The 72,089-nt window shown below is 44.1% G+C and overlaps 1 protein-coding gene across 2 annotated transcripts; it reads right to left on the reverse strand.

The window, feature by feature from the left end:
• Positions 1-16,433: 16,433 nt before the first annotated feature.
• Positions 16,434-44,330, reverse strand: katnal1 (katanin p60 subunit A-like 1). 2 transcript variants are annotated; one of them, XM_070892312.1, is made up of 11 exons: positions 44,206-44,330; positions 30,919-31,094; positions 27,769-27,932; positions 25,028-25,193; positions 23,560-23,687; positions 23,369-23,474; positions 22,033-22,191; positions 20,455-20,581; positions 19,459-19,593; positions 19,042-19,168; positions 16,434-18,574 (listed from the first exon to the last, which is right to left on the reverse strand). In XM_070892312.1, the coding sequence occupies exons 2-11, from the start codon at positions 31,078-31,080 to the stop codon at positions 18,376-18,378; spliced, it is 1,473 nt and encodes a 490-aa protein (XP_070748413.1). In that variant the 5' UTR covers positions 31,081-31,094; positions 44,206-44,330; the 3' UTR covers positions 16,434-18,375. The 2 variants fall into 2 exon arrangements, with proteins under 2 accessions (XP_070748413.1, XP_070748414.1); XM_070892313.1 differs by lacking the exon at positions 44,206-44,330 and adding an exon at positions 43,245-43,296.
• Positions 44,331-72,089: the final 27,759 nt, after the last annotated feature.

Raw genomic sequence — 72,089 nt, forward strand, 5'->3', positions numbered from 1 at the left:
CTGCGCCATGGATCTTGATGTCTGGGGGGCAGTGCTATGCGCCGAGGACAGGCTGGTGGAGGACCTTTGTCTTACTGATGTTTAGCGTAAGGTCCATGCTTTCGTACGCCTCGGTAAATACGTCGACTATGTCCTGGAGTTCAGCCTCTGTGTGTGCACAGACGCAGGCGTCGTCCACGTACTGTAGCTCGATGACAGAGATTGGGGTGGTCTTGGACCTAGCGAAGGTTGAACAGCTTCCCACTGGTTCCATAGTTTAGTTCCACGCCAGCGGGGAGCTTGTCAACTGTGAGGTGGAGCATGGCAGCAAGGAAGATTGAGAAGAGGGTTGGGGCGATGATGCAGCCCTGCTTAACCCCAGTCCAGACGTGGATTGGGCCTGTGATGGATCGCGGCCTCGTTGGGAGCAGGCGGAGGATGGTGATGTACTTTTGGGGGCATCTGAAATGGAGGAGGACGCTTGCGGTTGACAGTGTCAAAGGCCTTTGTAAGGTCGAAGAAGGCTATGTATAAGGGCTGGCACTGTTCCCTGCATTTTCCCTGCAGCTGTCGCGCTGCAAAAATTATATCCGTTTTGCTCTGGAGGGGACGAAATCCGCACTGCAACTCCGGGAGGAGCTCCTCGGCCAACGGGGAGAAGACAGTTGAAAGGAACTCTAGTGGCGACTTTCCCAGTGGCTGATAGCAGGGAGATTCCTCTGCAGTTGCCGCAGTCAGACTTGTCCCCTTTTTTAAAGATGGTCACGATCACTGCATCTCTAAGATCTCCCACCATGCTCTCCTCCCTCCAGATGAAAGAGAGAGGTCATGTATTCACGCCAGCAGTGCCTCTCTGCCATACTTTAGTGCCTCAGCGATGATTCCATCCGCTCTGGTAGCCTTGTTGTTTTTTAGCTGTCTTATGGCTTTTTCTACCTCGTGCAGTGTTGGGGTTTCACTGAGGTGGTGGCGCGTAGCATGCTGCAGAATGGAGTTGAGAACACTCAAGTCAAAGGCAGTGTCTCGGTTGAGGAGAACTTCGAAGTGCTCCTTCCAGCGGATCCTGACTGCCTCGGTGTCCTTGATGAGTGTTTCCCCGTTCGTGGCCAGCAGTGGGATGGGGCCTTGGGTGTTTGGACCATAGGTGGTGTAGTGTCTGTAGGCACCTTTAGTAATAACTCCACGAGGTAGGGTATGGTGCTTTAACTGTGCAAACCTGCAGTCCTTTATTAGCAGCTCCTGAGTGGTGACAACAAGCTGTGTGTTCCTTTTTATACTGGGTTACCTGCCGTGTGCAGGCAACCCCTGGGTCTCCAGCAACAGCACCCTCTAGTGTACCGGTAAGGTGTGTATAGTACAAGGGTACATTCAATGTTGCATGACAGTGTTACAGACATCACACAGTAAACAGGCATGCATACACAACAATACTCCCCCCTGAGCATTTTTCATATCCAAGTTGTCATGACCAGGGGAGGTGATCAGTGGTGAGCTATGGGAGGTTGTGGTGAGGGTTGTGTGGGTGCCAGGTGTGACCTCTGTGCTTGAGGCTGGCCTCGTACGTTTCCCCTCCCTCACACACAGACCATGTGGGTGTTACTGTTGTGAGATCCCTCGGGGAGGTAGCCACGGCAGCAGTGGGTGGTGTGTATACACTGTGATGTGGGTAGTTGTGGGGTGGTGGGCAGGGCCACAAGACTGAGTGGGCTCCTTGTCCACCAATGGGGATGAGGGTCAGGTCATCCCAGGGTTTGCCAGGGAAGCTGGAGGGTATTGGCCTCATGCTCCTGGTGTTGGCCGTGTTGGCCACGGGCTGTAGGGCTGGTCTGGTGCCGGTTGCCATTGGTGGTGGCTGGGCTGCCCATTGACCACTGTCCCTGTAGTGGGTCTGCTCCCACTGCCTGTGTGTGTGTGTCCTGCAAGGGGCATCACATTCGTTTCAAAGGTCCAGGCTGCATGGTCAGGTAGCCTGCTGGACCTGGGGATCTCCAACAGGGGGATTCCATTGGTATCAGCATGGTCCCTGTAGGACTCAATGTCCTTTGGCAGTGTCCTACCGGTATACATGACACCTTGGCTCTGATCACACATAGTCGAGCCTGCGTTATACATTCTAGCACTTGCATCACTTTTGGGTGTCCTGGTTTCAACAGACATGGTTACATTAGGCATTTCACAATCTCTATCATTATTGTTAAGCATAATAAACTTGTTCTTAACCTTACTGACACCTGCATTCATCTCATTAGTCACATTAGTTAAACCAGCATCACAATCCATGGATACATTGCATACATTTTCATACTTGCACCCTTTAATCGCATCTTTAGCTTTAAAGTCCATGTACTCAAATAGTTGGAACTTCCCCTTTAAATTTTTTTGGTTACCGGTCTCCTTTAAGGGAGCTTTCAAATCCGATTGGCTGCTCGATGTCACATGATGCTCCTCCATGTTGACTCGTGGCATGGAAGAGGCCATTTTGAATGCAGGTCTGCTGCTTGGTGTGCTGCAGCCATTTTGTGGTGCTCTTTTCTTCCACGTTCTTGTGGTGCTGCAGCCATGTTGTGGTCTTGTTGCAGGCAGGCTGTGGTGCTCTTTTCTTCCACATGCTTGTGGTGCTGCAGTCATTCTGTGGTCTTGCTGCAGGCAGGCTGTGGTGCTCTTTTCTTCCACAGCACCACTGATGTGGACCCGGTTCATCCAATTCCTGCCCAGCAGCGTGGGACCGTCGCCCGCTACAATCCACAGGGGGAGTTTGTTCAACACGCCGCCCTGGGAGACCTGGACATCTACACTGCCAACGATTTGGATTTTACCTTTGGTATAGGTGAGCAGCTTTGCTCCAAATTTTTTCAAAGGTCTTTTGGCTCATCACAGACTGGCTCGCCCCTGTGTCGATCTCCATGGAGACTAGGACCGCATCAATGTCCACTTCCATCATCCACGGAGAACTTCCGGTGGAGCAGGTAAAGATTCCATACTCCCCTTCCAGGGTTAGAGCAGCTTCATCTTCATCTGTGTCGGAGCCCCGGTGATTAGCCAACTCATCAGAGACACAGAGAGTACAGCCTTTTCTGCACATTCTCTGAAGGTGCCCTTTTTTGTTGTAGCCTTTGCATGCATAGTCTTTGTAGCAGCACAGGTGGGCCCTGTGGTTTCCTCCACAGCGCCAGCACGGGGCCATCCGGTTTGCCCCATGTGGCGGACTCAGGGTTGCGGGACTCTGGGCAGCATTTCTGTCTTTAGAAGTGTCCATGCGATGCACTGCACTCGCCGGTTTAGAGTCCTGGGTCAGTATTCACCTGGGATCACTGGTCGGAACCATGTAGGCCTGGCTCACTTGAATTGCTTTCTGCAGGGTGACCGTAATGTCAGCCGAGAGCAATTTGTGCAGGAGGCCTTCGTGGCCGATTGCGATGACAAATATGTCCCTTAGTGCTTCATTAAGGTGGTCGCCAAACTCACACGGTGCAGCTAGTCTTCTTAAGTGTGAAACATACTTGGCAATTTCTTGGCCCTCAGGTCACCGGTAAGTGTAGAACCGGTGCCTGGATGTGAGGATGCTTTCTTTCAGTTTTAGTTGTTCCTGTATGATTGTTACAAGTTGCTCATAGCTCTTGGTAGTTGTCTTCTCCAGGGCTAGTAAGTCCCTGACGAGACCGTAGATGGTGGGCCCACAACTGCTAAGCAGGATGGCCCTGTGTTTGTTCGGTAGTGTGGCCGGTGTGTCCCCGTCCAGGTCGTTGGCTATAAAGAAGTGTTCCAATCTTTCCACAAAGGCATCCCAATCTTCCCCCTCTGTAAATTGCTGAAAGTTGCTGAGGTTGGACATGTTGAGCGTGTAGTTCGTAATCCCGTATTCCCGTCGCCAATTGTAGTGTATGTAGGCACCTTTAGTAATGACTCCACGAGGCAGGGTATGGTGCTTTAACTGTGCAGACCAGCAGTCCTTTAATAGCAGCTCCTGAGTGCTGACAACAAACTGTGTGTTCCTTTTTATACTGGGTTACCTGCCGTGTGCAGGCAACCCCTGAGTCTCCAGCAACAGCACCCTCCAGTGTACCGGTAAGGTGTGTACAGTACATGGGTACATTCAATGTTGCATGACAGTGTTCCAGACATCACACAGTGAACAGGCATGCCTACACAACAGGTGGCCTTGACTGCAATGAAGAATCCTCACACATCATGGATGTCAGCCAGCTGCTGCATCTCCTGTGCTTTCTTCATCCACCACCTGTTCTTTAGGTCCCGGGTTTTTTGTTGGACCTTAGCCTTTAGCCGTTTGTAATACTGCTTTGTTGCTCCAGAGTTGGGTTGTTGTTTAAGGCTCAGAAATGTCCTGCGCTTGCAATCTATTAGCTCTTGAATCTCCTGATCATTCTCATCAAACCAGTCATGGTGTTTCCTGGTTGAGTGACCGAGTATCTCTTTGCAGGCACTGGTTATGGAGGCCTGGAGGGCAGACCAAGCGCTGTGGGCATTCTGCGACTCGGGGTCATTAAGGCACATCAGGTTAGCTGTGAGGCACTGACTGTAAAGGGCTCTCTTAGCTGGGTCCTTAAGTGCCCCGACTTTGACTTTTTTGCGACACTGCTTCTGCTGCTCCCTTCGCTTTGAGGCTATGTTGATGTCGATGATGGATCGGATTAGGTGGTGGTCCATCCAGCAGTCATCAGCTCCTGTCATGGCGTGGGTGATGCGCACATCCTTGCGATCCCTGGCTCGGACAATGACATAGTCAAGCAGGTGCCAGTGTTTGGAGCGAGGGTGTTGCCACGATGCCTTGTATTTGTCCCTGTCGGAACAAGATGTTACTGATTTTGTCAGGAGTAGGGTACCGCTTTAGTTGGTTTTCCCTACCCCCTCTCCGCCAATCACGCCTCTCCAGAGATTAGTGTCCTTGCCGACCCTGGCATTGAAGTCGCCGAGGAGGATCAGTTTTTCGCCCTCGGGGTCGCAGGTCAGGAATTTTTCAAGTTTGGAGTAAAAACCTCTTTGGTCTCATCTGTTGCATTGAGTGATGACTGTGACACACTGGTTCCGGGCTAGTATTGCAATGGCCATCAGGGTAGCACCTCCCTAGGGAGCTCCCCTGTTAAACTTTCCCTCGGGAACTTACCACCTTCAACCTCCCCCCTCCCACTGTCTAAACTTCCCCAAGCCCCAGCCCTAATAGACCCTAATAGGGGGTCTTAAACACTTAAATCCCCACTCTAACCCCAACCCCGCGAATCCCAAAAGTTCAGGCCTCTCTCAGGCCTGCCGTCACACCACACATTGGCGACTCGACGTGCCTTGGACCTCCCTGCTGGACCTTCTGCAGTGACTGGATGACTCGGCGCGATCTGGGCCTCCCGACTGGACCTCCTGCAGCGACCCGATGTGACCTGGGCCTCCAGGCTGGACCTGGCTATTGGGCCTCCACACACACCCCCCTCCACATTTGGACCTCTTCTTCCCCACATGGCCTGGTCTCCTCGCCTCCTCCAGCTCGTGGTGAGTACAATGGCTGTGACCCCCCCTTGCCCTCCCATTCTGAACCCCAGTGGACCACTGGCCGCCCCCCAATGCCTGTCCCCAACCAAGCCTTGGATTACCCACCATCAAAGGCACTACCCAGCGCCGAGCCTGCGTCCAACATCTCACCGTAGGCAACTAGGCCCATACAGAAGTGCCTGGTCTCCAGTCATCTTGGACCCCCTTGCCATTGGACCAAGATCTTGCTCAGCTTAGCCCATGTGGTAGCCAGTGTGCAACAACCACCCCACGTTAAAATAAATCATGCACCGGCATCTTCCACTCCTCTAACATGAAGTTCGGGACCTGGAACGTCAGGACCCTCATGGACAACCCCAACAGCGACACCGTCATAGATGCCCGGGAACTTAGACGCTTTGATATCGACATCACCGCCCTAAGCGAGACCTGGTTGGCAGGGGAAGGCCAGCTCAAGGAACAAGGTGGAGGTTATACTTTCTTCTGGAAAGGGAAACCAGAGGCAGAACGCCGCCTCCACGAAGTCAGCGGTATTTACCCATATCTTGCCCAGCGGATGTCCTGAAAACTCTTGCGCCTGATAAAAAATTATAAAATAAAATATTTTTTAAAATGTTATTGTTAAAAGCCCTCCCCACTACGGTAAGTTTATGTTGAACCATAATTTTAAAAACTTTTTAAAAATCGGAAAAATATATATATTTTATAATACATAAATATCATTAAATTAATAAAAAATATGTGGTGTATTTTTTATATTTTTTACTCGTGTTTTGGGTGTTTAGGAAGGGTTTCTCTTTCATAATAATGGGAACTCCAACTTACGGAGTTCCCATTATTATGAATGAGAACATACTTTACCTGGATTGGCTGCAGCTCCAGCCTTGTGCTCGTTCTGATGTGCACGCGCTGTGATGTGCCTCAGGACTGGGAGCTCGCGTGGGCGTGGCAGGAGCAAGTAGGTGCATCGTTTTTTTTAACTTTTTCCCTCGATCCCCCGCGGGAAGCAGCCAGCAGGGATTTCTGGGCCAATAATGACTTCGATGGTGGCATAAAAAGTCATATTTACAAATTTGCCAATGACACAAAGATAGGCGGCATTGTAGGCAGTGTAGATGGAAGCAAAAAACTTAGAGATATGGATAGCTTAAGTGAATGGGCAAAACTGTGGCAAATGGATTTCAATATAGGCAAATGTGAGGTCATCCACTTTGAACCTAAAAAGGATAGAACAGGGTACTTTCTAAATGGTAAAAAGCTAAAATCAGTGGATGTCCAAAGGGACCTGGGGATTCAAGTACATAGATCATTAAAATGTCATGAACAGGTACAGAAATTAAACAAAAAGGCAAATGGAATGCTAGCCTTTATATCTAGAGGATTAGAATACAAGCGGACAAAAGTAATTCTGCAGTTATACAAAACCCTGGTTAGACCACACCTGGAGTACTGTGAGCAGTTCTGGGCACCACACCTTAGGAAGGTTATATTGGCCTTGGAGGGAGTGCAGCATAGGTTTACCAGAATAATACCCAGAATTCAAGGGTTAAGTTACGAGGAGAGATTACACAAATTAGGGTTGTATTCCCTAGAATTTAGACAGTTAAGGGGTTATTCGATTGAAGTTTACAGAATATTAAGGGGAACAGAAAAGGGTAGATAGAGAGAAACTATTTCCGCTGGTTTGGGATTCTAGAACTAGGGGGCACAATCAAAAAATTAGAGTCAGACCTTTCAGGAGTGAAATTAGGAAACACTTCTACTGGATCTTTCTTCCACAAATGACCACTGATGCTAGATCAATTGTTAATTTTAAATCAGAGATTGATAGCTTTTTGTTAACCAAAGATATCAAGGGATATGGGCCAAAGGCACTGCTCCCCCACTCAAGCCTCCAGTTAAAATAGCAGATCGGGCCCAGTGACATCGTCAGAGCCTGTTCTGCATTTAAGGAGGACTCCACCGGCTTGTGCAGGTGTCTTGACAAAAATTGCAGGCAGTCATATTGGAGCGGTAATTCCCCACTCCATTTTAACCGTCCACCTGCTGAAAATCAGGCGGAGTGAGATACCATTACTGCTATATAAACGATCATACTAACTTCAATTGATGTACAGAATACCAGTACTGCAGGTGATGTCACTTAGATACCATCACTACTGGCAAGAGTTTGGGTTGTTCTGTATTTTGCATATTTACCAAAATTGCTTTTGTACAATGCTGAGATTTTAAAACCAATATACTCCATTCACATGTGCATTTTGGCTACCACTCTGAACTGAAGCTCATAACTTCTATCTCCTTTCTTCTCTCCTGTCTCCTCCCTTTCTTATCACCTAGTCATGTCATCTTTCATATCTCCCCTCGAGTACTTTGCCGCCTCAATCTCCACTGTAACCATCATTTCTCATCTGCCTTCCTTCTACCATCACAGGTTTAATTCCTCCTTAGATAAGCCCGCAGCTACCCTCTGTGCACCTCGCGACATTCTCCAAAGGACCCATTGAGGCACCTTTCACTGCCTACTTACAAGCAGCAACCCCAACTGCCCGATCCTCCACTCTTGCCGACCTGCCCCTTGCCAACCTCCTTTTATGTTACCACAATTTTGAGGGTAGTTAATACTATTTGTGAGCTGTGCACCTCTGATGGTTGAAAGGAAGGACAGACAACCTGGTTTTGTGATTATTGCGCTGAAATGGCCAGTAAGAAATCTATGAATGTGGGCTAGGAACATTCTTCCAATGATTCCACTTAGCCTCACTCTGCAATGTATCACTGTTCATTTCATCTACAGCGCCACTAATGCATCACGTATACCTGATTGTATAAGAAATTTGACACTTGGCATTGAGCATTAGCCAAAAGTTTTGTTACTTTGTAATGCAAAAGTATTTATAATAGTTTTGATATAAGGTCTTATGCTGAAAGAGCCAAGGAAGTATATAAGTGTATGAGCAACGATAATTTATGTGCTCTCCACTGTAGTTCCCTTTATATTATTTATTTTTATTATTTTACCAAATAGCATTTTCTGATGGAAACATGCTCATATTTTACACTCTACCAAGGAAGTTAGGGCTACTCTGATTGTTATTTTCCCTTTTATGGTTACCTTGGGTGTGCTCTCGCCTCTGAATCAGAAGATTATGGGTTCAAACTCCACTCCAAGGTTTGAGCATGTAAACTAGATTGACCCTTCAATGCTTTACTCATTGAGTACTGCATTATCAGTGGTGCCATCTTTCAGATGAGATGTTGAATTAAGGCGTTTGCCTGTTTGGGTGGACAAAAAATATCCCATGGCACTATTTGAAGAGCAGCAGGGAGACCTCATATCCTGAAAAAAGTTCTTCCCTCAACTACCACCAAAAAAGATTAACTTGTCATTTGTCTCATTTCCTGGGACCTTGCTTTCCATAAATCGGCTGCTATATTTGCCTACTTAACAGTGACTATATTTTGAAAACTATTCATTAGATGCGAACCCCTTTGGAATGTCACAAAGATGTGATAAGATGTATAAATGAAAGTTCTATTTTTCTTCTTTCTTACCTGATCCTCACCTAGTGCGGGTGAAATAAATGCCAGCCCGGTTTCTGTACAAGAGAATGGAATGCTGTGTAATTATTAATTTCAATTTTGTGTAAATATTTTGGTATTTTGGCAGCTCCTGATAGCATAATTCAAGGACAAGTATAGTTGCTATGACTGCTCTCTGTTTAAGTGCAGCCTATCCACATGTCATGACTCTGAGTGAAATAGACCATGAGTCATTTAAGGGAGGGGAAAAAAACAAAAGAAAGAAAAGACTTGCATTTAGATAGCACCTTTCACAATCACCAGTCTCAAAGCACTTTACAGCCAATGAAATTCTTTTGGAATATAGTCACTGTTGTAATGCGGGAAACACAGCAGCCAATTTGCGCACAGCAAGCTCCCACAACCAGCAATGTGATAATGACCAGATAATCTGTTTTTGTTATGTTGATTCAGGGATAAATATTGGCCAGGACACCAGGGATAACTCCCCTGCTCTTCTTTGAAATAGTGCCATGAGATCTTTTACGTCCACCCAAGAGAGCAGACGGGGCCTCGGTTTAATGTCTCATCCGAAAGACGCCTCCGACAGTGCAGCACTCACTCAGCACTGCACTGGAGTGTCAACCTAGATTTATGTGCTCAAGTCCCCAGAGTGGGACTTTGACCCACAACCTCTGACTCAGAGGTGAGTATGCTACCCACGGAGCCAGAGCTGACATTAAAAGACAAACATTTCAATATTATAACAAAGGTATTTTTAAAAATTGTAATCTTATCAAGATAAATCACATTTTTTGACATACCTATAGAACTAAAAATATTTTATGCTGCGTCATGATATATCCAAATCATTAATCTAAAGTCATCTGTGACTCACTTGATAGTTCACTGAATTGAGTTAGGTGATTTTAGTTGCCTGTCAAACCAGGTCAAATGAACAAAACTGAAATTTTACAGCTATTTATTACTGATACATAATGAAATTAAAGTTCCTGTATATCAATAAAGATTGATTGAGAACTGCTTCCAGAGAGTCAAGCTAAGCAAGCCACTTGATTGAAAAACTGTATTTAGTCACAGCAAACTTCTCTTTAATATTGTGGTGAGCAATTTAACAATAATTTCAATTCACTCAGCCTAGTCTAAATTTATGCAAAATAAACCTTACATTACAGAAGAGATATATATTGTAAGGTAAAACTGTGCATGTTACCCAGGGCCCAGTCAGAAACACAATTATCCAAATCTACTGAGGTCATGTTTTAAAGGATCAGGTGCCACTATTTTTGTTCCATTTTTCTTCTGTGTTGCCATGGTTTTTTGGAATATTTTTGTCCAATTTAAGGCATAGCTTCATCCTAGCATTTACCTTCATTTCATTAAAAAGGTTCTCATGCAACTGCATGAATTCAATTATCTGCAACACAGTAGACTTATGATGGATAAATTCATCTATGCATCAAAATGGTTGCATAATTCCAGAATCAAGTCTGATTTGATATATACGTCTCGCTCGATATGCAGTTCCATTTACTTCAATGGGATAGAATATAGGGAGGGCCTTATAACAGGCAGACGGTGCAATTTTGCTCATTTTGCGTTGCCGCCCCAGACTAATTTCCACCCCAACATCTACAATCATGGATTTTTCCTTTTTTAAATAAATTCACAATGCTTTTAATAAATCTCAGTCAGCTTCTGATATTCAACATTTTAAAACACACTTTTCAGACCAGAATTCCAGTTTTTTTAGTGATAATTAAGGTCCTAGTTCTACTGCATGAAAAGATTGCACCAGCCCATTTTGAACAGCAGCACCGCAAGAAAGATCAAATTGTGGTTTTATACTGCCCTCTATAGTCACAGTATCAACTTCTCAATCTGTGGTCAGGAACCCGACACAAAATCCTGCAGCAAATATAGGCCCGAATCTCCCTCCTTGCAGGCAATAAAGCCATTTTAGTGGTGACGGTGCACAAATTATGCAGAGCTACTTTTGAATTGTTCGAATACAATTTTCTGCTATTTGGCAAAGTAGTTACTGAAAATTGTAAATTAAGGTTTTAAGGAAATTGATTCACCAAAAACTACATTGTTAACATCTATAATTTACGATCTAGGGATGCTGCCATTATATCTTGCAAAATAGCATTTTACTAAATGAACCAATCAAGATGTACAGACCAGGAGCACCAAATTATTGTGAAAGAACTACAGAGAAGATGAGCTTTGGCCCTTTATAACTGCACTATACACCTCTGTCTATGGATATGCTTTAAATCCACCATATCTCTCTGTCTATGTATATGCTTTAACTCCACCAGACCTGTCTACGGACATGCTTTAACTCCACCATATCTCTCTGTCTGTGGACATGCTTTAACTCCATTTTACCTCTCTGTCTATGGACAAGGTGAAAAACAGTTATCGGATCAAGACCACATTCAACTGCCAGACTTGAGGAAGCACGAGAGAAGAGCCTCACACAGTGGTACCTAGGTACCTACAAAGAAGCATTTGGTCAATCTTATTCCATCCAGTTTAAGATTGAAATTATATTTATAACTAACCACTAGCTAAAATATCAACAATGCAACTGATTTGGCATTTTCATGGTAAATGAAAGAATTCTGAAATATATTCTCCAAAACACACGTGAAAAACCCATAATCTAATGTAATGAAAATGGCATGTGATTTATTTAGTTCTTAAACCAGTAGGAATAATTATATAGAGATGAAATTGCAGAATGTCATCCAGGATACAATGTCAACAGCATGGCTAACAAGAGAAAGACTGAAGGGTTATAACACAGTTAAATAATCCATTAGAGGGTCACTTGCACAAAAGGAAGAGTTACTTGCACATGGAAAATATAAATTAAACAAAGGAGTTATGAATACAAAAATTGTTGAAAATTGCAGCTTAGCTTAGTAGTTCTGCTCTCTAATAACTGCTGTTTTCATCACTGTGCAGTAATCACTGTATTTAACTCACTAAGAAAAATGTTAAAGTACTATAATTACAGCAAAAGTAGGCTAAAACAACATTAACACACACCCAGCCATTGTTCAAGTCCACATCAATGTTACTGGATCCTTGATTTTATTTAAAAATGGAGTATTACAGTATGTTTGCTTTTCCCAGATGTTCATAGCTTGACTTATTTGGTGAACTAAGTGTTTGCAATTTTGCACACAGTTCACAGTCCCAATTTCTTTAAAACAAATGAAATGTCAATCAGGGGCAATACCCAACAGAGGCAAGGCACCAGGAGAGTTTATTAAAAATTGGTGTCAGCTTTCATAAAACCCCTTAGCAACTGGTCAGAGAACAGCATTCTTGGATGGAATAGGTAATTAAATCATGAGGTTTTACAGTAGAGTTGAAATAGGCAAGTTATCCACAACATATATTCTAGTTACAAAAAGTACATTAGTTCTGGATTTCAACTTTTTGTTTTAAATCAATCCACCTGATATATAGAGGTGAAGGATCTTTCCCTAAAAAAAAATGCGATTGATATTTAGAGCACATTTGGAACAACACTAGATAATTGCACACAAGTCTGGAAATATTGGAACACCTGTTTGGATTAACTAATGTTTAATATTGTCCAAAGGAGTGACTCCACGGTGTTTATTTCAGAAATTAGACATATATTTTACTGTGACTAATTCTTGAAATGCAATAGAAAAAATCTATTACTTTTCAGAAAGAATTGCATTTATATAGCACCTTTCACAACCTCAGGACATCCCAAAACACTTCACAGCCAATCAAATATTTTCGAAGTGCAGTCACTGTTGTAACGTAGGAAACTCGGCAACCAATTTGCACACAGCAAGCTCCCATAAACAGCAATGTGATAATGACCAGATAATCTGTTTCAGTGATGTTGAGGGATAAATATTGGCCAGGACACCGGGATAAATCCCCTGCTCTTTTTTGAATTAGTGCCATGGGATCTGTTACATCCACCTGAGAGAGCAAACGGGGCCTCAGTTTAACGGCACCTCCGAAAGTGCAGTACTCCCTCAAGTACTGCACTGGAGCGTCAGCCTAGATTTTTGTACTCAAGTCTCTGGAGTGGGACTTGAACCTACGACCTTTTAACTCTGAGGCAAGAGTGCTACCAACTGAGCCACGGCTGACAGATTTTTAATGTTTTTTTATTTACGTTGGTTGTGTGGGTGGCTGAATGGCTAGTTCAGAAATTACTACTGAAGATGTTCTATGCATTCGGATTGCATTGCGCTGTGTTGCATGTTAACACAGGCATTAGCCCGTTTATTTTAAATAGTGGGAGGACAGATGATTGCTGGCTTTTAAAAGTTTCCCAAAGAATAACTAAAAAAAAATTAAGAAAGGGAAGATAGACTATGAAAGTAAAGTAGCACGAAATATAAAAACAAATAGCAAGTGTTTCTATAGGTATATAAAAAGGAAGAATGGCTAAAGTAAATGTTAGAGGACGAGACCAAGGAATTAGTAATGGGGAACATGGAGATGGCAGAAACTCTGAACAAATATTTTGTATCAGTCTCTACGGTAGAGGACACTAACAATATCCCAACAGTGGATAGTCAAGGGGCTATGGGGGGACGGGGGCAAGGAACTTAACACAATCACGAAGGAGGTGGTACTCAGTAAGATAATGGGACTAAAGGTGGATAAATCCCCTGGACCTGATGGCTTGCATCCTAGGGTCTTAAAAGAATTAGCGGCAGGGATTGTGGATGTATTAGTTGTAATTTACCAAAATTTTCTGGATTCTGGGGAGGTCCCAGCAGATTGGAAAACTGCAAATGTAACGCCTCTATTTAAAAAAGGAGGCAGACAAAAAGCAGGAAACTATAGACCAGTTAGCCTAACATCTGTGGTTGGGAAAGTGTTGGAGTCCATTATTAAAGAAGCAGTAGCAGGACATTTGGAAAAGCAAAATTCAGTCAGGCAGTCAACATGGATTTATGAAGGGAAAGTCATGTTTGACAAATTTGCTGGAATTCTTTGAGGATGTACCGAACAGGGTGGATAAAGGGGAACCAGTGGATGTGGTGTATTTGATCTTCCAGAAAGCATTTGACAAGATGCCGCATAAAAGGTTACTGCACAAAATAAAAGTTCACGGGGTTGGGGGTAATATATTAGCATGGATAAAGGATTGGCTAACTAACAGAAAACAGAGTCGGGATAAATGGTTCATTCTCAGGTTGGCAACTAGTGGGGTGCCGCAGGGAATCAGTGCTGGGACCCCAACTATTTACAATCTATAATAACGACTTGGAAAAAGGGACAGAGTGTAACATAGCCAAGCTTGTTGACGATACAAAGATGGGAGGAAAAGCAATGTGTGAGGACACAAAAAATCTGCGAAAGGACATAGACAGGCTAAGTTGAGTGGACAAAAATTTGGCAGGTGGAGTATAATGTTGGAAAGTGTGAGGTCATGCACTTTGGCAGAAAAAAAACAAAGAGCAAGTTATTATTTAAATGGAGAAAAATTGCAAAGTGCTGCAGTACAGCGTGATCTGGGGGTACTTATGCATGAAACACAAAAGGTTAGTATGCAGGTACAGCAGCAAGTGATCAGGAAGGCCAATGGTATCTTGGCCTTTATTGCAAAGGGGATGGAGTATAAAAGCAGAGAAGTCTTGCTACAGTTATACAGTGTGTTGTTGACCACACCTGGAATAGTGTGTACAGTTTTGGTTTCCATATATACAAAAGGACTTGTATTGGAGGCAGTTCAGGTTGATTCCAGAGATGAGGGAGTTCACTTATGAGGAAAGGTTGAGTCGGTTGGGCCTCTACTCATTAGAGTTTAGAAGAATGAGAGCTGATCTTATCAAAACATATAAAGATAATGAGGGGGCTCAACAAGGTGGATGCAGAGTATATTTCCACTCATAGAGGAAACTAAACCTAGGGGGCATAGTCACAGACTATTTAAAACTGAAATGAGGAGGAATTTTTTCTCTGAGGGTTTCTCTGCCCCAGAGAGCTGAGGAGGCTGGGTTATTGAACATATTTAAAACGGAGATAGACAGATTTTTGAGCGAATAGGGAATAAAGAGTTATGGGGGGGCGGGCAGGGAAGTGGCGCTGAGTCCATGATCAGATTAGCCATGATCGTATTAAATGGCGGAGCAGGCTCGAGGGGTCAAATGGCCTATTCCTGCTCCTATTTCTTATGTTTGTTTGTATCACGCTTATCTCTATAAGAACTACTTAGAGGTAAATCATGTCAGCGGATTAAGTAACAGAATTGGTTAGAATACTGTACTTTCACCTCTAGGATCCCAGACTGATAGGATGGAGGTCTCTCTTCCTAAGCTGTAATGATCTTGCATCAAATAAGCTTGGGCAGTCTCAAGCCAGGTCATTGTAATTGCATCTATATGGCAGAAACTATCCGTGAGGAATTTTGGGGTTGAAGTCCATCTTATGCAGGTACAAAATGGGCTATATAGGCGGCCATCTGTTATGCACTTCAACCAATATTCAGTTTGAGGCGTATAACGGGCGGCCTGTGCGATACAGCCCATTTTGCACTACCACCCAAGGTAAGTTTCTCCCCAGTGACTAGCAGGACTGTTTGCCCAAATGAGACTCAATAATTGGCCGCTAAATTATCCATAGTATCAACCTATTGTTTGATGTACCATTTAAGAGCTCACAATGGTATCAGTGCATGCTATTCTGAAATGTCTTACAGATAGCAGGTACATTTTACTTACCCATGCAACATCATAGATTGGCACAACGATCTTGGAAGCATTTTGCAGGTACAGCTCAGTACTTGTAGTTAAAATATTATATAGTATAGGCATCTCAGCAGTTTTTCTTGTCAGTTTATCAAACAATGGCATGTGGACTACAGTAACTTATCAGTTACTACATATTTATATATTATACTGCAATTACCATGTACTTTCATGTTGTCAGAAATGATTTGGCCCCACTAAACAGGGGAATTCTCCTCATCTCCCAGTCAAGATCTGTCCTTTGACCAATATCATCCAAACAGATTAAATGGTCATTTCTCACATTGCTGTTTCTGGAACCTTGGTGTGCACAAATTGGCTGCAGTGTTTGCTTATGTAACAAGTTACTATACATGATTAGTTGTGAAGCAGTTTTCGATATCTTGAGGATGTGAAACATGCTTTATAAATGTAATTTTTTTCTTTCTTCTTTCACAAAATAAAAGCTACATTGTTTTTTTTAGATAATCGTATTTAACAAACGCCATAAATAATTCAACAACGTAGGTTTACTAAGCAGGCTGATCAGAATTATCTAATTATTACCAGAGATTTCACAAATAAAAACTAAAAAAAAAGAAACTTTATTTAAAACTGTTACATTTTACAGCAAAAAAAATACAACATAAATAATATGCACAAATAAGTAACACAATTGCTCACTACTGCCAAAATAGTACATGTAATTCTTTTACAAGGACACAATATAAAATTACATAAAACATTAGCATCCCTTTTTCTATAAAGTTTTTGTTAAAAAGTGCAAGTACTAAAGGAATGCTCATAACTAAACATTAATACTGAATTAGTGATGCATACAGAACTATTCAATTTAATCAGCAGAGCCAACAGTCACATTTTAGATTTCAGTCCCTCAATGCTGAAAAAGACTGATTGGCTTATAGAGCATACCAAGCTTGAGAATGTTACTAGATATTCCTGACCACTTATCCTTCATCATTGTAAAAATAATGGAAAAATTAAAATTCCTCCATAAACAGATGTTCCTGTGCATTCAAAGATGGCTACGAGTCACAATTAGCTTTCTATATTGTTAGTGTGTAGACATACTATTGAGCTGAGTTAATGTTAATAGGACTGTCCACATCTGCACCTATATTATTGCCACATGACAAGAAAACTTAATTTAAAAGTACTTGTTAGTTTCCTGAATTATATATTTGCCAGGAATAAAAGTCTAAAAAGTATTTATTGTACTAACAGGCAATTGAAAATAACAAAAATGGGGACAAGAGCTTACAATAGGAGACAGGACATGAGCAGTCAACTAATGGCATGCTGCATATCAAATATCAAGGGGAAAACAACGTGATGCTTTGGGAAATATCCATTAAGTTTGGGTCGGGTCGATTGTTTTTTGTCATTGATTTTCTTCATTTAAAAAAAAGTCACAGTTGCTTAGCAGTTTATGCTACTGTGTCAGAGATATGCAACCTGGCATTAGGGTTTTATAGATAATAGATGGCTGTATCTTGATGGGGCCCTGCAATGTGAAACGCGCAATTTTTAATAAATGAAAAAAAACAAGATTGAAAAATTGTTTGCAAATTAACATGAATGGTCTGGAGATTTAATGCTAAAGATTCTCAAATGGAAGACAAATTTCATGTATGACAAATCAGATAACCTCATACCATACTGAAATTAACAATATGAATTAAAGAATTTAAGATATTTCATGTTCCTTTTCACAAAACTAAAAAAAATCTTTTCAACTGAGAAGTTTTGAAACAATTGAGAAAATACTGCATTTCAAATTATGTTCATGTAGTCAAGAAGGCTACTCAACTGTGTTACACACCGCATTCATCCCAATTAGTATATACCTGTAGTGTCCTCAAGATATTCTCAAGCTACTTAAAAAGATGTGTTCTTAATTTTTAAAAACATCGTAACTTTTTAAAAATTCTGCCAATGGACAGATACATTCCATCATTTTGCAAACTATGCAACTATGGTTGTTGAATATAATGGTCCTATTGTTAAGATCTTATAGCTAAGTAACATGGTTTATTTTAAATTTGGTGCCCAAACCAAGTAACTATTACTGTAATGCACTACATGGCTGTTAACAATTTTATAAATTTGAAGCTTCTAACAAGGGAGTGTACAGAATTGTGGAATGTATCTGACAATAAATATTAGGGTAGAGGGGGAAGAGAAGAGAACGTTATTAAATATTTTCAATATGCAACATATCTTTACGTTGTGGAGGTGTTAATTAATTATTTGACCAGCAATAAAATGGCGGCGGGGGGGGGGGGGGGGGGCGGGAAGGAGACGTCGTCTTATTTCATACCAATTGGTCAACACAATTAAATAGTTTGACATAACTTTATCTGGACCCAATATGTGTCAGATTAGTTAATTATTAGTGTATTAAAGTACTTTAACTTGCATGTATTGAGTCAGGATTGATGTAAAGTTGATTCTCAAGGCTCAAATTGATAATGTTTTGTCTATTTAAGAACCAAAATGTGCAAAATTAATCTTCATAGTCCTATGACTTCACGCAGTATATATTACTCAATACCTTCCATTTTATAAGCTGCACTACCTAGAAGACCTACACTGAACCAAACTCAGCCATCCATGTTGTATACTTTTCAAGATCTGAAGCAGAAACTGATTTAGAGATTTTCTTTAGCGACAGCTCAAAGTCATCCATGGTTACAGGCATTTGTAACTCCTCTTTAGACAAGGCTTTGATTTCTTCTGGAGACAGGCCTTGAATTCGACGTCGCATTGCCATCATGGAAGCATCTCTAGAAGCAGTTAAAACAGTAGTTACAGAAATAAATTTATTTTTAAAGCCCATCACCAGATTTTTCCTTCATCCCCACTGCCATTTTTTCCATCAGCTATGATATGTTTGGATATTTACCTTTCTATGATCAGCCTATTCTGTCAGAGGCTGCATTTACTCTCGTGGATGTGATCCTATTATTAAATGATTTTCCTTCAGCCTACTAAGCACAGCATTCTATCTGGTAGTGAACTAATTTTTGTCTGGTCAAGCTCCTGTGAAGTGCCTTGGACGTTTCCCACATTAAAAGGCACTATATAAATGTAAGTTGTTGTAATTAAATTCAAAGGACATGAATTTGATTGAATGTTGATGCTGGGATTCAAACTTACCATCTTCTGAATGGAGTACATCACTGTATTTCTAAAGCTACTAGGCCACCCTTTGTGCCAGTCATCTTATATTAGTTTGGCTAAAAATCCTTGCCTGCAAACGTTTGTGATGTCTGCACCAGAATAACCTTCCATCTTATCTGCAATAGCTGTAACGTCAACACCCAGAGCAACATCTACTCCTCGGAGATTTATTTTCAGCAATTCTGCTCTCCCATTTGCTGTTAAGTCAAGAAAAGAAAATTAATTTGCTTTTTAATACAGCAACAAATTACAAAGCAATTCCAGAACATAACTGAAGCAGAACATATTTTATTTAAATTGCTCATCAATAAAGCTCAGGTATTGGCTTAAGATAATATATTATAACCTTCTGTTATTCATGTAATAATCACTGAAAAGAAATAATGGCTTCATATCTCAAGTAACTACAAGAATATTTAGTATATACTCTATTCATAAAGGATCCTGCACTTCAAGTACATCATTGAAAGCATTCAAGGAGCTTTACCTGTAGGTAAAGAAATGTATACTCTTTTTTCCAGTCTCCTCCTTAAGGCTTCATCTATATCCCACGGGAAATTTGTGGCAGCCAATACCATTACCATTCTTGAGGGATCCTCATTGTCTGAAGCACTCCCTACACCTGTAGTAATAAAAAGTAACATTAAACATCTTAAACACGAGTGTTACAGAAAAGTTTCTCAACATCTTGCCCGTTTAAAAATAAATCTAGTATTAATTTAAACTAAGCTAGTCACATTGATCAAATAGCTTAGATTTTCCTTTGGTAACAGCAATAACCAAGAGTGCATGTGTGTTAGATGCATTTTACGTACATTCAGTCTATCTCAGCACCACCTTTTCCACATGTCTGTGCTCCAAAATAGTTGATGACTTACCAGTGTTTTAAGTTAATAAATTAACCTGGTGTTAATGTAGAGGGATGGGAAGAAGAGAGAAGCAATTGCAACTCATTGGATGACCAGAGTGTAATCACTTAAGATAATAAACAAACACTAACATAAACTCAATCTCCATGTAGTGAGTCCAACACAAATTCCTCCCCCTTCCCACCCCCTGGCCTTCCCCTTTAAGGTGACTGCAATCAGAACCACAGCATTTGACAGACTTAAGTGCTGCAATTTGCATTTATTTTTAAAGTGAGCAGCAACATAAAATAGATCTTTAACAGCAAGGATAGAAGTATAAAACTTGCCTGACTTATGCCATTTGTTAAAACTATTTTTTTCCCCATTAGAAGTACATTAATTTGTAATTGTTAACCCAATTCAAAGAGTTAATAAACAGAATTTATGGAACAATTTGCCTTAAATATCAACATTGCAGATTTTTTTAAAGTTGTGCTCAGAGGACAGGATAGTAGTAAAATTACTATAAAAGAGAAAAAAATTAAGCATATAGACAAATTTGTTTACCTGAATAGAACTATTTTAGAACATGAAATCAAAAGATAATGTTCAAAAATTATACACAGAAAACATACCATCCATCTGAATAAGTAGCTCTGACTTGACTCTGCGGCTAGCTTCATGTTCATCAGATGTGCCCCTGCGACTACAGATTGAATCAATTTCATCTATAAAAATAGTTGTTGGAGCATAAAATCGGGCCTGAAGAAAGAAAAATAATCTTAAATGCACATAAATGTAATTTAAGATATTATTCCATTTAAAGGTAAAACTTTGAAAGGACAGGTTTGTAAGCATGTTCCTCCAAGATTGTTGAAATAAATTGGGAACTATTAATACCAAGTTAATGACAATCAGTTAATGATTCTGAAGTGCTACCATTTTACTAATCATGTGCTTTTACAGATTTATCAAGGAAACATTTGATATCCAGCCATTTCACAGGTACAGCAATAATCAAAGAACATGCAACAGATTGTAGGGTTTAGCTGGTTAGGTTGATTCGTGCAATTAAGATTGCTTTTTTGTATGTTGAGAAGTTTAGAAAACCAGTTTACAAATACAATCATTAAATTTACTCAAGTGTGAAAGAAAAACTTGCATTCATATAGTGTTTCATCACATCTCAAGAAATGTCCCAAAGCACTTTCTATAATGAATTTCAAAAGACTTGTAGACAAAACTGGCAGTCATTTTTCACGCAGCAAGATCCGACAAACAGCAGTGAAATTAATGATCTTTTATGGTGGTGTTGTAGGAGGAAGAATGCTGGAATGACACCAGGAACAGGCTGAATATACTTTGTCAAATAGTTGCATGAAATCTTGAGTGTCCATTTTAACATGCTTACCATCTCACCCAAAGGAAGTCATCTCTGATAATGCAGCACTCCCTCAGTACTGCATTTGAGCATCAGCCTAACTTACACACTCAAGTTCTAGACTGGGGCTTGAACACAGAACTTTTGCAAAAGCAAGAGTACTACCAATTAAGCCAAACTGAAACCAAGTGATCATCAAACTCAATAAGATGACACCACTGATGTGACTAAGTGGCTTTTAGAATTTTAGCCACATTTTACATTTTAAAATGAATTAGTCACACGTTTATTCAGACTGACTACAATTGGGTCTAGTTTTCAAATTCTGCTCACCCTCCCCAATTTATCTTTGAGCTGTTTGATGGCCAACACTTTCCACTAGAAAAGTAGCCGGTGTAAGCAATGCACATCGCTACATGGACTTCCTGGCCAGTTAGAATTACAAAACTTTTTGTGGCAATTTCTTCATTCTGCCCTGAGCGCAAAGGAAAACTAGACTTGTAGCTACATGGAACTGCCTACTCTACCAAATAATTAGCGTAAGCATTCAGAAGCTAGCATCCAAAATTATGGCAAAAAAGGCAACATAACTCTTGGGTTCTGTATCGATTCTCCCAATATACTAATCACAAAAGTGTGGGTGTACTCTCCTCATATTCTTGTGCTTATTTGGAACTGGATGGAAATTTTCAGGGAGGTGAGAGAGAGAATAGAATTCAGATATTTGCACCTAATCCTGCTTTTCTTAAAGTGCAAACACTAATTTTTTTTTTACATTCAATTAAATGTGCTCTTTATTAATATAAGTCAGATAAAAAGCAATATTACTTACCATTTCAAATAACAAACGAACCAACTTTTCAGACTCTCCTCTGTACTTGGAAGTTAGTGTCGAAGAGGACACATTAAAGAAAGTTGTACCACACTCCGTAGCCACAGCTTTAGCTAGCATGGTTTTACCTGTGCCCGGCGGTCCAACCATTAAGACACCCTAGAATATATAATGCAAATACCAAGAGAATTTTACTTACAATTCTGTTCAGATGCAAGTACCACCGATTTATTTTGCCAAAATTCAAACAATACCATTTTCTTTTCTAGTTCATTATACTCTTGAATGCAAGACGTGTGCTCACAGTTATTTGTTTAATCGCCAGCTCCAAGTAATATTAGATTCCCTATTAAGTCTTCCACATGATTTGGAAGTGCAGCCTCTACATCTAAACAAGATATGGCCATCACCCCTCAGGAGAGGGGAATTCCCTGGGGACACTATCCCTTAAAAAATTGTGTGACAGTGATCATTCCTCAATCCAGGTCATGCCTTTACTTGTTTGCCCAGAGGAGCCAACATTGAGATGCCAACCAACAGCAAGAGCACTCAAATGTAACAATGAAATCAAATAGCTCCAAAGCAACTCACTCAGAAAGAGAAATGAAGGATTGTGCAGGAGGAAACTTGAATGTGAAAGCTGAGCTTCTTTCAAACAATGAGGAAATATATACCCAAGATAAATAATCCAATGTTCTTTCCATTTGTCCATCCACCACCCACAAAGAATTATATGTGGACAACATTGTAGAGCACAGCAGTGCCAAGCGAAGTTGTTGAGTCAAGACAGTACAGCTTTAGGAAGGATGTCAAGGACCTGGAAAGGGTACAGAGGAGGTTTACCAGGATGATACCAGGGATGAGGGAGTTCAGTTATGTGGAGAGATTGGAGAAACTGAGATTGTTCTCCTTAGACCAGAGAAGGTTAAGGGGAGACCTAATAGAGGTTTTCAAAATGATGAGGAGTATTGATAGAGCAAGTAGGGAAAAACTATTTCCTCTGGCGAGTGGGTCAGTAACCAGATGTCATAGATTTAAAATTATTGGCAAAAGAACTAGAGAGGAAATGAGGAGAAATTTCTTCAGAGGGTTGTTAAGATCTGGAACACACTACCTGAAAGGGTGTTGGAATCTGATTCCATAGGAACTTTTAAAAGGCAATTGACATGTATTTGATGAGGATTAATTTGAAAGTTATGGGGAAAAGTCTGGGGTGTGGGCCTAAATTGGACAGCTCTTTCAAAGAGCGGGCACAGGAGTGACAGGCCGAATGTTCTCCTTCTGGGCTGTAAGATTCTATTATTCTATAAAGATCTCAACAAAAAACAATTCCTACCTTCCAGGGTCGCCTTATTCCCTTGAAGAAGTCAGGCATCCACATGGGTAGCACTACAGCTTCTCTCAAAAGTCTCTTAGCATCTTCTAAATCAGCTATATCTTCCCTGAGCAGAAAATAAACATGCTAAGTTTTGCACCCATCACCAAACCAAGTATTTTCAAAACAGCAGTATATAAATATATTAATACCAATGGACATTGGGATTCCTGGAGATAATATCTCTCTCCAAAACATCAACTAAATCCTTATCGTAACCAGTTCCATCAAATTTTTTGCCATCTGCAACTCCTGCTGATTCCTGCAGGTTTCTTCTGCCCTGTAATCAAGTTGACAAGACTTCATTAATACTCTATTATTATTGCTCGATAATCAGTAGGTATATAAAAACACTAAGTAGATTTTCAAAGCTCATGTTAGAAGACAGATACGGTCTCATTTTAGTCCCATCGAATGGATAGCTAAACTAGCTTTTCCTGTCAAACAAAACAATTTTAGTTCCACCTTCCTTTCGGCTTCAAATGTTCTGGCACCCAAGTGGTAAGTGGGAAAAGACAAAAGGGGAGTCACCTAGCCCTTGGCTATTTAGAATGCCAAAACACTAGGAAGTAATCAGCTATCGTCCCTTTAAGCCAAAGAATGGGGTATTAGTGACCCTTTTTTAAAAAAAAACTCAAATGATAATTTGGAATTGTAAAATTATGTTTTAATGTAGGGCAATTTTAAACCTTGGGTTCCTACTAATAAAGTAATCAAAAGTCAATGTCATTTTTGGACATGAAATTCTTTCACTTTGAACACTAAATCTGTAAATTTTCTGAGAATAGCTAAGTTTACTCTATCCAGTTTTATTTTTTTTTAAGTCTTTCTGTAGCCCCTTTTTCATTTTCAGGCAAAAGATTTCAACAAGCAACATTTAAATGCTTCAAAAACAATGCTGTTAAAAAAACACAGTAAAATGAATGTTCATTTGCTACTAGCACTTAAAACTTTTATGCATCTGCTGTTATATGTCATTTTCTTTCTCCAACTTAAAAAAAAAAGTTTTACAGAATTTCAGTCCTGGTTTCACAAAGCACCAACTGGTCCTTTTCTGCAATTAGATTGCCCCAAGTCACCTGAATGAACAATTTGTTTGCATAAAAACAGCAACAGATGGAAAATTCAAAATAAAAAAGATAGTGATTTTGTTTCAACGTCACACTGTTAGCTGAAAACCAGGAAACATTGATTTTCCCTGGACCTCACAGCAAAGTCAGAGTAAATGATTACAATTCCTGAAATGGCAAGGTATCTGTCTCAGGTGTACCACAGAGAAAGTAAAAGGGATGTGTAAAGGCCCAAAATGGCAGCCACACAAATCCCTACAAGAATCGGAAGGAGAAGGAAGCAAATCTGATGTGATCAGCCACTCCTCTCACATAACTGAAGGGCTGGTTGCCAACTCTCTTAGAAGGATGGCACCGGACAGAGAGGATAAAATAAAGATCAAAAATATAATGAAAATAATGCAAAGTTCTCAATTTTGAAGATGAACACATGATTTGACAGTTCTGATAGCTAAATTACAGAAAATAACCAAACATACTGCCTCGGACTAAAAAAGTAATTTTTGAACAAATTCTGCTGCATAATTAATGGGCAACACTAGATTTTTACCTTGTCGTCTTTTCCTCTGGCTCTGGAATCACTGCTATACTTGCTGCTGGGTTTTTCAGCTCTACCAGCCTGCTGACCTCGACCCACAAGTCCTCGTGCCTGGACAACCGGTGACTCTTTACGCACAGGCTTAACCTCCCGATTTTGCCGCTTCATCAGAGGAGCTCTGTGAAATTCAATGTGGCAATATATTAGGTAAAACAGTCACGTATTCCCGTCAGATGATGCCAGGAGATTTAGCCACAAAGTAGTCTGCACCAACTGAACATCTTTCCAACAGGCTTCAGTGAAGAGTGAAAATGTTGATGATAAACAATTTTTTTTCTTCATAAAAATCAGCTTATTCAATATTAATGCAGTGAAATTTGATATCCACCAGAAAATACTGTAAAATCATACACTACCGGTCCCAGGTTTCAATCAATACTCTTTAGAACAGTATTTAAAACCCTACTCTGTATAAAAATGGGCTTTTCAATGCTAGATCTTTAAATGTACACATGCTTAAATAAACATTTTGTTTTAAATAATTTCAACAAAAAAAATGTGACCTCGGTTTAATGTCTCATCCAAACAATACACATTCAATAATTCCCTCACTACCACTCTGAAGTGTCATCATAGATTATTTGCTCAAGTGAGGCATGAACCAACAAACTTATAACTCAGAGGCAAGGTGCTACCACTGAGCCAAGTTGACAATAGGCCTTGGGCCATTTGATGGTTTCATTTACTGTTGACACCTGACAACCAGAAAAGCCATCATCAATGTCTGAAGGACAATGTTTGAGCTTACAAATCAACTGCATTTCTCTCATAGACACCAATCTCTGAACAATACTGTGTAATTAGCTACCCTAGACATTAAATCAAAAGAATTACCAATTTCAATCTGTACTCTGATTATATGCTCTGTTCCCTATAACACTAGGACTACTCTAGGAATCACAATGCGGATATTGTCCCCCACAGGGCACAACGGACATGATCTTTGCAGCGTAACAGCTGCAGGAAAAATGCAGAGAGCAGCGCCAGCCCTTCTACATGGCCTTTTTCGATCTTTCAACATTGTCAACCATGAGGGTGTCCCCAATAGTTTGTCTACATCCGGTGCCTGCTTCACGACAACATGCAGGCCATGATCCTTACCAACGGATCCATTACAGACCAATTCACGTCCGGACCAGGGTCAAACAGGGCTGCGTCATCGCTCCAACCCTCTTCTCAATCTTCCTCGCTGTCATGCTCCACCTCACAATCAATAAGCTCCCTGCTGGAGTGGAACTAAACTACAGAACCAGTGGGAAGCTGTTTAACCTACACTGCCTCCAGGCCAGGTCCAAGATCACCCCAACCTCTGTCGTTGAGCTGCAGTATGCGGACGACGCCTGCGTCTGCGCACATTCCGAGGCTGAACTCCAAGATATAGTCAATGTATTCACTGAGGCATATAAAAGCATGGGCCTTACATTTAACATCCATAAGACAAAAGGTCCTCCACCAGCCTGTCATCGCCGTACAGCACTGCCCTCCAGTCATCAAGATTCACGGCGCAGCCCTCGACAACGTGGACCATTTCTCATATCTCAGGAGCCTCTTATCAACAAAGGCAGACATTGATGCGGAGATTCAACATCGCCTCCAGTGTGCCAGTGCAGCCTTCGGCCGTCTGAGGAAAAGTGTGTTTGAAGACCAGGTCCTCAAATCTACCACCAAGCTCATGGTCTACAGGGCTGTAGTAATACCTGCCCTCCTGTATGGATCTGAGGCATGGACGATGTATAGAAGGCACCTCAAGTCGCTGGAGATATATCACCAACGATGTCTCCGCAAGATCCTGCAAATCCCCTGGGAGGACAGGCGCACCAACATCAGTGTCCTCGTCCAGGCCAACATCCCCAGCATTGAAACACTGACCACACTCGATCAGCTTCGCTGGGTGGGCCACATAGTTCGCATGCCAGATACGAGACTTCCTAAGCAAATGCTTTATGCGGAGCTCCTTCATGTTAAAAGAGCCAAAGGTGGGCAGCGGAAACGTTATAAGGACACCCTCAAAGCTTCTCTGGTAAAGTGCGACATCACCACTGACACCTGGGAGACCCTTGCCGAAGACCGCTCGAGGTGGAGAAAGTGCATCCGGGAGGGCGTTGAACTCTTCGAGTCTCATCGCAAAGAGCGTGAAGAGGTCAAGCACAGGCAGCGGAAGGAGCGCGCGGCAAACCAGCTCCACCCATCCCTTCCCTCGATGAATGTCTGTCCCATCTGTAACAGGGTCTGTGGCTCTCGTATCGGACTGTTCAGCCATCAAAGAACTCACTTTGGGAGTGGAAGCAAGTCTTCCTCGATTCCGAGGGACTGCCTAAGATGATGATGATGAGGACTACTCTATTACTAAATTAAAATCATGCTTACAGGAGTATTTTGCACATAAAGAACTCGAGGTAATGTACAGCAACAGCAAAATTCAATTTATAAAGTAATTCTTTTATTAGGACTGTGTAAAAGCCTGGCACTTATTAGCCCACTATTAAGCACAATTTATTTCATTGGCATTTAACATTGGATTTGAATGCGATTGCCTTTATAGTCAATGCCTTGCATTATATGGCATCAGCGTAAATACATCTAACATTGGTGTTAGATATAGGTTATAAGTAGTGTTAACTAACAGAAAGAGAGGATTAGTGGAAAGAGTACTTCATAGTTTCACAGAACTAACACTCAATATTACTACACACCTGTGCTCAACTGGAATAGGAGGTGGCCAAACACTGGGATCCTTGGAAAACTCATCTTGCTGAGGTGCAGAGAAATCACATGGAGGTTTCTCTACTCTAAAGCTTTCCAAAGTATTAACAATACTTTTCACCTGCTCATACTCTTCGACTAAGTCCTGGCGCACCTGGAAAACAAACTACAGCAATATTCTTCTGTTCATAATTTCGGTGACAGAATTCCCCAATCCTGTTTTGACCTCCTCAAACACGAGACTTTTCAAACAGTTTTTGAAAATGACCTGGGCACATTAAAAGGACACCATGTCCTTCCATTTATCTTGAGAAGTCACAAATCAATGACCAAATAGGGGCATTTAGTGTGACTTTTTTTCAGCTCAGCTAATAACTGAATAGGTTTGATACAATAATGCAAATTATCCATTAAAATAAATCTTGAAAGCCATATCCAAACAGAAAAAGTTGAGTCAAACCAAATATAATAGTTGCTTTACCAGTTCAAAAATGGTAAAATAATGTTCTTTTTTCAATTCAACAGAATCCCATGGTCTCCTCATGGGTCAACAGGTAAATGGTGTACAGCTGAGCCATTCAGACAAGGAAAGTGTCAGCTTTGAACTCTAGTTTGTGCCAAATTAGTTGATCTTATCTAGCACTGTGGATCATTACAATTGGCCTCCATATTCTTAATCTTGAGGAACAAATTGGTCAGGATTCCTGCTCCAAATTGTTATCCTACTGGAAATGCAAGTGATCAACAAGTAAAGGCAGGGTCACCGCAAATGAACGATACAATCTAGCATCGTGTGTAAACTGTTCATTTTGGCGAAGTACTACACATATTTTAGCATGTGGCATGTTAGGAGAGGTGGCTAATTTTATTTGCTAATTGAGTCCTTATTGTAAAATGTATATTTTGTGGTGACACTAAAGATCACACGTGTACAAAAAGCAGCTTTTTCCCTATGCACTCCCCTAAAACAACAAAAACTCACATTTATATAGCATAGAATATAGTAGAAAAAACATTCTAAGATATCCTATTTGACCCCGAGCTGAGCTTCTGTCCCATATCTCATTCATCACAAAGGTAACCTATTTTTACCTATTTCCACCTCAGCAACATTGCCCACGTCCGCCCCCACTTCTGTCCACCTGTTACTGAAATCCTCATCCATGTCTTTGTCGCCTCAAGACAACTTCAATGCTCTCCTAGCTGGCCTCCCATCCTCACCCTCCATGAATTCGAGTCCTTCCAAAATTCTGCTGCCCTTGTCTTACTCCACACTAAGTCCCACTCGTCCATCACCCAGCTTTCACTGACCTACATTTGCTTCTGGTCCTTCAATGCATCAAAGGCCCCCTCCCCAAACACTCCTTTCCTCTGACTCTGGCCAGTTCTGCAACCCCCACCCCACCATTGGTAGCTGTGCCTTCAGAAATCCCTTCCTAAACCTCTATCTTTCCATCTTTCCCCCCTCCTTCAAGAACCCCCTTAACCACCTCTTTGACCAAACTTTTGGGCACCCCTCCTTTGTTGGCTTAGCATTAGTTTTTCCTCTCCCCTTTGAGATGCCTGAAGACTTTTCCTGCATTAATAGCACAATATAAATGCAAGTTATTGCTGTTATTCACAGGAAGAAATAAAAGGTACAGAAGCCAAGCTTGGTTGAGAAAATTCATTTTAAGACGGCTTTTAAAGAAACAGCAAAAAGTAAAGTGGTAGAGCAGTTCAGGAAGAGACAGTAGGGCTGAGGAGGCTGAAGGCTCTGCCATTCAAGGTGAAATGCAGGGAAGGGCGAATGTGCAGAAGAGCAGAGTTGGAGGACCGAAGAATTTGGATGAAATGCAGAGCTGGAGGATATTGCAGGTGCAGGTTGGTGGGACACCATGGAGGGATACCATGGAGGGATTTAAAGATAAGGACAAGGATTTTAAATTCAATCACTGGGAGATAAGAAGTCAGTGCAGATCACTAAGCTCAGGGTCCTGAATGAGTGGGACTTACTGCAGACCAGGCAGCTGAGTTTTAGATGAGCTGAGAACTGATGGAGAGTGGAAGGTGGGAACCCGGCAAGGAATGTAGCGAGGTCGGCAGTATGTGTTATGAAGGTGGAAGTAAGTAGTCTTAATAGTGGATAGGATGTAGGGTTTGAAACTCAACTCCCCTGGGTCAGATAGGACACCAAGAGGCCATACATCCTAATTCAACCAGAACACATGGCCAAGAAGGGATGATGGAGTCAGTGCCGGGAAGCAAAATATATACCATTGTTCCTTCTGCTGTTCAGTTTGAGAATGTTTTAATTTATCATAACTTAATGTTATACAGGCAACTTGATAGAAAGAACAGAGGTGGTGCGGGATCGAAGGAAACGGTGGGTGTTGTCTGCATATATATGGAAGTTGACCTCCAGATAATGTTACCGAGGAGCAGCATCTAGATGAGGGAAAAGGGGGGGGGGGGGGGTGAGGGGCAAAGTGGATTCTTGGGGAACTCCAGAGATCACTGTGGAGGTGGGATGACAAGCCATTCTGGCAACATTAGGACAGGTTCAAGTGAAACCATGCAAGAGCAGTCCCACAAAAGGTGAAGCAGTAAAGGTGGATACAATGACAATAATTGGTACAATATTTATTGTCCAATTCTCTTCCCAATTTAGCCAATTTCTTTCATACTCTCCTTCCCCATTTCTCTCTGCCAAATTCCATCTCTCTTCCCAATCTGGATTTCTATACTCATTTTCTTCCATGTTCTTTCTAATTTCAAACAATCTAATGAATCTCGTTTTTATTTCAGCACGAACCCATCGACATAGTATCACAACATACTAAGCCAATTGGAATAGAACATACATATCTATCTTAATATAGAGAGAGAGATATATTGTAATATTTAGTAGGGAACAAAAGTTTAAATTCAAAAACCATTTGGGGCAGACGTCCTCAAGTCATGGTTTGAATAGTAGGTACAATACAAATTTCTTAAAAACGCCAAATATTTTCACTATAAAATTTGTTCCTCACCTCACCACCACCACCAGTAAATAATAATGCAGTTGAGATAACAGATAGCTATATAGCAAATATGTAAACAAGCATCCCATTAAAGTACAAGAGGAGTAGAACATTTGGTTGTGGAAATCATCATACCTGCTGCCATTTCACCTTTAATGCTGGATCTCTGATCGACTGACTGTGCTTCTGAATCTGCTGGATCACTCCCTGGTAGTAAACCATTGAAGAGTCGTAGTTTCCTAAAAGAGCATACTCTCTCCCTTTTTTCACATTATCATATATTTCTGCTAAACTCATCGTGCTCCACACTCCTGAAAGATTAAAATATTAGTGCAGAACATGCTTTGGAAACTATATCTACACAAGAACATCAAAACATGCAGTTTCACCAGTTAACATTAAGATCTTGAATGGTTGGCACTCCCATTAGTTAAAATATGTAATTTTTGATTAATTCTGTTTTACTTAAAGTTTCAGAATATTTCACTCAATAACATGTTAATTCATTACTACCCATGATCTTTCATTAAACCTTAGATATTTCATAGAATCAGAGAAATTTACAGCAAGGAAGGAGACCATTTTGGCCCATTGCGTCCCCGCCGACCAAGAGCTATCCAGTCTAATTCCACTTTCCAGCTCTTGGTCCGTAGCCCTGTAGGTTACGGCACTTTAAATGCACATCCAAGTATCTTTTAAATGTGGTGAGGATTCCTGCATCTACCACCCTTTCAAGCAGTGAGTTCCAGACCCCCACCACTCTCTGGGTGAAGAAATTTCCCTTCATATCTCCTCTAAACCTGCCCCCCAATTACTTTAAATCTATGGCCCCTGGTTGTTCACCCCACTGCCAAGGGAAACAGGTCCTTCCTATCCACTCTATCCAGGCTCCTCTTAATGTTATACACCTCAATCAGGTCTCCCCTTATCCTCCTCTGTTCCAAAGAAAACAGACCTAGCATCTCCAGCATCAACATTTTTGTAAATCTCCTCTGCACCCTTTCCAGTGCAATCACATCCTTCCTGTGCAGGCCTTTCGGCCCTTTGAGCCTGTACCACCATTCAATATGATCATTGCTGATCATGCAACTTCAGTACCCCATTCCTGCTTTCTCTCCATACCCCTTGATCCCTTTAGCCGTAAGGGCCACATCTAACTCTCTTTTGAATATATCTAACGGACTGGCCTCAACAACTTTCTGTGGTAGAGAATTCCACAGGTTAACAACTCTCTGAGTGAAGAAGTTTCTCCTCATCTCGGTCCTCAATGGCTTACCCCTTATCCTTATTGTTACCCCTGATTCTGGACTTCCCCAACATTGGGAACATTCTTCCTTCATCTAACCTGTCCAATCCAATCAGAATTTTATGTTTCTATGAGATCCCCTCTCATTCTTCCAAATTCCAGTGAATATAAGCCTAATCGATCCAGTCTTTCTTCATAGGTCAGTCCTGCCATCCCGGGAATCAGTCTGAACCTTTGTTGCACTGCACTAATGTGGTGACCAGAACTGCCCACAGTACTCCAGCTGGGGCCTGACCAGTGTTTTATACATTTCAAGCATTAACTCCTTGTTCTTGTATTCCATGCCTCGACTAATAAAGGCTAGTATTCCATATGCCTTCTTAACCACCTTATCTACCTGGTCTGTTAGCTTAAGTGATCTGTGGACCTGCACTCCAAGGTCCCTTTGTTCCTCTACACTTTTCAGTGTCGTACCATTTAATGTGTATTCCCTTGCCTTGTTAGACCTCCCCAAATGCATCACTTATCCAGATTGAATTCCACTTGGCACTGTTCTGCCCACCTGACCAGTCCACTGATATATTCCTGTAGTCCGCAGCTTTTCTTCATTATCAACCACACAACCTATCTTAGTGTCATTGGCAAACTTCTTAATATTAGACCTCCAACATTTAAGTCCAAGTCATTGTTATATACCACAAAAAGCAAGGGACCTAGCACTGAGCCCTGCGGAACCCAACTGGATACAGCCTTCCAGTCACAAAAACACCCATCAACCATTACCCTTTGCTTCCTGCCTCCGAGCCAATTTTGGATCCAATTTGCCACTTTACCCTGGATCCCATGGGCTTTTACTTTAGTGACCAGTCTGCCATGTGGGACCTTATCAAAAGCTTTACTAAAATCCATATATACTACATCGTACGCACTGCCCTCATCGACCCTCCAGGTTACCTCTTTGAAAAATTCAATCGTTAGTCAGACACGACCTTCCCTTGACAAATCCATGCTGACTGTCCTTGATTAATCCATATCTTTCCAAATGAAGATTTATCCTGTGCCTCAGGAATTTTTTCCAATAATTTTCCCACCACTGAGGTTAGGTTGACTGGCCTGTAATTACTCGGTCTATCCCTTTTTAGACAAGGGTACATCAGCAGTCCTCCAGTCCTCTGGCACCACACCTGTAGCCAGAGAGGATTGGAAAATGATGGTCAGAGCCTCTGCTATTTCCTCTTTTGCTTCTCTTAACAGCCTGGATACATTTCATCCGGGCCTGGGGATTTCTACACTTTCAAAGCTGCTAAGCCCCTTAATACTTCCTCTCTCACTATGTTTATCTCGTCTAATATTTCACACTCCTCCTCCCTCATTGCAAAGTCTGCATCGCCCCTCTCTTTGGTGAAAACAGATGCAAAGTATTCATTAAGAATCCTACCCACGTCTTCCGCCTCCACATAATTTTTCTGTCATAAGCTTCCCTTTTTTTCTTTATCTTACCCTGTATATCCCTTGACATCCAGGAGGCATTAGATTTGTTAGCCCCACCCTTTTATTTAAAAAGGGAACATACTTGGGGCTCCATTTTCCTCTTTGCCTATTTTTGGCGCCCAGTAGAATGTACGGACGATTTTAGTGTGCCCGTTTGCGCGGAAAAAAAAACAATTCTCGCCAAAGTAAAATTTAATTTTGGTGCTGTCTGGGGGTGGAGCTTCAAGTGTGCGCCGAAAAGTCAGTGAGCTTGCGCCGGGAAAAAAAAAGGGAGTGGGGCTGTGTGGGTACTACAAGGAGGTGGGAGCGGCTGCAATATCACTGTATGTGTGCTTCTCACCTTCGCCGACGTCACGCCCCGTACAAGCCGCTACATTGCCCGAGGAACTGCCTTGTCCCATAACTACTAAGGGACCAGAAAATGGGATTGTAATGTAGAACGAAGGGGAATTATTGTATGATAATGTTAAACATGAAATTGTGCCTGTCCTGACCAATATTTCAGGCATCCAGATGCCGGAATACTGTACAGAACAGTCAAGGAAAATGTACAATGTATTAAGTAAAGTTGTAATGCAGCAGGCTGCCGATGCAATGGGTGCCAGTAGATTCCAAGGACAGGGGTCAGCCCCCAGGATAAAGAGGGGAATAGTTAATGATGTTGCTACCGGCTTCAATACAGGGACCTCCGTAGTAAACTCGATAGATATACAAGGGTTAAATGAGAGGGTGGAACAGCTTAGAGGGGTGATGAAGGGGTTATTAGAAAGGGTGGAGCAAAACCAGGAAGACCAAGCCAACCTAGGAAAGGAGGGTGCCGAAATCCAGTTGGATGGCATCTCAGTCCTGGAAGCTCACGCCAAAACCATCAATCACCTCATTGATAGAGAAAAGGAAGATACAGGAAAACAAAGATAGGGGCAACTCTGTCACGCTTATGGTCTGTGGATGGTGGGACAGATCCGCCACAATCTCGACCAGATCTAACGCGGGGAAGTACCCGATTGGATGGACAGTTCACATTTGGCTCAGTTGGCTAACCAAAGGGGGACACTGGATAATTGTACTCTGAAGGGACTGACCCGAGTATACCCATCTATTCCAGATTGCCAGATGGGTAAGAATACTGGGATAGGGATAGTCCTGATGATCCCTATAGCCACGCCGGACTCAGGGCCGTTCCCCCTGTACCAACTAGAGAATATCGGAGTAATACGGGAAAATGTCTCCATACGTTACTATCTGACCACCACCTCCGCCGTTCGTCGAAACGACATACTTACCGGAATTTCCCTAACAGAATGCAAGCAAAGGGAGGAGATCACAGTATGCCCTCACCCGGTAGGCCGAGGTGAGCTAGACGAGTGCGGGTTTAACCTAACTGACGGATGTGTACTAGAAATAGTGCCCACACACAGGCACTTCGCGAAGGCAGGCTACGGAGGGAAGGGAAGATACTGCGTCTCAACTATAGAGCGTTCATACCAGTATAATGACCTGCAGTGCCCAATACCGCAGCCGAACTTTTGCTTTGCGCCGCTACGACCTGTCACGATTGGGCAAGCGCATATCACCCAGGTTAGGCGCCGGAAGCCCGAAGTTATTAGTGTAACCGATCAGCTCCACGATCATTTGCAGGATTATGACGAGCCAGATCAGGTCCCTATCCCACATCTAACCGAAGTATTACGAGAATTGAGGCTCAGGGTGGGTCCATCCGTAAAGCTCTACCACCAACTGCAAACTAAAATATATCGATGTAGACTTACAGGGCCCAAGTTTCCACATGATTTGCACCTGATTTTTAGGAGCAACTGGTGGAGAACGGACTATCTTAGAAATCGCAATTCTCCACATTTTTTTTCTGCAGTTCTAGTGAGGTAGAACAGTTCTACTTTAGAACAGAATTTTTTCTTCAAAAGGGGGCGTGTCCGGCCACTGACGCCTGATTTCAAAGTTTCCACAGTGAAAATGTACTCCAAACTAAAGTAGAATGGAGCAAGTGAAGATTTTTGTAGAACTGAAAAAACCTGTTCTACACATTAAAAAATCAGGCGCAGGTTACAAATTAGGCATCCAGAACGAGGGGGGAGGGGGGGGAAGGTAACTCATTAAATTCTACAATCAATCCTTATTTATACTTCTACAAATATTATACAAATAAATCCAACCTGAATAAACATTTATAAGCAAAGAAAAGATTAAATAAACCATCTTCCTATCTGTGTGAAAGTGCTTCAGCCATCGTTCGAAGGAAACCGCCGTTTGTTGCCGCGCAGGGGAGGGAGGGGAAGGAGACAGCGGCTTGTTGCCGCGCAGGGGAGGGAGGGGAAGGAGACAGCGGCTTGTTGCCGCGGAGGGGAGGGAGGGGAAGGAGACAGCGGCTTGTTGCCGTGGAGGGAGGGGAGGGAGGGGAAGGAGACAGCGGCTTGTTGCCGCGCAGGGGAGGGAGGGGAAGGAGACAGCGGCTTGTTGCCACGCAGGGGAGGGAGGGGAAGGAGACAGCGGCTTGTTGCCGCGCAGGGGAGGGAGGGGAAGGAGACAGCGGCTTGTTGCCATGGAGGGAGGGGAAGGAGACAGCCATTTGTTGCCGCGGAGGGGAGGGAGGGGAAGGAGACAGTGAGAAGGGAAGCCTCAGTGCTGATGGCAATGTGATTTTATTAAAAAATGTTCAAAAATTAAACAGCTACAAAGAACTACAAAAATGGCCGAGTGTCAATGTTTTTTTTCCACACTGAGCATGCGCGAACGCTCCAACGCGCACGCGCAGCGTTGCCGGCAGGAAAAAAACTAATTTAAATAGTACCCGCCCCCTCCCACTTACAAAATCGGTGCGAGTGTAGGCTCCGCCCCCCTGGGCGCCGCGCCAAACAGACAAGGAGCTGCAAAGCGCTCGAGAATAGCGCTGTTTTTTTCTGGCGCCGTTTTAGGCGCGAAAAACGGGCGCCCAGCTCGGAGGGGCGCCCGTTTTTTATCCTGTGGAAACTTGGGCCCACAAAGTCAGAGTTGGTGGAGAAAAGTCTGGGACTGGGAAATAAATGTGAACATCCATCCTTGGATTCGAATAGTTTCACACATACTGGTCGGGATACAATTGATCTTAGCAATAACATGGGGCATAATGGCCTGCCAGGCATGCAGGCACCACGCACGACGAAGAGGGACCCATGGCCGGGCTCCAAATACTAAACAAGCCTGTCTAATAAAGGGGCAGGAGGATTTGGCCTTTGTCAATTTGATTTAAGCAACCGGGACTCCTGAAACCGCGTGACTGGCCAGCACGTTGAGGCAGGGAGTACCGGGCCGTGCACAAAATCTAATAAAAGTAGGGCGGTCGGTTAAAGGGGGACTAGGACTAGTCCAGTTACGAAAGGGGGGAATTGTTGTAGGCATTAGGCACCTGCTGAATATATCAAAACACTAGGCATTAGGCACCTGCTGAATATATCTAAACTCATAGGTTTAAAGTGGCCACACATAAAATAGCTGCCCAAGCATGATGGGAACACAGTTAGTCAAGTAATGAACTGGGGCTGACCGAGCAATGACCGAACAATGACCCTGTGAGGCCCACTACCGGGAATGCCTTGGCTCACTCACTTGAGACAAGATAACTATAACGAACCATTAATGTCCTTGATTAAGGACTTCACACAGCAGAGCCCGAGGAACAGAGATAAGGGGGGGGGCCCACCTCACATAACGAGGTCATTAATCAGCCCAAGCTGACAAAAAACGAACATACAGCCCCTGAGGTATCAGGGGAATTCTATTGGGTTAAAGAAATCTGTATGTAATCTATAATCATTATGATTGGATTGTGTCCAGCCGAAGTGGGCTGAGTAACTGTAAAGAACTATTGTAAAACATATAAATATCGATGAATTTCTTTGTTCGTTGGAGAGAAGTGCCTGGATCCAGACCCGAGGCTTCCTCCCCGCCGGAGAAATAAAGGCCGCATTGGCGTTGGAACCGACTCTGAGTGTTGAGTGATTCTTCCGAGAAAACATTCACGCTAACAGAGAGAAAGCAGGAAAGGGGTACTGAGGTGAATGATCAGCCATGATCTTATTGAACGGTGGTGCAGGCTCGAAGGGCCGAATGACCTACTCGTGCACCTATTTTCTATGTTTGTATGTTTGTTTGTTTGTTGCTGCTACTCGTTGTTTCTTCTTGAAAAGTTTAAAGTTTGATACAAATTTTTTTAATTAAAGTTAAGTAAAACTGTACAAATGTTTAATAAACCTAATTATTTTTTTAATTTAAGCAGAATCCTGCATGAATTAAAGCAATATAAACCAACGTTATTTTTTGAATTAAAGCAATATAAACCAACACATTTCGTACATCACGTACATTATGTTTTGAATTAAAACAATATAAACCAACAACATTACATACATTTGTACAGTTATTTGTTCACACTAACAGGCGCAAAGAGTCAACACTGTCGTGCCATTTAGCCTTCAGGCACCAAAGCGATCACGGATTAGTCGCTGACGCAAATCTCTAGCTATAGGTGCACGAGGCTGCCTCCTCCACCGTCGTCCTGCAGGTTAATGTGGTGGCATGGGTTCGTCGTCCTCCTCCTGCTGCTGGTCCTCCTCGTCTTCCTGCTGCTGCTCCTCCTCCTCCTCCTCGTCAGACTCCTCTTCCACCCCCCCACCACCTTCAGGAGGATCTTCAATGTCCAGGGCCTGGCCCCTCATGATGGCCAAGTTGTGGTTAGAGGTGGTTAGAGGTGTATTGCAGGTAGCCTCCAGAGTGGTCCAGGCATCGGAGACGCTGCTTCAGTATACCAATTGTCCTCTCTATGATGCTCCGTATCATTAAGTGCGACAAGTTGTACTGATGCTCTGGCTCAGTGCGGGGATTGCGTAGGGGGGCCATAAGCCAGGTGACGAGCCCATACCCTTTGTCTCCGAGCAACCAGATGTGCCCCTTCTGGCAGCTCCTGAAACATCACAGATATAGTGCTCTCGCGTAGGATGAAAGCATCATGGATGCTACCTAGGTATTTGGCATCCACTGCCACAAACCAATGCAGATCGTCAGACAAGCTGCACATTTAGGGAATGGAACCCTTTCCTGTTCCGATAAACTTCGGAGTCGTCCAAAGGTGCGCTCAAGGTGATGTGGGTAGTCGATTGCACTCTGTACCTTTGGGAAGCCAGCAATTCTGGTGAATCCCACAGCCCTGTCTTGCATTGCCTGCGTGGCCATAGGGAAATTGATGAACTGGTCCCTTTTGGCATACAGTGCAGCAGTCACCTGTCGAATACAGCAATGTGTGGCATGCTGCGTGTGGAAATATGCAGGCTATGGCAACATAAAATGGAAATACCCCCCCCCCTCCCCCACCCGAGAGTAAGGTTAAGGTGCCTTGAACATAAAATGAATTACCAATTGAAATTTGATTAGTCATGCTTCCTTAGCATCGTCAGTAACTAGAATATACTAATCAATAGGGTACAGACAAAATGTAATCAATGGGACAGAATATACTAATCAACAGGGTACAGACAAAATGTAATCAATGGGCAGAATATACTAATCAACAGGGTACAGACAAAATGTAATCAAGGAAATGGGACAGATTGTAACTAGAATAACCCAATCACCAGGGCACAAACAAATGTGTAGTCAAAGGAGATAGGCCAGATTATAGAATAGTATAAACCAGGAGGGGCAACCCCACCTAGGCAGCGAGAACCTAGGAGCAACACTTGGCAGAAGCAGGGACCAGGGGAGGGAGACCCTTGACGGAACAGTGTCAGGACCGGATTGATCACCCGGGGACGTATTGGGTAACTATGAGAGTATTTTGAGTGGAAAGGAACACCTTTCTGCACAGTTAAATAGAGTATAAGTAGTGAGTCTTGTACTTCTTCTATATTGGGGAACTATAGAGTATAAGTAGTGAGTCTTATACTCTTATAATTCCCTGATACAGAAGTAGTACAAGTAGTGAGTCTTGTACTTCTTCTATATTAAACAAACATTAACGGTACTGTCATTGTCCAGTGTGTAATTTGATATTTAACTCAGGAACCGTCGCAGGCAACTACTAGTCACACGACTAGCGAAACTGCCGTTTGTGCAACACTGCGAGATGCAGCACATATCCCCAGTTGCTGCTTGAAATGAGCCAGAAGCAGAACAGGCAAGTGCTACAGTGACCTTCACATCCACAGGTAAAGCAGTACTCCTGCTACTTCTTCGCTGTATGTCTGACCTGACTAGCTGGCAGATCTCAGTGATGACCTCCTTTTTAAGTCGCAGCTTGTGACTACAGTCTGCCTCACTCAAGTGTAGGTATGAGCGCCTGTCCCTGTAAATTCGATCAGGGTATGGCCTCCTCCCCATTAGTGCCCGAGCGATCTGGTTCGTGCGACGACAGCGTTGTGGTATTATCCGTCGCTTCCATATGCCATGTATGTAAACCAACCTTACTACATGAGACATAGTAAAATGTGCACCCATAATTCTTATTCTTAACTTTGTTATGCTTATTATTGTGAGACTTAGTGAAGCACAGCACACACACATCTTGGCTGGGTGATGCCCTAGCACAACGGACCATACCCTGGTCTGCGCACATGCGCAACACTAAGCTCTGTCTCTATGGAGACACGACACAGAAATTTATGGCACTTTAAGTATAGCTTGTGCTGAAATGCCTATGTTTGCTGCTGTGTTGTGCCATCTCTGATGCACAGTTGGAAGTGCATGCCAGCAGGATCACTCCTTCGGATGAATAGAAACACAGGAACTCGGCACTTAGATTCCAGCCACCTACTCACCCCAGGCTTCTTTACAAGCTGAGCCTGGACGGGGTGGGGGCGGTAGAGGCGGTGGAATCTAAGCGCCGAGCTCCTGTGCTTATGTCCGGTGGAGGGAGCGATCCTTCGACCAACTGGCACTCCTCTGACCCATGCCTGGAGCCCCGTCAGCAGAGATTCAGTGGTGTGGTGGGGTGGAATCGCAATTTGCCCACTCAAAAATATTTTGTGGGAAAAATAAACTTTGAGTTATTTTCCAAGTTCCCTCTGCAAAACCATCATGAATGTGTGTTTTAAATTGTCTTCTTCTCTCGCTCCAAAAACTCAAATATACTCAGCGCCAATTTCCTTACGTTAACGTAGATTTTTCCTGATCGGTACTTAAGGCCACTGTGCGCCGCCCTGAAAAAAAATTGCTGTTGCCAAAAATCTGTTAAAGGGCCAAAAACAGCACAGAAATCAGTTTTCCAACCAGACCTGCGTACAAAAAAACGTGATTGCTCAAAAAAAATCAATCATCGGACCCCAAAAAAACAGCATCCAATGATGACGAAAATAGAGCCCTTGCTCTGTACCCTCAGGATCTCCTCCTTGAATGCCTCCCACTGCTCTGACACTGATTTATCATCAAGTAGCCGTTTCCAGTCCACTTTGGTCAAATTCCATCTCAGCTCAGCAAAATTGGCTTTACCCCAATTGAGAATTTTTATTCCTGGTCCACTTTGTCCTTTTGAATAGCTAACTATAATCTTACTGAATTATAATCACTCGCACCAAAATGCTCTCCTACTGATACCCCTTCCACCTGCCCCTCTTTATTCCCCAAAACCAAGTCCAGAACCGCCCCCTCCCTTGTTGGGCTTGTTACATACTGGCTAAAGAAGTTCTCCTGAATGCATTTTAGTAATTCCGCACCCTCTGTACCATTCACTCTACCTTTTTCCCAGTTACTATTAGGGTAGTTGAAATCCCCCACTATTACAACTCTATAGTTTTTGCACTTTGCAGCAATTTGCCCACATGTTTGTTCCTCTATCTCCCTTTGACTGCTTGGGTGTCTATAGTACACGCCCAGTAGTGTGATCGCCCCTTGTGTTCTTTAATTCAACCCATATGGGCTCATTTGATGACCCGACTAACACATCATCCCTTCTAATAGCTGTAATTGTTTATTTAAATCAATACAGCGACCCCCCCCCCTCTAAAAACCCTGTTACCAGGAATGTTGAGCTGCCATACCTGCCCTTCTTTCAGCCATGTCTCAGCAATAACTATAATATCGTACTCCCAAGTGTCAATCCATGCTCTCAGCTCATCTGCCTTATTCCTTAGACTCCTTGCATTGAAGCATATACCATTTAGTATTGCCAAACTCCCCTGTGGTCTATTTTCCAGCCCTCGGTTCCTGTGTCTTACAAATTTACTTTCTACATCTACTTCTCTGCTGCCCAATTTCAGCTTTGCTTCTCTCCCCATTGAATCTATTCTCCAGCTCCCATCCCCCTGCTAAGCTAGTTTAAACCCTCCCCAACAGCACTAGCAAAACCTTCTGCAAGGATACTGGTCCTGGCTCTGTTGAGGTGAAACCCACCCGGCTTGTACATGTCCCACCTCCCCGAGAAACGGTCCCAATGCCACAGGAATCTAAAGCCCTCCCGCCTGCACCATCTTTCCAGCCATGCATTCATCTTCTCTATCCTATTTCTGTACTCCCGAACACATGGCACCGGCAGTAATCCGGAGATTACTACCTTTGAGGTCCTGCTTTTTAATCTCTCTTCTAGCTCCCTAAACTCTGCCTGCAGGACCTCATCCCTCTTTCTACCTGTCATTGGTACCGATATGGACCACGACCTCTGGCTGTTCTGCCTCTCCCCCCAGAATGCACAGCTGGAAGAATTTCAGTCCATCGTGACAATACCAGCTCTCTGTTGGAACAATCCAAATGTAACCCCACTGTACCATTCACTCCCACTAACCCCGCGTCTTTCTCCGCTTCAAATATTTATCCAATTTCCTTGTAACAGATGCAATGGTTTCTGCCTCAACCACTTCCTGTGCCAAAGCATTCAATCCATGCTCCAAAAATCTTGTGTAAAAAAAATACCTCCTAACCTATCTCACCCTTTTAATGATAATTTTAAATTGATGGCGCTAACCTGCTGACTGACTTCCAAACAAGAAAACAGTGTTTCCCTATTCACTATCAGAAACCATTCACCATTTCAAAAACCTCTATTAAATCACCTTAGCATTCACTGCTTCAGCACAAGTAAAAATGTAGAAATAATGTTTGAGCCTATGAGGCATAACCATGTGTCCTGGCATCACTGCCCATTGAAAGTGTATGCTACCCATAACAAAATGCCCCAAAGCATTTCACGGGGATGTTAGTAAACAAAATTTGAAATTGAGCCCACATAAGGAGATATTAGGGCAGATGACCAAAGAGGTAGGTTTTAAGGAGTGTCTTAAAAGAGGAAAGAGAGGTAGAGACACAGAGAGGTTTAGGGAGGGAATTCCAGACTTAGGGCCTTGGCAGCTGAAGGCACGATCGCAATGATGGAGCGATTAAAATCAGGGATGCTCAAGAGGCCAGAATTGGAGTAGTGCAGATATCTCGGCGGGTTGTAGGTCTGGAGGAAATTACAGAGATAGGGAGGGCCGAGGCCATGGAGGGATTTGAAAACAAGGATGAAAATTTTAAAATTAAAGCACTGCTCAACCGGGAGCCAATGTAGGTCAGCAGATACGGGGGTGACAGGTGGGACTTGGTGCAAGTTAGGATACAGGCAGCAAAGTTTTGGATGACCTCAAGTTTACATAGGGTAGAATGTGGGAGGCCAGCCAGGAGTGTGTTGTAGTCGTCAAGTCTCGAGGTAACCAAGGTTTGGATGTTGCTGTCAATTTGTCAATGGTGAAATAATTTAGAAATTGCTTACATTAGATCTGTACCCGAAGCTGATTATTGCACTGATGAGAAATTAAGTGTGTCTAGAAACAAAAATTAAAAGAAAATGAATGATTCCATTGTACAAGTATGAAGTAGGACAAGATAAATAAACAAAGAAAGCACTAATCTGGAGGAAAACGCTGAGACATTGAGGGCTGTTGAGCTGGAGACAGTTTTCTTTCCATTACTGACTAATTAAATGCATTCATGAAAAAATGATCTCACTGGATGCCCAGTCTCAACTGAATAAATGCAGAGGAATTCACCATTCTCATACATATAGGAAATTTAAATTATGGAATCTGGTTATCTGGCCACCCTTGAGAAAATGCATACGCTTTTCGTCCTACCCCCGGCATTAACGTTGCTCGCATGTTATAATAGTTAATCACAGTTCGACTTCACATATAATTGGGTGCTCTCCTGCTTTCTGAAACCTGAGAATGTTTTTGACTGATGAGTCTCTTAATGCATCACGTCTCCCAGGACAACCGCCCAGTCCCTGGTGTTTACAAAACCAAAAGGACACGCCAAAGCCTCAAATCTCGCCCGACATTATCTCTAACTCTAACTCCATTCCTAAATTTGATTGTGTGGCGATTTTAAGTAATTCCAAATTTACTAATGTTAGGATATCGCTAGTCGGCTGACGCACGATGGGATTTGTAGTCCCGTCACTCGCGTCCTCTGCGCGGGGACACCCTCATCGGACTACAATCCCCACAAGGCCTCGCGCCTGAGCCGCTTCCAACCTGCCAGGCGGCGGCTAGGCCGCGGGAGGGAGCCGCCACTCGGCAGCCCACGCTGGAGACTGGGCACCAGCTGGTCTGACTGCAAGCTACAGTCTCACACCCACCGACATACCGGGCTCTACCTCCCCGCCCGCGACAACCCGAGTTGCACCGTCTGGGCGGGGGGGGGGATGGGGGTCAGTGCTCGGTGATGGTTACCTGTGGTGCGGGTGTCCGGCCGCTTCCAATCCGTTATTCTGTTGCCCCGGCAGCCAGCGTCACCATTGACAGCCAACAGGGCGCCAGCACGTCACAAACACTGCCGGAGGCAATGGGCCAATCAGCGGGTCAGATGTGATTTGGCGCGGGCGGAATTTTCGAAAATATATACAAGACTTCAGGCTATAAAATCTTGAAAAGGGGAGAGGGTTGGGGTCTGGATGATAGATTTCTAGACAAGAAACGGTTTCTTACTGCATTCCTTTCCGATTCATGTAACCGTTGCACAATTTAACCAAAAGAACCGTTGACCTTGCGTTCTCCCTTACAACCCTCAAATCTTCTGCTTTCTCCTCTCAGTGGAAATAAATCTCAAACAGCTCCTCCTCTCATTACAGACCTTACTTCCTCCTCCCTTGAGATAGCTTCAGGAGACACATATCGAGGAAGACTTTCTTCCACTCTAAAAGTGACTACATGCGTGACACTCAGGTGAATGCATGCGTGACACAAGACTCCCAAAGCAAGCGCTCCACTCGGAACTCCTATACGGCAAGCGAGCCCAAGGTGGGCAGAGGAAACGTTTCAACGACACTCTCAAAGCCTCCGTGATAAAGTGCAACATCCCCACCGACCCTTGGGAGTCCCTGGCCAAAGACCGCCCGAAGTGGAGGAAGTGCATCCACGAGGGCGCTGAGCACCTTGAGTCTCATCGCCGAGAGCATGTAGAATTCAAGCGGAAGGCGCGTGTGACAAACCAGACTCTCCAGCCACCCTGTTATATATGTGGACTTGTATTTACCCTGAACAGCCACCAGAGGGCTCATCCCGTGAACATAAGAACATAAGAATTAGGAACAGGAGTAGGCCATATAGCCCCTCGAGCCTGCTCCGCCATTCAACAAGATTATGGCCGTGGACTCAGCTCCACTTACCCGCCCGCTCCCCGTAACCCTTAATTCCCTTATTGGTGAAAAACCTATCTATCTGTGATTTGAATACATTCAATGAGCTAGCCTCAACTGCTTCCTTGGGCAGAGAATTCCACATTCACAACCCTTTGGGAGAAGAAATTCCTTCTCAACTCAGTTTTAAATTGGCTCCCCCGTATTTTGAGGCTGTGCCCCCTAGTTCTAGTCTCCCCGACCAGTGGAAACAACCTCTCTGCCTCTATCTTGTCTATCCCTTTCATTATTTTAAATGTTTCTATAAGATCATCCCTCATCCTTCTGAACTCCAACGTGTAAAGACCCAGTCTACTCAATCTATCATCATAAGGTGATCTTATCTCCGGAATCAGCCTAGTGAATTGTCTCTGTACCCGCTCCAAAGCTAGTATATCCTTCCTTAAGTAAGGTGACTAAAACTGCACGCAGTACTCCAGGTGCGGCCTCACCAATACCCTGTACAGTTGCAGCAGGACCTCCCTGCTTTTGTACTCCATCCCTCTCGCAATGAAGGCCAACATTCCATTTGCCTTCCTGATTACCTGCTGCACCTACAAACTAACTTTTTGGGATTCATGCACAAGGACCCCCAGGTCCCTCTGCACCGCAGCATGTTGTAATTTCTCCCCATTCAAATAATATTCCCTTTTACTGTTTTTTTTCCAAGGTGGATGACCTCACATTTTCCGACATTGTATTCCATCTGCCAAACATTAGCCCATTCGCTTAACCTATCTAAATCTCTTTGCAGCCTCTCTGTGTCCTCTACACAACCCGCTTTCCCACTAATCTTTGTGTCATCTGCAAATTTTGTTACACTACATTCTGTCCCCTCTTCCAGGTCATCTATGTATATTGTAAACAGTTGTGGTCCCAGCACTGATCCCTGTGGCACATCACTAACCACCGATTGCCAACCTGAAAAGGACCCATTTATCCCGACTTTCTGCTTCCTGTTAGCCAGCCAATTCTCTATCCATGCTAATACATTTCCTCTGGCTCTGCGTACCTTTATCTTCTGCAGTAATCTTTTGTGTGGCACCTTATCGAATGCCTTTTGGAAATCCAAATACACCACATCCATCGGTACACCTCTATCCACCATGCTCGTTATATCCTCAAAGAATTCCAGTAAATTAGTTAAACATGATTTCCCCTTCATGAATCCATGTTGCATCTGCTTGATTGTACTATTCCTATCTAGATGTCCCGCTATTTCTTCCTTAATGATAGCTTCAAGCATTTTCCCCACTACAGATGTTAAACTAACTGGCCTATAGTTACCTGCCTTTTGTCTGCCCCCTTTTAAAAACAGAGATGTTACATTAGCTGCTTTCCAATCCGATGGTACCTCCCCAGAGTCCAGAGAATTTTGGTAGATTATAACGAATGCATTTGCTATAACTTCTGCCATCTCTTTTAATACCCTGGGATGCAGTTCATCAGGACCAGGGGACTTGTCTACCTTGAGTCCCATTAGCCTGTCCAGCACTACCTCCCTAGTGATTATCTCAAGGTCCTCCCTTCCCACATTCCCGTGACCAGCAATTTTTGGCATGGTTTTTATGTCTTCCACTGTGAAGACCGAAGCAAAATAATTGTTTAAGGTCTCAGCCATTTCCACATTTCCCATTATTAAATCCCCCTTCTCATCTTCTAAGGGACCAACATTTACTTTAGTCATTCTTTTCCATTTTATATATCGGTAAAAGCTTTTACTATCTGTTTTTATGTTTTGCGCAAGTTTACTTTCGTAATCTATCTTTCCTTTCTTTATTGCTTTCTTACTCATTCTTTGCTGTCGTTTAAAATTTTCCCAATCTTCTAGTTTCCCACTAACCTTGGCCACCTTATACACATTGGTTTTTAATTTGATGCTCTCCTTTATTTCCTTGATTATCCATGGCTGGTTATCCCTTCTCTTACCGCCCTTCTTTTCACTGGAATCTATTTTTGTTTGAGCACTATGAAAGAGCTTCTTAAAAGTCCTCTACTGTTCCTCAATTGTGCCACTGTTTAGTCTGTGTTCCCAGTCTACTTCAGCCAACTCTGCCCTCATCCCACTATAGTCCCCTTTGTTTAAGCATAGTACGCTCGTTTGAGACACTACTTCCTCACCCTCAATCTGTATTATAAATTCAACCAGACTGTGATCACTCATTCTGAGAGGATCTTTTACGAGGAGATCGTTTATTATCCCTGTCTCATTACACAGGACCATATCTAAGATAGCTTGCTCCCTTGTAGGTTCTGTAACATACCGTTCTAAGAAACAATCCCGTATGCATTCTATGAATTCCCCCTCAAGGCTACCCCATGCGATTTGATTTGACCAATCGATATGTAGGTTAAAATCCCCCATGATTACTGCTGTTCCTTTTTCACATGCCTCCATTATTCCCTTGATTATTGCCTGCCCCTCCATGAAGTTATTATTTGGGGGCCTATAAACTACGCCCATCAGTGACTTTTTCCCTTACTATCTCTAATCTCCACCCACAATGATTCAACATTTTGTTCATTCGAGCCAATATCGTCTCTCACAACTGCCCTGATATCATCCTTTATTAACAGAGCTACCCCACCTCCTTTCCCTTCTTGTCTATCTTTCCGAATTGTCAGATACCCCTGTATGTTTAATTCCCAATCTTGGCCACCCTGCAACCACGTTTCAGTAATGGCCACCAAATCATACCCATTTGCAATGATTTATGCCGTCAACTCATTTACTTTGTTTCGAATGCTGCGTGCGTTTAGGTAAAGTGTTTTAATAATAGTTTTTAAACCATGATTTTTAGTTTTGACCCCTCCTGCAGCCCCTTTATATTCATACATATTGTCCCTTCCTATCACGTTGTGGTTTACACTTACCCCATTGCTACTCTGCTCTGTTGCCCTGGAGTCCCAAGGGATCCTATAATCCCTTGGGAGCACAGGTATTTAAGGAGGCTTCACAGGTTGAAGTGACACTCTGGAGACCTGCAATAAAAGACTACGGTCACACTTTACTTTGAGTTCACAGTGTTACGACTAACTCTTTCTCCATACATAACAACTGGTGACGAGATACAGATAGCGAACCCAAAGATGCAGAGAACAGTGGGCATCCTGGAGAAATTCTCAGAGGGAGATAATTGTGAAACTTTTGTGGAGCGACTCAACCAATACTTCGTGGCCAATGAGCTAGATGGGGAAGAGAGCGCTGCCAAACGAAGGGCGATCCTCCTCACCGTTTATAGGGCACCAACGTATGACCTCATGAGGAATCTGCTCTCTCCAGCGAAACCCATGGAGAAATCATACGACGATTTATGCACACTGGTCCGAGAGCATTTGAACCCAAAGGAAAGCATTCTGATGGTGAGATACCGGTTCTACACCTACAAAAGGTCTGAAGGCCAGGAAGTGGCGAGTTATGCCGCTGAGCTAAGACGCCTTGCAAGACATTGCGAATTTGAAGGACATGTGGAGCACAAGCTCAGAGACTTTTTCGTACTTGGCATTGGCCACGAAACCGTTCTTCGCAAACTTTTGACTGTAGAGACCCCAACCTTGAGTAAGGCCATAGCGATAGCTCAGGCGTTCATTGCCACCAGTGACAATACGAAGCAAATCTCTCAGCACACAAGTGCTGCTACAAGTACTGTGAACAAAGTGATGTTGTTTGCGAATCGTAACATGTACCTGCAGCTGCACGTCCGCAGATGACTCAGAGTCCACCACCAAGGGTGATGAATGCAAGGCCATTAACACCTTATTGGCGCTGCGGGGGTGATCATCGTTTCCATTCATGCCGATTCAAAGAGTGCGTTTGCAAGGGCTGTGGAACAATGGGACATCTCCAACGAGTGTGCAGGCAAGCTGCAAAGCCTGTTAAACTTGAAAACCAATATATTGCAGAGGAGCACAGATCCATGGAGGATCACGATGAACCAGACCCTCAGACCAAGGAGGTAGAGGTACATGGGGTGCACACATTCACCACAAATTGTCCCCCGATAATGCTGAATGTTGAACTAAATGGACTCCCGGTGTCAATGGAGCTGGACACAGGGGCGAGCCAGTCCATCATGGGCAAAAAGACTTTCGAAAGGTTGTGGTGCAACAAGGCCTCAAGGCCAGTCTTAACTCCAATTCGCACAAAACTAAGAACTTGCATGAAAGAACTGATTCCTGTAATCGGCAGTGCTACCGTAAAGGTCTCCTACGATGGAGCGGTGCACAAGCTATCACTCTGGGTGGTACCGGGCGATGGTTCCACGCTGTTCAGCAGCAGGTGGCTGGGAAAGATATTCTAGAAATGGAACGACGTCAGTGCGCTATCACCCGCTGACGACACTTCGTGTGCCCAGGTCTTAAACAAATTTCCTTCGCTGTTCGAACCAGGCATCGGGAAATTCCATGGAGCAAAAGTGCAGATCCACCTAATTCCGGGGGCGCGACCCATCCATCATAAGGCGAGAGCAGTACCGTACACGATGAGAGAAAGGGTAGAGATCGAGCTAGACTGGCTGCAACGAGAGGGCATCATTTCACCGATCGAGTTCAATGAGTGGGCCAGTCCTATTGTCCCAGTCCTCAAGGGAGACGGCACCGTCAGAATCTGTGGCGATTACAAAGTAACTATCAATCGTTTCTCCCTGCAGGACCAATACCCACTACCAAAAGCCGACGACCTCTTTGCAACGCTGGCGGGAGGAAAGACGTTCACAAAGCTGGATCTGACTTCAGCCTACATGACGCAGGAACTGGACGAATCATCGAAGGCCCTCACCTACATCAACACGCACAAAGGTCTCTTTGTTTATAATAGATGCCCATTTGGAATCCGATCAGTGGCGGCGATATTCCAGAGAAACATGGAAAGTTTACTGAAGTCGGTCCCGCACACCATGGTCTTCCAGGACGACAGCTTGGTCACAGGTCGGAACACAGTCGAGCACCTGCAGAACCTGGAGGAGGTTCTTAGTCGACTCAACCGCGTGGGGCTCAGGTTAAAATGCTCGAAGTGCATTTTCCTGGTGCCTGAAGTGGAGTTCTTGGGAAGGAGGATTGCAGCGGACGGCATCAGGCCCACCAACGCAAAGACGGCGGCAATCGATAATGCACCGAAGCCACAGAACGTAACGGAGCTGCGGTCGTTTCTGGGACTCTTGAACTACTTTGGTAACTTCTTATTGGGTCTCACCACATTGCTAGAACCACTGCATGTCTTATTATGAAAATGGGGCGAATGGGTTTGGGGCAAAAGCCAAGAAAATGCCTTTGTAAAAGCGAGAAAATTGTTATGCTCAAACAAATTGCTTGTGCTGTATGATCCATGAAAGCGTTTGGTACTAGCATGTGATGCGTCGTCATATGGCGTCGGGTGTGTATTGCAACAAGCTAATGATTTCGGGAAACTGCAACCGGTTGCTTATGCATCCAGGAGTCTGTCTAAGGCTGAGAGAGCCGACAGCATGATTGAAAAAGAAGCGTTAGCATGTGTCTATGGGGTAAAGAGAATGCATCAATACCTGTTTGGTCTAAAATTCGAATTGGAAACTGACCATAAGCCACTTATATCCCTGTTTTCCGAGAGAAAAGGGATAAATACCAACTCATCGGCCCGCATCCAGAGATGGGTGCTCACATCCACATACAACTACGCCATCCGCCACAGGCACAGAAAACTGCGCCGATGCTCTCAGTAGACTGCCATTGCTCACCACGGGGGTGGAAATGGCACAGCCCGCAGACCTAGCCATGGTTATGGAAGCATTTGAGAGTGAGCAATCACCCGTCACTGCCCGGCAGATCAAAACCTGGGCAAGCCAGGACCCCTTATTATCTCTCGTCAAAAGTTGTGTGCTTCACGGGAGCTTGTCCAGTGTCCCAGTGGAAATGCAGGAAGAGATAAAGCCGTTCCAGCAGCACAAAGATGAAATGTCTATACAGGCAGTCTGCCTTCTGTGGGGCAATTGAGGAGTGGTCTCCAAGAAGGGCAGAGACACCTTCATCAATGACCTCCACAGTACTTACCCAAGCATCGTAATGATGAAAGCGATAGCCAGATCCCACGTGTGGTGGCCCGGTATCGATGCGGACTTAGAGTCCTGCATTCACAGATGTAATACATGCTCGCAGTTAAGCAATGTACCCAGGGAGGCGCCGCTAAGTTTATGGTCTTGGCCCTCCAAACCGTGGTCTAGGGTACACGTTGACTATGCAGGCCCGTTCTTGGGTAAAATATTCCTTGTGGTTGTAGACGCATACTCCAAGTGGATTGAATGTGAGATAATGTCGGCTAGCACATCCGCTGCCACTACTGAAAGCCTGCGGGCCATGTTTGCCACACACGGCTTACCCAATGTCCTGGTGAGCGACAACGGGCCATGTTTTACCAGTGCTGAGTTCAAAGAATTCAAGACCCGTAACGGGATCAAACATGTCACATCTGCCCCGTTTAAACCAGCGTCCAATGGTGAGGCAGAGAGAGCAAGGCTTTATGAGGGTAACTGAAGGCTCACTGCAGACTCGCCTATCCCGAATCCTGCTTAGCTACTGCACGAGACCCCACTCACTCACTGGGATCCCACCTGCTGAACTGCACTTAAGACAAGGCTCTCGTTTGTTCACCCTGAACTACATGAACTACAGGCAGCTTCAACAAAGTACATGCCATGATAGTGCAAATGTGCCACGCGAGATTGAAATCAATGATCCTGTATTTGTATTAAATTATGGACAAGGTCCCAAGTGGCTTCCCGGCACTGTCGTGGCCAAAGAGGGGAGCAGGGTGTTTTGGGTCATACTTTCAAATGGACTCATTCACCGGAAACACTTGGACCAAATCAAACTTAGATTCAGGGACTATCCTGAGCAACCCACCTTGGACCCTACCTTTTTTGATCCCCCAACATACACACCAGTGGCAACCGGCACCATGGTTGTCCACGAAGCAGAACCCATCATCCACAGCAGCCCTGCAGGGCCCAACACACCTGGCAGCCCAGCAAGGCCAGCTGCAGAGCAGCCCAGCGAGGGCCCAACAAATGATTCAACAACACCAGCTTTCACACCGAGACGATCAACCAGGGCAAGAAGGGCCCCAGATCGACTCACAATGTAAATAGTTACACTATTGACTTTGGAGCGGAGTGTTGTTATATATGTGGATTTGTATTTACTCTGTACAGCCACCAGAGGGCTCATCCCTTGGAATCCCAAGGGATCCCATAATCCCTTGGGAGCACAGGTATTTAAGGAGGCTTCACAGGTTGGAGAGCCACTCTGCAATAAAAGACTAAGGTCACACTTTACTTGAGCTCACAGTGTTAAGTCTGACTTTCTCCATACACAACACACCCTTTCCTTCAACGACTGTCTGTCCCACCTGTGACAGAGACTGTAATTCCTGTATTGGACTGTTGAGTCACCTAAGAACTCACTTTTAGAGTGGAAGCAAGTCTTCCTCGATTTTGAGGGACTGCCTATGATGATGTACATTCCAATGTGGGAATTACAGTCTCTGTCACAGGTGGGACAGACAGTCATTGGAGGAAAGGGTGGGTGGGGAGTCTGGTTTGCCGCACGCTCCTTCCGCTGTCTGCGTTGGTTTCTGCATGCTCTCGGCGACGGGACTCGAGGTGCTCAACACTCTCCCGGATGCTCTTCCTCCGCTTAAGGTGGTCTTGGGCCAGGGATTCCCAGGTGTCGGCAGGGATGTTGCACTTTATCAAAGAGGCTTTGAGGGTCTCCTTGAAACGTTTCCTCTACCCACCTGAGGCCTACTTGCCGTGTAGGAGTTCCGAGTAGAGCGCTTGCTTTGTGACACTCATGTCAGGAATGCGGACAATGTGGCCTGTCCAATGGAGCTGGTCGCGTGTGGTCAGTGCTTCGATGTTAGGGATGTTGGCCTGAGCGAGAACACTGACGTTGGTGCATCTATCCTCCCAGTGAATTTGCAGGATCTTGTGGAGGCAGCGCTGGTGGTACTTCTCCAGCGCTTTGAGCTGGCTACTGTATACGGTCCACGTCTCAGAGCCATACAGGAGGACGGGTATCACTACTGCCCTGTAGACCATAAGCTTGGTGCCAGATTTGAGGTACTGGTCTTCAAACACTCTCTTCCTCAAGCGACCGAAGGTCGCGCTGGCACACTGGAGGCAGTGTTGGACCTCGTCGTTAATGTCTGCCCTTGCTGATATTAGGCACCCTCCCAGCAGCTGGAAACTGTAACAACTGGAAACATTGCAAAAGCTGGAAACATTGCAACAGTTGGAAACATTGCAACACCTGGAAACTGAAACAACTGGCAACTGTAACATCTGGAAACATTGCAACACCTGGAAACTGAAATGACTGGAAACATTTATCTGGTCATTGTCACATTGCTGTTTGTGGGAGCTTTCTGTGCAAAAATTGGCTGCCGCGTTTCCTACATTACAACAGTGACTACACTCCAAAAGTACTTAATTGGCTGTAAAGCGCTTTGAGATATCTGGTGGTCGTGAAAGGCACTATATAAATCCAAGTCTATATACAAAGGCAGTAACTATTTGTACTGCACTTTTTTTGACAGACATGCATCTGTCCAGCCCCCGCCCCCCGTACCATGCCCGTACTGCACTTTTTTTGACAGACATGCGACAAGCCCTGCCCCTGTCAAGCTCCGTCCCCTCCCGGCCCCAAATCATTCCCTCCACGTGGAGCCAAGAAGCAGGATCTGAGGCCCGAGACTCCACTGAGGCATTAACTCTCATCCGTCACGGATTCCCCAATGTCTTGCTAGGCCCCGACTCTCCCAACCAACTCTCTTCCCCCGACTTTCTACTCCCCCGCTTCAACCCCGACCCCTCTTGGGGGGGCTGAGAGCGGTGGCCGCAGGGCCGAGAGGGCCTGTGGGTGGCCAAGAGCGGCAGCAGTGGGCAAAGAAGCGGCAGGGGGGCCGAGAGAGACTGGGGGAGAGGGAGAGAGGCTGGGGGGGAGAGAGAGAGAGGTTTGGGGGGAGAGAGAGAGAGGTTTGGGGGGAGAGAGAGAGAGGCTGGGGGGAGAGAGAGAGAGGCTTGGGGGAGAGGCTGCGGGGGAGAGAGAGAGGAAGAGAGGCTACGGGGGAGAGAGAGAGGGGCTGTGGGGAAAGAGAGATGCTGGGGGGAGAGAGAGAGAGGCTGCGGGGGAGAGAGAGAGGTTGGGGGGAAAGAGAGATGCTGGGGGGAGAGAGAGAGAGAGAGAGGCTGGGGGGAGAGAGAGAGAGGCTGGTGTCATGTATTCAACCAGCATTGTAACCCATGTATAATCTGACCTAAGTTGTACACTGTGAGAACAATGACCACTAGGTGGTGAACTTGTGGGAGACACTCCTAACCTGGACCTTCAGATATAAAAGGGGAAGCTCCACCCACTTTCATCACTTGAGTGCTATGGAATAAAGGATAGGTCACAGACTGACCTTCTCTCAAGCATGGGCCTCGTGTGCATTTATACTGTATAGTAAGGACGTATCAGCTGGGGGAAGAGAGAGAGAGAGAGAGAGAGGCAGAGAGGCTGGGGGGAGAGTGAAAGAGGCTGGGGGGAGAGTGAAAGAGGCTGGGGGGAGAGAGAGAGGCTGCGGGAGAGAGAGAGAGGAGCGCTGCGGGGGGGAGAGAGAGATGCTGGGGGGAGAATGAAAGGGGCTGACGGAGAGAGAGAGAGAGGCTGTGTGGAGAATGAGAGAGGCTGAGGGGGAGAGAGAGAGACTGCGGGGGAGAGAGAGAGGCTGCGGGAGAGAGAGAGCGAGGCCGGGGGGAGAGAGAGGCTGGGGGGGAGAGTGAAAGAGGCTGAGGGGAGAGTGAAAGAGGCTGGGGGGATAGAGAGAGAGGCTGCGGGGGAGAGAGAGAGAGGCTGGGGGGGCGGGAGAGAGAGATGCTGGAGGGAGAATGAAAGAGACTGGCGGAGAGAGAGAGAGAGAGAGAGAGGCTGGGGGGAGAATAAGAGAGGCTGCGGGGGTGGGGGGGAGAGAGAGAGAGAGAGAGACTGGGAGAGATCGAGAGAGGCTAGGGGAGAATGAGAGAGGCTGCGAGGGTGGGGGGGGAGAGAGAGAGAGAGAGAGAGAGAGAGACTGGGAGAGAGAGAGACTGGGAGCCTGTCTGGCGTAAAATAAAAAAGAGAAGGTGACTCAACCATGGCTATCAAGGGAAATCAGGGATAGCAATAAAGCCAAGGAAGTGGCATACAAATTGGCCAGAAATAGCAGCAAACCCGGGGACTGGGAGAAATTTAGAACTCAGCAGAGGAGGACAAAGGGTTTGATTAGGGCAGGGAAAATGGAGTACGAGAAGAAGCTTGAAGGGAACATTAAGACGGATTGCAAAAGTTTCCATAGATATGTAAAGAGAAAAAGGTTAGTAAGAACAAACGTAGGTCCCCTGCAGTCAGAATCAGGGGAAGTCATAACGGGGAACAAAGAAATGGCAGACCAATTGAACAAGTACTTTGGTTCGGTATTCACTAAGGAGGACACAAACAACCTTCCGGATATAAAAGGGGTCGGAGGGTCTAGTAAGGAGGAGGAACTGAGGGAAATCCTTATTAGTCGGGAAATTGTGTTGGGGAAATTGATGGGATTGAAGGCCGATAAATCCCCAGGGCCTGATGGACTGCATTCCAGAGTACTTAAGGAGGTGAGGAAATAGCGGATGCATTGGCAGTCATTTTCCAACATTCCATTGAATCTGGATCAGTTCCTATCGAGTGGAGGGTAGCCAATGTAACCACACTTTTTAAAAAAGGAGGGAGAGAGAAAACAGGGAATTATAGAACGGTCAGCCTGACCTCAGTAGTGGGTAAAATGATGGAATCAATTATTAAGGATGTCATAGCAGCGCATTTGGAAAGAGGTGACATAATAGGTCCAAGTCAGCATGGATTTGTGAAAGGGAAATCATGCTTGACAAATCTTCTGGAATTTTTTGAGGATGTTTCCAGTAGAGTGGACAAGGGAGAACCAGTTGATGTGGTATATTTGGATTTTCAGAAGGCTTTCGACAAGGTCCCACACAAGAGATTAATGTGCAAAGTTAAAGCACATGGGATTGGGGGTAGTGTGCTGACATGGATTGAGAACTGGTTGTCAGACAGGAAGCAAAGAGTAGGAGTAAATGGGGACTTTTCAGAATGGCAGGCAGTGACTAGTGGGGTACCGCAAGGTTCTGTGCTGGGGCCCCAGCTGTTTACACTGTACATTAATGATTTAGACGAGGGGATTAAATGTAATATCTCCAAATTTGCAGATGACACTAAGTTGGGTGGCAGTGTGAGCTGCGAGGAGGATGCTATGAGGCTGCAGAGTGACTTGGATAGGTTAGGTGAGTGGGCAAATGCATGGCAGATGACGTATAATGTGGATAAATGTGAGGTTATCCACTTTGGTGGTAAAAACAGAGAGACAGACTATTATCTGAATGGTGACAGATTAGGAAAAGGGGAGGTGCAACAAGACCTGGGTGTCATGGTACATCAGTCATTGAAGGTTGGCATGCAGGTACAGCAGGCGGTTAAGAAAGCAAATGGCATGTTGGCCTTCATAGCGAGGGGATTCGAGGGGCAGGGAGGTGTTGCTACAGTTGTACAGGGCCTTGGTGAGGCCACACCTGGAGTATTGTGTACAGTTTTGGTCTCCTAACTTGAGGAAGGACATTCTTGCTATTGAGGGAGTGCAGCGAAGGTTCACCAGACTGATTCCTGGGATGGCGGGACTGACATATCAAGAAAGACTGGATCAACTGGGCTTGTATTCACTGGAGTTCAGAAGAATGAGAGGGGACCTCATAGAAACGTTTAAAATTCTGATGGGTTCAGACAGGTTAGATGCAGGAAGAATGTTCCCAATGTTGGGGCAGTCCAGAACCAGGGGTCACAGTCTAAGGATAAGGGGTAAGCCATTTAGGACCGAGATGAGGAGAAACTTCTTCACCCAGAGAGTGGTGAACCTGTGGAATTCTCTACCACAGAAAGTTGTTGAGGTCAATTCACTAAATATATTCAAAAAGGAATTAGATGAAGTCCTTACTACTAGGGGGATCAAGGGGTATGGCGAGAAAGTAGGAATGGGGTACTGAAGTTGCATGTTCAGCCATGAACTAATTGAATGGCGGTGCAGGCTAGAAGGGCCGAATGGCCTACTTCTGCACCTATTTTCTATGTTTCTATAGATAGAGAGAGGCTAGGGGAGAGAGACATGGGTCGGTGGGGCGGGGGGAGAGACACGGGTTGAGGGGGCGGATCGGAGGGAAGAGAGATGAACTCAGGGAAGACTGATTACATTCTTCCAACCCCCTACAAGGGACATCATTGGAGTGGATGATATCCAGAAGTCACAACACTGTCCCTATTCACTTCATACCAGATAAACCTGTTAACAATCCATACACAATGCCTGCCTCATCTATGATGGTGTGGGGAGGGGAGGGATGTACTTGGACTGGGGTAAGGCACTTTGGCAGGGGTATGGTGTTATGTATGTGAACCTAATCTATGTGTAAGACTTGCCACTAGGGGGCACACCTGTGGGAGACCTATGGGTCACCTGTGTACCCTGGAGCAAGCAGGTATAAAAGGCAGTCCACCATGCTGCTGCCACTCTTTGGAGTTATATTGAAGAGACCAAGGTCACAATGGTTTGAGCTTACAGCACAGTCTCGTGGAGTTATTCTGAACTTAACATATGGGACTTTGGCTGTGGGAGGGATGTGCTTGAACTGGGGTAAGGCACTTTGCCTGGCCCTTGCTGTCTTCTGGGGAGCTCTGTCCTCTGTCGCTTCAGGAAGTCAAAGTGTATCGAGTTACAATTTGCAAAGTCAGTGAGACCTTAGGATGGGTGGTTCCAGTTGCACATTCCTGTGAAACTTCAGGGTGTGGCTTATCTTCCAAGGGGACCAATCATAGACAAAGGGTGGAGCATGGTGGCCATTTTTGCAGTACAAATAAGCACGTCCATATACAAAGCCAGGACAAACTGCACAATTTTATTTCTCAAACGTATTGGGGAGGGAAATTCCGGTCGAAGGTTTCCTTCGGATAAATGCTTCTGACCCTGAAAAGTTTTGCGAAAATAGCTGGTGGTCACGGAGGTGCCTTCGATTGCGGTCGGAGACCTTCATTCGATGCGCAGTGTAAGAGGAGATGACAACCCTGTACGTACGAAAATGCTGGAGTCACATGGCCTGGGCCACCAATCACTGGATAGTATTCTCATTGATAATAATGGGAACTCCGTTTTTACGAGTTCCCATTACTATCATTGAGAATAATCCCCTAAAACAAGAACTCAACATAATAACTAAAAATATGTTCACATATTTAAAATTAGTTGAAATTGAAGTTAATTAAATGTTTCAGAAAAAAAATATTTTTTGGAATTTTTTTAATGTGTTTTAATAAGGTTTAAAATAAACTTACCTTAATGAAAAGGGTTTTTAACATAAAAATGTATGTTTAAATTTAATTTTTATATTTTTTTCAACTCTTATGCGGGAAAAAGTAAGCTTACCAGGCGTAAAAGTTTGAAGGACATTCACTGGCAAGAGTTGAGCAAATAGCCCAATCTCTCTAGACCGGATGTCCTTCTCCCAGGAATGCAGAGGATCAGAAAAGCCATTTTTTTGGCACATTTGCCCCAAAATCCGGCTTTTGCGAGCGCTCGCCAGATCCATGCGCACTCTGAACGGACCCGGTGAGGCCAGAATTTCAGGCCCATTATGTATTGATCAGGCAAGGGTGTTAAGGGTTACGGAACCAAGGTGGGTAGCTGGAGTTAAGGTACAGATCAGCCGTGATCTAACTGAATGGCGGAACAGGCTTGAGGGGCTCAATGGCCTACTCCTGTTCCTATGTAACACTCTTAGTTTTCCTGCAAAACTATTTATTTTCTCGTAAACTACATAATAAAGGAGGATCAAACTAATATTTTAAAAAGGAAAGAATTATGGCAAGCTAGTTTTAGTATCTGGTCATTTCAACCAAGCTCTGCTATATAACCACATTTGCAGGAGATTCATTAAAAGTAGCTGTGTTTGCCCGCAAAATACACCAATGCTAGTTCAAGAAACAATTTGCATTTATATAGCGTCTTTCACAACTTCTGGGCATGCCAAAGATCTTTTTAGCCAATTAAGAACTTTTGAAGTGTAGTTTTTGTTTGCAATGTTGGGAAACACGGCAGCCAATTTGTGAACAACAAGGTCCCATAAACAGCAACATGATAATGGCCATTAATATGTTTTAGTGATGTTGGTTGAGGGATATTGGTCAGGATACCAGGGCAAACTCCCCTGCTCATCTTCAAAATAGTACCATTTAATCTTTTGTCTGAGAGGGCAGACAGGGCCTCGGTTTAACGTCTCATTGGAAAGCCAGCATCTCCAACTGAGCAATCATAAACATAAACATAAAAACATAAAAAATAGGTGCAGGAGTAGACCATTCGGCCCTTCGAGCCTGCACCACCATTCAATAAGATCATGGCTGATCATTCACCTCAGTACCCCTTTCCCGCTTTCTCTCCAAAGCCCTTGATCCCTTTAGCCGTAAGGGCCATATCTAACTCCCTCTTGAATATATCCAATGAACTGGCATCAACAACTCTCTGCGGTAGGGAATTCCACAGGTTAACAATTCTCTAAGTGAAGAAGTTTCTCCTCATCTCAGTCCTAAACAGCTTACCCCTTATCCTTAGATTATGTCCCCTGGTTCTGGACTTCCCCAACATCGGGAACATTCTTCCTGCATCTAACCTGTCCAGTCCTGTCAGAATTTTATATGTTTCTATGAGATCCCCTCTCATCCTTCTAAACTCCAGTGAATACAGGCCCAGTTGATCCAGTCTCTCCTCATATGTCAGTCCTGCCATCCCGTGAATCAGTCTGGTGAACCTTTGCTGCACTCCCTCAATAGCAAGAATGTCCTTCCTCAGATTACGAGACCAAAACTGAACACAATATTCCAGGTGAGGACTCACGAAGGCCCTGTACAACTGCAGTAAGACCTCCCTGCTCCTATATTCAAATCCCCTCGCTATGAAGGCCAACATACCATTTGCCTTCTTCACCGCCTGCTGTACCTGCATGCCAACTTTCAGTGACTGATATACCGTGACACCCAGGTCTTGTTGCACCTCCCCTTTTCCTGCCGCCATTCAGATAATATTCTGCCTTCGTGTTTTTAAACTTTTCTCCTTCATACACAAATGTGCATGATTTTAAGCAGCTTCTCCAAAATAAACCCTCATTTTATAAAGCATGTCGTGTGAGAATACTTTTAATGAGATTTTAAATAGTTTTAAATGGGAGGTTATCATGCCTCTTGTTTCAAAGTGGCAGTCACCACACTCTCAATACTAGTCAGTGAGCAGGCAGCAACGTCCCAACATAGAGGCCATGTAGACTTTCAGTAGTAGTATGGGGATTGATAGCAATATTGTGCAGACAGTAAGATATTTTCAAAACCAAAGCACATTACAAACTGATTTTTTTTTGACAAAGTCAGCTATTTCAGTTGCATACTTTAAAACTACACGTGCTTGGTTGTAAAAGGCAGCAGAAATCTGTGCTAAATGTCCTGAAATATTTCGGTTGAGGCCAAATAAATGGAATGCTTGACCCCGATGATATAACTGAAAAATTCTCTGTGCTGACTTCGATTTTGCAGTCCTCCCTTAGTACTGCACTAAAGTGTTAACTTGAATTATGTGCTCAAATCTCTGGAGTGGGACTTGAACACACAATCTTCTGACATGGTTTAATACCTTACGAAAAAGATTTGGGGTCCCAGTGCTTCATCGCCTCTTGCATTACTCCAGCCCAGTCTGGGTGCTTCTGTTCCAGTGCCTACATTTGTTTGGATCAGCATCACTTTTAGGAGGCACATATCAAGCCAGAATAGGGCTGAGGCAACAGGATCAGTTGAGAATAAGGCTTAGGATCAGCAAGCTGTTTCATGCATGTATAGGATTTATATTGGTACCTTAGAGAAAACTTTAAAATCTCAGGAGCCCCGATATTCACAGGGAGGCGGGGATGGAGCGGGAGAGAGAAATCCTTGGGACATAGAGGTCCCACTGAATTAACAGGCAGGAGCTCATTATCATTTTCTTCATCCATTTCTAGCCCAGCAGTTGGACAGATTGACAGCCTGGGTGTCCTGTCTCCTTTCACTACCGGTTTCCCGAGCCGTGGGAAACTCAGCCAGCAGCTGTTAAACTGAAATCAGATTCTCAACTGCACTGTGGGTTGTGGAAATTTATTTTTATCTAAGCTGATACCATATGGTATTTGTGTGCCCTTTGCAATATATATATATCAAAATGGAGTCCTGGCCCTTCCAGAACTTTCTGCATTTTAGCAGTCAGCTTGCATAAACAGCTAAACCTGGTTTGAGATGGCTGATGGCCATCAGACAGCTAGGAGACAAGTCATGCTGAGACAAGTACCCCCCCATGGTGCTTTCCTATTGTCTACACTACAGGAGTTCCATGTCACCCCACCCTTATCTTCTAGCCATTATCTCTTGCAGAGACCTCATCCATTTGATGCAAACAGATAAACTGACCAGGAAATTGAACTATCCTGACACAATACAAGACAGGTGATAGCCCATTACCTATGACTCATGGAGTAATGGCCGGCTGGCCAACTGATAACCCTGACAAAAGGAAATATCTGGATACCATGTCAGGACCAGGATATAGTAATTAACTCTTTATCTGTATTCACTGACTGTGAGACAGAGCAATACACAGGGAGAGGCCATAACTTGGGTTTTACTGTATAAATATCTTGTTAAACTGAACCATTTCGGAGGTGTTCACTTAGCCCTTGACTGAGTGTGACCTACCCCTTGCTAGCAAGCGAATGAAAGAAACTTCTGCCGGAGCTGTAAGTGTCGGAGTCATTCTTTTCGGAGGTCGAGATTTCGACAGGGTGCTTGATTTAAATATTATAATTATGTGTCCCACCTCTCCAAGATGGGACACGTACATCATGCAATGGGTATGTGGTGGGTTGGGGACGTGTTCCCTGATTTTTAATTCCCCTGACCCCAATGTTGCCATTTAACTGTGCAGCTGCACGGCCGCAAAGCTGTCTGAAGCTCCCGCACAGGCCACTTGCCGGCTTCTCAATGGAACAATTATCTCCATATGAAAGTTTATTTAATCTTTTTATATGTCAAAGTTCAATTTTGTTATCTTTCTCTAGTTTCTCTCCAGTCTCCCACCATCTCCAAGCCCATCTCGTCCATGTCACCTGCCCCCTGCTCCCTCAACCTTATTCACATAAAACCTCTGATAACCCAACTTCACTTCCTGGCAGCCAACGAGCTGACATAAATGATTCCTGCTCCTCAGGCACTGTGGGCCCGAACTTGGTGAAGGACTCCGGCCGCCCAATTCTGTCCAAAGGACCGCCAATGGCCGCCGAGGTCCCTGACGGTTCTTTGGGCGGGATTTTCATCACCCAGGTCCCTCGAAGGTCGGCAAATCTGCAACGTATGTCGCCAATCTGGGCAGCAGCCGGCGGGAGCTCTCATTCTCAACGGCAAAAGCGCTTGCCGCCCAAGTGCCACCGAGGATGGAGTCGGGCCCAGAGAGAGTCGAAGAACCAAAAACAAAAAAAACAGCTGACGACCTTCAGGGGACCCCCATCAAGGTAAGTACCTGTAAAGAAATAATTTAAATAAACTTCACTAACCTTTTTTACAGCATCTTCACACTTAGCGTTGAGGACAGAGCTGCCTGCACTCAGCGGTCCAGCCAACTCCTGCCCGCATGAATATGGCATCTCGGCAGGCGGGAATGTACTTACGCACATCGGCCGTCCGCTGATATTGGCGGGCACTGCCCGGCGGCTCTCCCCTCCCGCCCGCTCCAGGCCATTACGAAAGTGGCACTGGGCGGTTCGACGAGAGGAATGTCGGCGGCAGTGGGCGGTAAGTTCTCCAATTTCGGCCCCTGTGTCTTTTCATTTCAAAACCCATCCTCGATCTCTGTCATTACGGCCTGATCTTCAGTCTCCCTCTCATAGGCTATTTTGACTGTTGGGCCTCATTTAAATCCCACCAACTGACTTCCCAGCTGGAGTCCATGGGAAGCGGTGGAAAGTTGCATGCCCCCAAATGTTTTCCGCTACATAGAGTAAGTGGTGGGATCGGTATTCCTGCTCCTCCTGTCTCCCAAAAAAGTAAAAAACACTAACCTGTTTAGCCCTTATCTGGCCTCAGCTCCTGTTCTCCCCAGCTTCAGCTTGTGGGGAAACTTCAGTGGCTTCCGTGTTCAGGCCATCAGTTAAAATTGCAGTCAGATCAGATACGTAAGCCCTAGTGGTTTTGAATGGGTGTCTTTGCCATCTGCTCAATAGAGTAGGTTAAAATTCAGAATGTGAGTTGCTGACAGATTTCTGGTGGGTAAGTAACCTGGGCAATTTTAACTGCCCACCAGTCTGGTTTCTGCCAGGTAAGTAGTCTTAAAATCGCCTCCTATGTCACTGTCATACTTATTGTCCTCTCACCTCATTATCTGCCTTTACTGTGCTCAGGTTATCGGCTTCATTATGGCACAAATAGCAAAATAGAGTATTTGAAAAGAAACCATGTGATTATGTATATTACAATGAATAGTAAACAGTTGGCAGTGGGTTTTGGCTCAGTTTCAGGATTCTGCTAACATTTAAAAATAACTTGAGCTCTGATTTCACAATTACACCATCATCAAAAACTAATTAAATTACTGCCTTATAACTTACTACTAGACATGTCTATCAATATAGTGTAGCATTATACAGTCAAAAGGCTATATCTACCCTTCTTTAAGAAGTATTTTAAAATACATCCAAGTCACTTCTTTTTTTATCCTTTTGGTTTAAGAAAGAATCCATTTAGAGAAATAAATGCTCATTTGCTAGACTGGATATCCTGCAGTTGAATCATTTGCAACATATGTTCTCAGGCCCCTCTCTCCTGTCGTCATGCCTCCTTTCATTTCTCCCCTCTTGGGTACTCTCCCCCTGCAAATTCCTACCCCCAAACCTTCAGCACTCCTCGACCATCATCCCAGGCTTGATTCCCTCTTAGATAAACCTACAGCTTCCCACTATGCCTCACTTGGCAACTTGATAGGCCCATTGAGGCACTCGTTTATGCCTCCTTACAAGCAGCAACCCCAACTGTCCCATCCTACTCTCTCGCTAACCTTTCCACCCAGCGAGCCCACTGGGAGCTAGTCTTTTCAGCCTCCTTTCTGTCTCACTCACCCATCGCAATGTTGACACTGTGGACTCTTGTTAGTGGATCAGCTATCACCGCCCCTCTCCACATTCCCTCCAGAATGTCTATTGACTTGTGAACAAGGCCCTTGCCATCCATGAGCTTATTGAGGATGATTGCAACTGATTTAGCCATTCATCGCCAAATCTGGGTGGAGCACATAAAGCATTATTGGGTCCTGCTATACTCTGCCAAAATGGTTCACAATTCCAGGATCATCCTGGAATGCAAAGATAACCTCCGACTTCTCATCTAGACTACAAACCATCTCCTTAAATCCCCCTCCCCTGCCCCTTCACCCTCATGTCCAACAACATGTGCGAGGAGATCATGGACGTCTTTGCCGTTAAGATTGAGACCATCCATTCAGCTGTCCCTACCGCATCCCTCCCTAATCCCAGCCCACCGGGCCAAGCTTCCTCTAAGGTTCCTCCTTGCGCTAGCTCTGAAATTGCATCTTTCTCTAGTTTCTCTCCTATCTCCCCTCATGCCCCCTGCTCCCTCGACCCTGTTCCCACCAAACTGCTGACCACCCAACTTCTCTTCATGGCCCCCATGTTAGCTGATATTGTTAACGGTTCCCTCTCCTCAGGTATTTTACCCTTTCCCTTCAAATCTGCCGTCATCACCCTTCTCCTCAAAAACTCCCCATACCCCTCTATCCTTGGCCCCCTCTTATTTCTCATCAACATGCTGCACCTCAACGACATCATCCAAAAACACAACGTCAGGTTCCCCATGTACACTGAAGACATTCAGCTCTATCTCACCATCTCTCTTGACCCCTCCACTGTCTCTGATTTGTCACATTGCTTGTCTGACATCCAGTACTGGATGAATAGAAAATTCCTCCAATTAAACATTGGAAAGACTGCAGCCATTGTCTTCACTCCCCGCCACAAACTCCGTTCCCTAGCCACCAACTCCATCCCTCTCCCTGGCAACTGTCTGAGGCTGAACCAGGCTGTTCACAACCTTGGTGCCATATTTGACACCGAGATGAATTTCAGACCACATATCCTCTCCATCACCAAGAATGCCCACTTCCACCTATGTAACATCGCCCTGACTCTGCCCCTGCTTCAGCTTATCTGCTGCTGAAACCCTCATCCATGCCTGTTACCTCTAGACTTGACTATTCCAATGCTCTCCTGGCTGGCCTCCCATCTTCCACCCTACATAAATTTGAGTGCATCCAAATCTCTGCTGCCCGTATCCTAACTCGCACCAAGCCTCGTTCATCCATCACCCCTGACCTCCATTGAATCCCAGTCTGCAAGCCTCGATTTTAAAACTCTCATCCTTGTTTTCAAATCCCTCCATGGCCTCGCCCTCCCTATCTCAGTAACCTCCTCCAGCCCTACAATCCTCTGAAATAGCTGTGCTGCTCCAATATTGGCATTTTGCATATCCCCGATTTTAATTGCTCCACCATTGGTGGCTATGCTTTCAGCTGCCGAGGTCCTATGCTCTGGAATTCCCTCCCTAAACCCCTCTGCCACTCTAGCACTCTCTCCTCCTTTAAGATGTTTCTTAAAACCTACTTATTTGACCAAGCTTTTGGTCATCCGCCCTAATATCTCGTTGTCAAATTTTGTTTGCTAACACTCCTGTGAAGCACCTTGGGATAATTTACTAAGTTAAAGGTGCTATATAAATGCAAGTTTTTGTTGTTATACATGATTGCTGAAATTATCATTCAACATTTTGCAAGACATGTTACCCAAAAGAATTGACAATTACAGCTGGGATGCTGAACAAACTTTGTAAAGATTTCTTTCCAAGCTATTAAAATTCATATTTTGTTGAAGAAATTAAGATTTCAATAAATATATAGCTTGGATACATTAAAGTCCTAGTCCTAAATTCCATTATTACAAAATAATGTGATTAATCTTTCAGCATGATTTAAAGCTAAGAGTTTACATACTTTTCAAAGACAGGAAATACAATTCATGGAAACTAAGTTGAGGATTGGTACAATTCATAATAATGATAGGAAAGAGCAAATGCAGGTGAGAGAAGGGCCTGAGTTTATGGCCTTTACTAGCCTTCGATGAGACCTCTGTGGATTCAATTAGCACCAAGGTCATATAGGTAGTATAGATTTGCATTTGCATTATAGGTAGTGGGAAGTTTGAAGCCAAAGGACCCTCCCTCCCCTAAGCTGAGAGCGAGTACCATCCTTATTTATTCTCCCTCTACACACTAACCCATTCACTCTCATACAGGCATGCACTCAGGTATATACACTTATCATGACTTGCATTTTTTTATACACTGTATATTGGTGTATAAGCTACGGTTGAGGAGTGCCACAGCCAGTAGTCTATCATATGATCCATTTCTGTTCCTGTCGACATACCAAAAGAAATGCCCATTGAAATGGAAGAAGCTAGAACCCTATGTCACTCACCAGCACCATTTAAACACCAGCACAAGTACATCCATTCCAGATATTTAGATATGATAACAAGTTTGAGAAGGGAACCTTGGGTGAGCCCCAGAGCATAAATTAAAAGAAACATGTGTTGGCAGTGCAGAAGCAGGAATCGGCTGGCCGAGGGATCAATTCATATCTTTCCTTAGTTGCAGAGTGCCGTGATTCAGACTCACGGGCCGACATGTAAAAGAAGATTGCTGTATCAGCACAATCATTTTCACAGTTGGTTGATACTGTGCATTACAGTGGGAAGGTGGCGGGATCCAGTGAGTGGAAATTTAAAAAGTCAAAGAGAAAGGAGAAGGCAAAAGTGTAGCGTAGCGATAGGGGTAATGATAACCAGAGTGTGACAAGAAGGGACAGAGCATAAGACAAAATTAAAAGCTCTATATCTGAACGCATGCAGCATTCGTAACAAGATAGATGAGTTGACGGCACAAATAAAAATAAATGGGTATGATCTGATTGCAATTACAGAGACGTGGTTGCAAGGTGACCAAGGATGAGAACTGAATTTTCTGAGGTATTTGTCATTTTGTAAGGATAGGCAGAAAGGAAAAGGAGGTGGGGTAGCTCTGTTAATAACGGATGAGATCAGTGCAGTAGTGAGAAATTATATTGGCTCAAAAGATCAAGATGTAGAATCAGTTTGGGTGGAGATAAGAAATAATAAGGGAAAGAAGTCACTGGTGGGAGTGGTCTACAGGCCCCTAAACAGTAGCCACTCTGTAGGACAGAGTATAAATCAAGGAATATTGGAGGTTGTAAGAGAGATACGCCAATAATTATGAGCGACTTTAATCTTCATATTGATTAGATAAATCAAATTAGCAAAGGTAGCCTTGAAGAAGAGTTCAAAAAGTGAATGCTGGATGGTTTCTTGGAACAATGCGTTGTGGAACCAACCAGGGAGCAGACTATTTTAGATCTGGTAATGTGTAACAAGTCTGGATTAAATAATGGTCGCATAGTGAAGGATCCTCTTGGGAATAGTGATCATAGCATGGTAGAATTTCAAATTCCGTTTGAGGGTGAGAAAGCAAGGTCACAAACTAGTGTCCTGAACTTAAATAAAGGTACTTGATTAAAGTGTATTGGGAAATATATTGAAGGCTAAGACTGTAGAAAAGCAGTGGCAAACATTTAAGGAGATATGTAATGACCCTTGGCAAAAATATATTCCAGTGAGAAAGAAAGACTCTAAGAGAAGAATGAACCATCCATGGCTAATTCACTAATTGAAAACAAAGACAAACAATGTTGCGAAAAACAGTGGAAGGCCAGGGGATTGGGACATTTTTAGAAACCAGCAAAGGACGACTAAAAAAATGATAAAGAGAAGCTAGTTTATGAGTGTAAACTAGCAAGAAATATAAAAGCAGACAGTAAGAGCTTCTACAGGTATATAAAAAGGAAGCGAGTAGCTAAAGTAAATGTTGGTCCCTTAGAGGATGAGACTGGAGAATTAATAATGGAAACAATGACATGGTGGAGACTTTGAACAAATATTTTGTATCGGTCTTCACAATAGAAGGCACTAAAAGCATTCTAATAATTGATAATCAAGGGGCTATTGGGGGGAGGGGAACGTAAAACAATCACTATCACTGGAGAAAAAGTACCAGGCAAACTAATGGGACTAAAGGTGGACAAGTCCTTGGACCTGGTGTCCTGCATCATAGGGTCTTAAAAGAGGTGGCTGCAGAGATAGTGGATTCATGGTTGTAATCTACCAAAATTCCTTGGATTTTGGAGAGGTCCAAGCAGACTGGAAAACCACAAAAGTAACGTCCCTATGTAAGAAAGAAGGGAGACAGAAAGCAGGAAACTATTTAGACTAACATCTGTCATTGGGAAAATGCTAGAGTCCATAATTAAGGAAGTAGTAGCAGGCCATTTAGAAAATCATAATGCAGCCAGGCAAAGTCAGCATGGTTTTGTGAAAGGGAAATCACCTTTGACAAATTTGCTGGAGTTCTTTGAGGATGTACTAAGCAGGGTGAATAAAGGGGAACCCGTAGATGTCATGAATTTGGATTTCCAGAAAGCATTCGATAATGTTATGTATGTAACCCTTGGCAACCTGTATCACACCACCACCAGAGGGCCTACCTGTTGGAGTCCCAAGGGATCCCAGCATCCCTTGGGAGCATTGTATATAAGCAGTCCTCCCATGCTGTACCAGCACTCTGGAGTTCAATTAAAGGAGCTAAGGTCACACTTACTCATTGCATACAGTGCTCAGTTGTATCACTTTATTATGAGAGTAACAGATAAGGTGCCACATAAAAAGTTACTGCACAAGATAAGAGTTCACGGGGCTGGGGGTAATATATTAGCGTGGATAGAGGATTGGCTAACTAACAGAGAACAGAGAGTTGGGATAAATGGGACTTTTTCAGGTTGGCAAATAGTGACTCGTGGGGTGCCACAGGGATCAGTGCTGGGGCCTCAATTATTTACAATTTATATTAATGACTTGGATGAAGGAATTGAGTGTAATGTAGCCAGATTTGCTGATGATACAAACATAGGTGGGAAAGCAAGTTGTGAAGAGGATGCAAAGAATATATAAAGTGATATAGATAGGCTAAGTGAGTGGGCAAAAATTTGGCAGATGGAGTATAATGTGAGAAAATGTGAGGTTATCCATTTTGCTGGAGAAATAAAAAAGCAAATGTTTATTTAAATGAGGAGAGATTACAAAATGTTGCGGTACAGAGAGATCTAGGGGTCCTTGCACATGAAACACAAAAAGTTAGCATACAGGTGCAGCAAGTAATTAGGAATGTAAATGGAATGTTGGCCTTTATTGCAAAGGGGATGGAGTATAAAAGTAGGGAAGTGCTGCTACCACTGTACAGGGTATTGGTGAGGTCACACCTAGAGTACTGAGTACAATTTTGGTCTTCTTATTCAAGAATATACTTGCATTGGAGGCAGTTCAGAGAAGGTTCACAAGGTTGCTTCCTGAGATGAAGGGGTTGTCATATGATGAAATGTTGAGCAGGTTGGGCCTGTACTCATTGGAGTTTAGAAGACAGAGAGGTGATCTTATTGAAACGTATAAGATTCTGAGGGGGCTTGACAGGGTAGATGCAGAGATTATGTTTCCCCTCATGAGGGAATCTAGAACCAGGGGACATAGTTTCAGAATAAGGGTTCGCCTATTTAAAACGGAAATGAGGTGGAATTTCTTCTCTCAGAGAGTCATGAATCTTTGGAATTCTCTACCCCAGAGAGCTGTGGAGGCTGAGTCATTGAATATATTTAAGGTGGAGAGAGACAGTTTTTTGAATGATAAGGGAGTCGATTATGGGGAATGGGGGCGGGGGGAGTGGAGTTGAGGCCAGGATCAGATCAGCCATGATTTTATTGAATGACGGAGCAGGCTCGAGGGGCCAAATGGCCTACTCTTGCTCCTATTTCTTATGTTCTTATGCTCTTATTACGAGGACTGTCTGATGGTGACAGTGGATGCAGCCACTGCTCACATCTGTATGGTCACGCTTATCAGAATTGCAGCTTGCCACAAAGCGCGTGGCAACTCGAGCATTTGCAACAAAACCCCCAGTGACAGTGGTTTTGCACACAATGGAAATTTATTTTATGAATGCTCCCATTGCTGTTCTAAAGGCCTGTGGCTCAAATCTACAGCAGGCTCACTGGTCCAGTCTCACTGTGCTGGAGAGAGCCAGTGCACAGTGGTTTTGCTGCTTTCATTGCTGCTAGCAGGTCTGCTCCGAAACACATCATTTAACACACTGAGAGAGTACCCAGCAGTAGGGGCATGACTGGATCTAGGTACAAACGAGGCAGCTGTCTTTCAGGGAGTTGCCATATCCAGGCTATGTATCCACCCCCGCGTCTCACATCAATACATAGAATCTAACAGCCAAGAAGGAGGCCGATTATCCCACTATGACTGTGCTGACACTCTGAAAAACATAACCCTGCAAGGGGCATCACATTCGTTCCAAAGGTCCAGGCTACATGGTCAGGTAGCCTGCTGGCCTCCCACAGGGGGGTTCCGTTGGCATCAGCATGGTCCCTGTAGGACCCAATGTCCTTTGGCAGTGTCCTACCGGTATACATGACACCTTGGCTCTGATCACACATAGTCGAGCCTGCATTATACATTCTAGTATTTGCATCATTTTTGGGTGTCCTAGTTTCAACAGACATGGTTACATTAGGCATTTCACAATCTCTATCATTACTGTTAAGCATAATGAACTCGTTCTTAACCTTACTGACACCTGCATTCATATCATTAGTCACATTAGTTAAACCAGCATCACAATTCATTGTAACATTGCATACATTTTCATACTTGCACCCTTTAATCGCATCTTTAGCTTTAAAGTCCGTGTACTCAAATAGTTGAAACTTCCCCTTTAAATTTACCGGTCTCCTTTAAGGGAGCCTTCAAATCCGATTGGCCCCTCAGTGTCATGTGATGCTCCTCCATGCTCACTGGTGGCATGGCGGTGGCCATTTTGATTACAAGTGTTTCTCCTTGTGCTGCTGGTGCTGCAGCCATTTCCTGGCTTTCCTGCAGGAGGGCTGTGGTGGTCTTTTCTTCCACAGGGCCACTTTGCCTGATGTGGACCTGGTTCATCCAATTCCTGCCCAGCAGCGTGGGACCGTCGCTGGCTACAATCCACAGGGGGAGTTTGTTCAACACGCCGCCCTGGGAGACCTGACGTCTACACTGCCAAAGATTTGGATTTTACCTTTGGTGTAGGTGAGCAGCTTTGCCTGGACAGGAGACAGTTTTGATCGAGTGGCAGGATTCGTCCAAATTTTTTCAAAGGTCATTTGGCTCTTCACAGACTGGCTCATCCCTGTGTCGATCTCCATGGAGACTGGGACCCCATTGATGTCCACTTCCATCATCCACGGAGAACTTCCGGTGGAGCAGGTAAAGATTCCATACTCCTCTTCCAGGGTTTGAGCAGCTTCATCTTCATCTGTGTCGGAGCCCCGGTGATTAGCCAACTCATCAGAGGCACAGTGAGTACAGCCTTTTCTGCACATTCTCTGAAGGTGCCCTTTCTCTTTGCAGTCTTTGCATGCATAGCCTTTGTAGCAGCACAGGTGGGCCCTGTGGTTTCCTCCACAGCGCCAGCACGGGGCCATCCGGTTTGCCCCATGTGGCGGACTCAGCGTTGTGGGACTCGGGGCAGCATTTCTGTCTTTAGAAGTATCCATGTGGTGCA

This window comes from Pristiophorus japonicus, chromosome 10 (assembly GCF_044704955.1).
Source record: "Pristiophorus japonicus isolate sPriJap1 chromosome 10, sPriJap1.hap1, whole genome shotgun sequence".
Classification (NCBI taxonomy): Eukaryota; Metazoa; Chordata; class Chondrichthyes; family Pristiophoridae; genus Pristiophorus; species Pristiophorus japonicus.

Coding starts and splice junctions, on each gene's coding strand:
- katnal1 (XM_070892312.1), bottom strand. CDS start 31,080: ATGAGTTTAGCAGAAATATATGATAATGTGAAAAAAGGGAGAGAGTAT. Junction 23,475..23,559: donor AGGAATCCCAATGTCCATTG/GTATTAATATAT, acceptor TTTTCTGCTCAG/GGAAGATATAGCTGATTTAG. Junction 19,594..20,454: donor GCTACTTATTCAGATGGATG/GTATGTTTTCTG, acceptor TTATTACTACAG/GTGTAGGGAGTGCTTCAGAC.